The following is a 69,946-nucleotide window of genomic DNA, read 5'->3' as shown; positions in this document are numbered from 1 at the left end:
GGTGAAACCTGCCAGCCCCGAATGCTCTGTCTTTCCTGAAACCTCTACCATGGCCCCATTCACAGCCCTACTAACCCTGGAGCTGCACGCTCCTTTAGGCATCCAAAAACTCCGACATGCGTCTTAGCAGCTCTCTAGCCATTTTCCAGATTCAAGCCTCAAAACTGCAAACGTCCGGGCCCTGCTCCCAGGCAAAACCTGCCAGCCCCGAATGCTGTGTTTCCTGAAACCTCTACCATGGCCCCATTCACAGCCCTACTAACCCTGCAGCTGCAGCCTCCTTTAGGCATCCAAAAATTCCAACACGCATCTTAGCAGCTCTCTAGCCATTTTCGAGAATCAAGCCTCAAAACTGCAAACGTCCGGGCCCTGCTCCCAGGCGAAACCTGCCAGCCCCGAATGCTGTGTCTTTCCTGAAACCTCTACCATGGCCCCATTCACAGCCCTACTAACCCTGGAGCTGCAGCCTCCTTTAGGCATCCAAAAATTCCAACACGCATCTTAGCAGCTCTCTAGCCATTTTCGAGAATCAAGCCTCAAAACTGCAAACGTCCGGGCCCTGCTCCCAGGCGAAACCTGCCAGCCCCGAATGCTGTGTCTTTCCTGAAACCTCTACCATGGGCCCATTCACAGCCCTGCTAACCCTGGAGCTGCAGGCTCCTTTAGGCATCCAAAAACTCCGACATGCGACCGAGCGTCTCGGCAGACATTGCCCAGCTTTGGCCGTGAAAATTGAAAACTTCCAGGCCCTGCTCCCAGGCGAAACTTCTCAGCCCTGAGCGGCATTTCTTTCTTGAGACCTCAAGTACGGCCCCATTCAGGGCCCTACTAAGCCTGGCGCTGCAGGCTCCTTTAGGCAGCCAAAAACTCCGAAATGCAACTTAGCCTCCCCGTGGCCATCGCCCGGCTTTGGCCGTTAAAACTGCAAATATCCGGGCCCTGCTCCCAGGCGAAAGGTCCCAGCCCCAAAAGTTGTTTCTTTCCTGAAACCTCTACCATGGCCAGTTTCACAGCCCTACTAACCCTGGGGCTGCAGCCTCCTTTAGGCATCCAAAAATTCTTACATGCAACTCAGCATGTCTCGATACTTTTTCGAGCTTCAAGCTTCAAAATTGAAAACCTCCGCCCCCTGCTCCTAGGCAAAACCTCCCAGCCCCGAATGGTGTTGCTTTCTTGAAACCTCAAGCACAGCCCTATTCACGGACCTAGGAACTCTGGGGCTGCTGGCTCTTTTAGGCATCCAAAAACTCCGAATTACAACCTAGCGTCGCGCTGGCCGTGGCCCGCCTTCGGCCGTCAAAAGTGTAAACGTCCGGTCCCTGCTCCCAGGCGAAAGCTCCCAGACCCGAATGGCGTTTCTTTCCTGAAACCTCTACAATGGCCCCATTCACAGCCCTACTAACCCTGGGGCTGCAGCCTCGTTTAGGTTTCCAAAACCTCCAACATGTGACTTAGCATCTCGCAGGCCGTCGCCTGCCTTCGGCCATCAAAATTGAAATCGCCCTGCTCCCCACTCCCAGGCGAAAGGTCCCAGCCCCGAATGGCATTGCTTTCCTGAAACCTCTACCATGGCCCCATTAACAGCCCTACTAACCCTGGGGCTGCTGGCTCCTTTAGGCATCCAAAAACTCCAACATGCGACAGAGCGTCTTGCGGGCTATCGCCTGCCTTTGGCCATCAAAATTGAAACCTCCTAGCCCTGCTCCCAGGGTTGTTGTTCTTCATAGCATGTAGCATGAGGCTATGTTTTCGATTTGTGCTGGAAGCAGTGTTGATCATTCTGGGATGTTTTAGTTGTTGCTGAGCAGTGCTTACAGAGTGTCAAAGCCTTTTCTGCTTCTTAGACTGCACCACCAGCAAGTAGCCTGAGTGTGCGCAAGAAGTTGGGCGGGGACACAGCTGACCCTTACTGACTGAAGGGGTATTCCATACCATATGATGTAATGCTCATCATATAAAGCTGGGGAAGGAAAAAGGAAGGAGTGGATCTTTGGCGTGATCGTGTTTGTCTTCCCTACTAACCATTGCATGTGATAGATCCCTGCTTTCCTGGTGATAGCTGAACACTTACTTGCCTGTGGGAAGTGGGTAATGAATTCCTTGTTTTGCTTTGCTTGTGTGCACAGCTTTCGCTTTAACTATTAAACCATCTTCATCTCAATTCATGAGTTTTCTCATTTTTACTCTTCCAATTCTCTCCTACATCCCACCAGGGATGCAGTGAGCAAGCAGCTGTGTGGTGCTCAGTTGCTGGCTGGGCTTAAACCATGACATAGATTAACCTCTATAACTATTAAAATATATATATTGTTTCATCAAATGTGGTTAGACAGTATTATATATAATCCTTGTAATAGTATAACTTGTTTAGGCATTTTTCCAAACTTTGATACATAGAATAATGTTCAACCACAAACATAGTATAGCAAGAGCAAATACAACCACAGTGGGATGTAGCATCAGGTTCAGTGTTCCAATTGCTGTTGGAGACCATCCAAACAGAGTTTCCCACCAGTGATGTTCCTCATCTATCTTCACTCTTTCTAGGATATGGTGTATCCCCTTTGTATCATGATGGATAGTAATCAGGGTTCTTTGTCCATTTTTTTGAAGTTGTTTTAGCAATTGATTCAGCTCATTATGTTGCAACAGTTTTCTCACCAATGTGAGATTCATTCCAATAGGGGTAGGCAATCAATCTTGATACAAAGTAAATTTAGATTGTAGCATTTGGTGGGTTGTGACAGGAGCTGAATGGTTAAAGTAGCATTCCATAATTTTGTTAAAATTACAGATGCAGATATTTGAGTATAAATATAAAATCACAAAGGGTTCTCACACAAAACCATCCATTTCCAATGTATATTAGTACAATTTCAGGGGGTTTGTTGGGATGTATTTCAAAATGACAAACATTTTGTTCAGTATCAAGACAAAAGTCTTGGGCCTTAATAGTATTACTCTCACAAATAAATCCCTGTTGTTCACATACAACACAGGCAGCAACATCAACAGTTTGCCATTTGTTTCCATTTTGTTGTGCCCATACTCTGTTCTAACAGTTAGAGTATAGTTCCATGGTAATTTAATCCCAGTACTATGATTGGTTATATGCTGTATACTGAAGCATTGCGTGTTGTTGAAATAAAAGCTGTGGCTTTACTGTCGGGGTGGCCATAAGTGAAATTAACTAGGCACCTCCAGAACTGGAATTTTCTTTCAAATTTAGTTGCATTATCCCAGATTGCCTTTCAGATTTCGGTGGGTAAGGTGCTCCCTTCACCTTCTCTTACAATTGCTGCCACAGTAGATTGTACACACAGTTGAGCCTGAATACAGCTAAGAGTAAGAGAAACATTAATTTGTGTTGCATCTAGTGCATTTACAACTAGTTGGTGGTCTTTTTCAATAATTCTTTCCCATTGGGGTAATATATCAGATAAGAGCCATTGGGTAGTTCCCAATGATGATAGAGAAGATTGTAATGATTGTTCTAATTTGTCTAAATTACTTGTTGCTGAGCTTCCTTTGTTTGCTACAACTTCAGTGTCTATGCTGTTTAATACTCCTAATCTTGTTCCCAGGATGCCAGTCACATTTCTTCTTGATAGTTTTGGGGCGGTGAGCGTTCTCCTGTGCAACCATACTAATCATCCTGTAAAAGATGTACTCAGGAATGGTGAGCAGGTGCATTTAATTGTAGAGATATTAACCTGCATTGATAGTTCCACTCATTTGAGGGACCATGATGGATTAAATAGTGCTATTGCTGGCCTGTTTATCTGATGGCATAGGGTCCAGTTTTAAATATTAGTGGGGATAGAGTTTCATTCTTTACAGTTGGGGCAGATGTTAAGTGAGGAGTGGTGGATGTTGTTGTGATAGGCTCAGTAACGTCTATTTTAAATTTAAATGATAGCCCTATGCTACTGCAAGCCCAGAGACAAACTACAGAAACAGGTCGTACTAAGGTAAAATTGTACCAACAGTCCATATTTTTTTTCAGAGGCACAAAGTTTTGTATCCCATTCTGTTGTTGGATTTGATATAATGTTATGTTGTACACAGAAATCTCATATGCCTTCTCATGGGTAGACCCATCTTCCCTTGCTGTTCCCCAAAGTAGGGAAACTTTTCCATAAGCTTCATCTTTGTACCAGCTCCACTCGTTCGCTAAGAATATTTTAGTTCCATGCATGACCATAGTGGAAAGATTTAGATTTCCCTTACCAGAGAGTGTTTCCACGGTCCTGGGTATATTTAACATGAGCTTGAGACCACAGCCATTCTAGGGTTTCTTCAGTAAGACTCCTTAGTAAAACTAGGGGAGTATTCAAAATAGGCACTGATGTTGTTGTCATAGGCTTAGTAATTCTGAGAGATACTGTTCCATTATTAAGCTGTGTCCTTTTAGGGTATTCCATCTGCCCGATATGTCAACATCATAATGTCCCTTCATTATGTCCTGTACACAGCAATGACTTATAGTATTTTCTATATGCCACATAAGAATTATTGTGCATAATCATAACATATATATCCCTTATTAATAGGTGGTCGGGTTTCACAAGTCACATTTACATTATTGTCTGTTAGTGACAAGACAGGTGGCTTATCTATATTGACACAACTGTGGCTGATTTCTTGATTGACAATTGAGACAGGTGGGCTTTTATGGAGAAGCACGTATTAGCATAATCTTCAACAGCAATAGGATGATATATCTTATTTTCATCTTGGCAGAGGCTGCAAGACAAAAAGGCAAAACTGACAAAAAGACAAAAAAAATGGTCTCAGTTGGATTTTCCAGACAGGTTACCCCACTAGAAAAAAGAAAAAAAATCCACTGTGCATTAATTTTATGTTTTGTACCACTGCTATCAGTAGCTTCCCAGGCAAGTGGGCCACGAGGTTTAGTTAGAGTCATGACAATAGTACCGATGGATGGTAGACTGACTGTGACAAGCTGTCCTGGCTGTAATTTTGTTGCATATTCTCTTTTCCCAGTAGGTGGAGCTCTAAGTTCAGTTTTTTGCAACAAATGCTCGGCTCACAGGGCTCCCACTGGGCCCATGCCGATTATTCAATTGATAAAGTATTTTGGAAAGTCGAATATCCCACTAGGCTTCGTGTGGCTTAAGGCCCTTTTTCAACAAGCCGTTAGATCTTTCCACCATCCCATTAGATTGATGATGCCAGGGGATATGAAATACCCATTGAATTTCTTCCTGTTTGCCCATTCTTGGACTTCCTTACATGAGAAGTATGAGCTATTATCACTTTGGATGACATCAGGAGTAGGTAGACTTGCGAGCCAAGATGATAGCTCTCATACTGTATTTTGTCCATCAGCCTTTTGGCACTTAGTTGCCATAAGCAAGCCAGTACCTACTTCCACGCCTGTGAGGATGTATCAATATCCCACGGAGAGTTTGAATGGCCCAATATAATCAATTGCCATGTAGAGTATAAAGCTTTCCCTTCATTGATATGTAGAGGTGGGGCTTCAGCAGGGTGATCTGCTTGCAATTTCATTTTATGTTAGGGGTGTTTTGTGAGGATGACTTCACATGTTTTTCTGATTAGAGGCTTTGGGCTGCAAAATAAAGTGCTGCTTGGCCTGTGTGGCTTAACTTCTGATGTAACCATTCCTCTGGTCAGTCCCCCAGCTATCACGCTTCCCATTTACATGCTAGCTTTTTCTATTAATAGCTGCCAATCTTCAGTCCTCCAAACTGGAGATCTATTTACACTCCAATTTAGGGCTTCCCATTGACAGAGCCATTGGGTGGCACCTTCCCATATGGCATAGGAGTCGACAATAGATAACTTTTGCTCCATTTTGTGCTGCTAGAACAACTGCTCTTAATTCTCATACTTGTGCACTACCTTCACCTTCTATTACTTGTTTGCTGATGGTAATTTCTAATGCAGTGGCTCTATACTGCCATCTACCACTTATCCTCTTTGCTGAGACGTCAGTAAACCAAATATCCTCAGTTGATATTTTCTCAGTGAGGGGAGGTGCATCTAGAATTGGCGAATATTTAAATGGCTGGTTTACTGCTATTGGGTCAGTGTTTATAAGAATTTGTAATTTGGAAATTTTTGTATGTCCTTCAGTCAATTGCATTTCATCTGCTATTTCCACCAGGTAGGCATATAATTTCCTGGTGGTGGCTTTTTGTGCTTTTCCTTCTAGGGGAGCGGTTCCTTTTAGGACTGTTTCTAGCAAATTATATGGCCCTCTAGTCTGAACAAGTGTATTTTCTCAACTTGTTTAACTGCTTGGACTAAGGATAAAAATTCCTTTTCCCATACAGAATATCTTTGTTCTGTCTCTTTAAATGCAGTTCAGCTGAATAATAAAAGTCTTTTTGGTCCATCAATGCTAGTTTGCAATAGATTACAGTAAGTATCATGTTCAGCAAAACCCCATTCTGCTGTAATAGGGTTGTGGGGGTGAACTGGCCCCAATGACTGATAAGTTTTTAATTCCTGTATTAGGATTTTGATTGCCTCTTCATGCTCTAGGTCCCATTTCCACAGTATTCCCTTTTGTAAAATTGAGTACAGTGGGTAAGCAATGACAGAAAATCCAGGTACATGTTTTCTCCAGTACCCTAAATTACCCATAAGCTGTTGTAATTCTTTCCTAGATTGGGATATATGCAATTGTTCTCTTTTACTTAGGGTGACTGGTGGAATTGTTGCACTACCTGCAATCCAGCAAATACCTAAAAATTTTACTTCTCTAGTTGGTCCCTGACATTTTTCAGGTGGAACTTCAACTTCTGCTTTGTGGAGTGCTTGCCACACTGCTGTTGCCGCTCCCCACTTTTTCAGGAGAGGTCTCTCTGATTAGAATACCATCTATACAGTAGTTTCACATCTTGAGAGAGTGAGAGTGTAAAAGTTCAGCAAGTGCAGCATGAGCAATTGTGGGTGAATGTTTATATCCCTTGGAGAGTCTGTTAAAGGTGTATTTTACACCTTCCCAATTGAAAACAAATTTCTCTTTATCCTTTTCCTGTAAGTGGACCATAAAAACCATATCTTTCCCATGTAATGTCTCCATCCATGGGTGTGCAGCTGTTTGCAAAGTAGCTGTTAAATTTGCAGTGTTTGGTACAGCAGCTGTTAGGGGGGGCTGTATTAGCATTCAGGCACAGGTGATCAGTTGTTAAATGCCATCTCCTGTGTGGTTTCTGAACTGGCCAGACCAGTGAGTTATATGGGGAGTGGATTCTGGAGATAATTTGTCATTTTTCCAAATCTGCCATTACTTCAGAAATTCCAGTTCATGCCACAGCAGAAATTGGATACTGCAGGACATTAGTAATCTTTGAATCAGAGAGTGCAGGGTCTGTGTGGAGTACTCACATTGTAGCCTCCCGTTTACTGTCAGGGTCATGGTTAACATTTGAACCAAAGGACCACACACTGCCGTCTGGCATGTGCCAGGTTTGGCTGTTTAAAACATCAAAATCTAATATATTTTCATTGTGATCTTTAACTGCAAAGCGAGTAGATGACATATGCTTTTTCCCTGGGAGCCATAAATTAACTTTCGTGGTTTGGCAAATAACACTTGCTCCATTTACTCCGGTAACTTTAACTCTTTGCCTTCTGGGTCGTATGCCCAGCTTCTCAGCATCTTGTGTTAATATTGAAATTTGTACTTCTGTACCCATTAGGAATTTAATAGCTTGTTGGTAAGGACCAATGGGAAGCATAAGGGCCATTGTCGCTTATCCATTGATAAACATCAACTTTCCCAACAGGCAGGTCCAACAGCTCTCTGAGGTCTACCCATCTTTTGGTTTCTGTTCCTGCAATTCCTTTAATTCCTTTCACAGAGGAAAATAAGTGTTGGGAGATCCCTCAGGGGCTAACTGAGGGGAAGCATTAGCAGGTGACAGTGCCACATCTCACTTTTGAAAAGCTCCAGTTAGTTGTCTATGACTCGTTGTCAGGGCTTGTCTCCACAATTAATTCCTTTCTTCCTGGGCCCTCAATTGTCAATCAATGGGCCTCAGTTCCTGAGAGTTATTCTGGGGTGTTTGCTTAACCTGTCTAACATTTTGACCTGTATTTCTTGTTCCACTGGACACATTAGTTCATCCTATTTCTCGCCCATGATTTACGATATCATGCATCAGTTCTGCCCAGGCAGGAAGATGCCTTATGGCTCCTCGTTCAGCATTGCTGTCAGGCTCTATGGCTAAGAGGGCATTATATTCTGTGTCCCTTTTAATTTTGTCTCATTTTGCAATGAGGTAAGGTTTAAGTACAGTGATGGCTCCCCTGGTTAATGGTTTCAGTATGCCAAAATGTACAGCTGTTGATAGGAGCGTCATGGGGAACACGTTCATGCATAGCCTGTATACAGGTAGCCTTTGTCACTGCAACTGGAAGTTCCTCTAGAGATTTTATAGGTATAACAGATTGTTCTCCTCCCTCTAGTGCATCTATTCCTCCAGCCCAATATGCCACGCAACTTGTTATTGAATGGGAATCATCCAGGGGGGGTTGAGGCCAGCATTTAAAAAGACACCCAGTCCCCAATACCTGTTTGACTCATCCCCATTTGATAAAATTGTCTCCCTTCTGGATAAGCACACATGCCACAAATACTGTCTTTCAGTTTCTCTGGGTTTAGGGCCATAGCATTCTTGCAAATTGGCCATTTGACTCAGATGGAATGGGATTATTTTTCTAGTGTGGTCTCTTGCTCCACCTCGTGGTCTTGAAGTTTCTTCCATTTTAATAATTGGCCTAGCAGTATATTGGGGAGGCTTAGGTGGGCAGAGGGATGTGGTGGCTTGACCCTGACTGGAGGCCAGGTGTCCACCAAAGCCACTCTATCAATCCCTGTCCTCAGCTGGACAGGGGAGAGAAAAATATAACGAAAGGCTCATGGGTCGAGATAAGGACAGGGAGAGATTGTTCACCAATTACCGTCACAGGCAAGACAGACTCAACTTAGAAAAAAAATTAATCCATTTTATTATCAAGCAAAACAGAATAGGGTAATGATAAATATGCTCTGGCATGGGGTCCCCCAGGGGCTGCAGGTGGAATCTCTGCTTCCCATCATCCCCCATGGGCTGCAGGGGGACAGCCTACTTCACCATGGCCTTCACCACAGGCTGCAGGGGGATCTCTGCTCCGGCACCTAAAGCACCTCCTGCCCCTCCTTCTTCACTAACCTTGGTGTCTGCAAAGCTTCTCACATCTTCTCCCTCCTCTCTCTCGCTGCAAAAGCTGTGACTCTTTTTTTTTTTTTTTTTTCTTCTTAAATAAGTTATCACAGAGGCGCTACCACTGTCACTGATTAGCTTTGCCTTGGCCAGCAGTGGGTCCATCTTAGAGCCAGCTGGCATTGGCTCTGTCAGACCTAGGGGAAGCTTCTAGAAACTTCTCGCAGAAGCCACCCCTCTAGCCCCCCCACTACCGAAACCTTGCCATGTAAACCCAAAACAAGAAGGTCGTCTTTGTCTGAGCTGTTATTATTTGAATCATCTCAAATATTACCATCCCAGTCTTCAGGAGATACTATTAGTTTCCTAATTTCAACTATGTCAAGGGGTTTTGGAGCTTGCATTAACATAATTTCAACATGTTGTCCTAACTTCTGTGTTTTTAACTGAGTTTCCTGAAGTTGTTTTTGAAGTTCTGTTCTCAATGACAGTAACAGGTCAGTAGCTTTATATCCCTCTATTTAATCTTGCATGTCTTTAATCTTACTATTCGTTTCTTTCCTTTCCTTGTATGCCACTTCTAAATATGTTCCTAGCATTTTACAAATTATACCTCTATCTTTTCTATCCTTAGTTGAACCCCTTACAGCATCCAACTGCTTCTCTACTGCTTCCCAATCATACCAATTATCACGGACCCATTCTCCTGAGAAGCCAGGGTTTGGAGTAATACCATGCTTTCGTAAGAAATCAGTGACACTACTTGCCATCCTGCCAACTAAACCAATTTGTCACAAATTGATTTTGCACAATTTTGAGGTAGCAGCAATTTAAGATTTATTAATGCCGCTACCGTAAATCACAAGATTAAATTGTATGATATTTAATAGCACTCAATTATCAGCCAATTAAAAGAGCGATTCAACAAAATTTGTTATAATCAAATTATGCAATCAATTTAGAGATTCAAAAATGGCAAGGTTCACACAATACTTACATCAGAGTTTCCTAAATCAAATCACATATGCACAAACACACACACAGATACAGATACAGAGGTTAACGTATAATCAAGATTTTCTCTCTTCATGAATTGTAGTGAATTATTCACTTTTCTCCTTCATCAGCATTTGTCAGTGGACAATCTTTGAATGCTTTTCCTTCATTGGCATCTATCAGTGGGAGATCTTTGAATCCTCATGAAATTTACTCTGAGACACATCCCAGCTCATGGGGGAGATACTAGGTCACAGCCTGCTGTGATCCCAGAGAGTTCAAAGGGTCTCATGTAAGATCACTATTTATAGGATTGTGAGATGATTTACTTTGGTCAGTGTTTTTTTCCCATTCTGGCCATAATTCTTGTCAGGTAATTCTGGTACCTTCCAGATTGGGCTATGACCCAGGCAGCAGAAGTTCCAGGTACAGTTAGGGAGTGCTTGATCATCCCAACACACTGCACTTATAACCAAGAAGAGGTCACAATGCCGAGAACAGAAACTGGCCCAGGTTGGGGGCTGCGCCACCACACATACAAAGCAAAAGTAAAACAAAATTAGACAGCCACCTGGTCATTATAAAAAAATTCTGTTACAGCTAAGCCATATGAAAACAGAGCTCTAGGCATGTTAGGACAATTTCATGCAAAGCAAGCTTGACAAGTCTGAGCCTGGCATAGTCAGTGCCAGGCCAGTGTCCCCTTACCAGCAACGGCAATATTGTATTCCTGGGCTATGCTGCATGGCTCAGCTCTGTGCTGAGGGCTTTTACCACCTCCCAAGATGCCTGTGGAGAAGACAGGTTGGAGGGCTGGTGATGTGGCAGCACAGGGGTCTGTGAGTAACATGAGGAGCAGAACCACCCTGGCCTTACCAGAGGTGTGGGTTAAGGTATCAAAGGGGTTAAAACATGTGAAGAAATTTCACCACAGGCCAGAAGCTTATTGTCACCAGCCAAGAATTGTGCCACTCAGGTGTGCCCAGCAACCCCTCAGACTAAACTAAACACCCACGTGTTCTCTATGGATAAAAAGAAAAGCATGAGAGAAAAGCGTGACCATGATTATCTCAAGGTGTTGACAGCTTAGGAGCACCAGCAGAAGTTTTAGCTGAAATCCAAATGAAATTAAGCAATGCCATGTTAAAGCAGTCAAAGTCTTTCCTCCTCCAGGGTGAAATGTGGTGGAGAAGAATTCGAAGAGCCAGCCTTTTCTTAAGTGAAGGGCGGGGAGCGAAGAAGTCTCCCAGACAAGCTATCGTCACTCACAGAAAGTGGTGTCCCAGCAGCTTTCCAAGCTTGCTTTCTGTCCTTTCTAGTGTGAAATATTGGAATATGTCCATGGACTGGGGACAGAGAAGGAGCCCTGTGTATAAAATCACAGGGGGAGGGAAGAAGAGGCAAATGGTTATGGAAACAATCATAAAAAAACCTAAGGCCTTTTTAGGCCACAAAGCATTTTTAGGGCTGTGGCCACTGCTTCCTGCACTAAAGTGTTCCCAGGCACAAATCTGAACCTGGCAAGAAAAGCCTGTTCAGTCAGGGTTACGTTCCTGACCTCTCCATTCTCTTCACCCTTACTTGCTTGCTGCAAAATTCAAGCTCCCCCTGTGGCACCTCTTCCTAGGGAGCCATGTCCTTGGCTTTGAGCCTGGAGGTGACTGCAGGACACAGTGCTGGGACCCGCAGGGTGACCAGCCAAGCTGGGGTGCAGCATGCCTGCTGTTCTTCAGCTGGAAAGACCTCTGTTATGCTCTTACCTGTTGAGTAAGAAGAGGAAAAGAGAAAAGGTATGTCTGCCTTCGCCAACAGGATGGTAGATCAGTTCCTGGAAGAGATGGCAGAGGGAGAGGAGAAGAAAGGCTGCACTTGCTTGTGAGCTGCTACACAGCTACAGTCTGTGCAGACCGCTTCTTAGAGCACTCGTCCCATAACCACTCGCAAGAATTCAAGTCCCATTAAAGCCTGCATCCTATTACATCCTATTACACGCTCTAACCAATGATGTTCACCAAGCATCCAGTGCCAAAAGAGTTGTGGGTAAGGAATGAAGTTGAGTACAGTCCTTCTGCTCCTCTCTCCCCCCCGAAAAGTGCAATTCTGGAATCTTGCAAAGAGAGAAAATCCAGGACAGAGACACATTTTCTCACTCCCTTCTCCTTTCCCATTAGATGAGAGCATAACACAACTCTTTCTACCTCAAGGCCGGCAGGCAGGCAGTGCTGTAACCATGCTGACCCAAGCTTAGATTGGCTGTCCAAAGGCAAACTGCCCAAGAAATGCCTCAGAGAAGCTTGGATTTTGCTGAGGCTGAGCAAAACTGAGGGGAAAAGAGAGAGCATGCCTCTCTACCTAACTCAGTATGCTTGGAGTGCCAGATCTGGGCACATGCCTGGAAACCCTTGAGGGTAGGAGGCGGACAAAAAGGGCCTGAATGAGTTCCCAGACACCTTCCCCTTGACATTGAGCCTTGGCAGGAGAAGACTGTGAGAGGAACTGGTATGAAGAACAAAAGTGGACCACAAGTCTATGCATGCTTCTCCTCAGCCACCTCCTTGTTAAATCAATTGGGGCAATTTCATACCTTTAAAACAAGAACAAAAAAGCCCAAATCAGGAAGACTGAACTCCCCAACACTTTGGATTTATTGTCTGTTTTTCTACTTCAGTTGCTTTAGGGAACTTGGTATAATCAGCCATGCAGAGCACTGGCAGATGTTTTCCTGGCTTCTTCACAAGTGTTGTCAACCTGATAACTTCTATTCAGTCCACTTTTGACAGGAAAAAAAGTTCTTTTGTCATGCAGACTTGCTCTCATCGCATGCAGAAATTGCCCAGCTTCAAGAGAGTGTGTGTGTATGTATGTGTATGTGTTGAATATCTCCCCTTCCTTGCATGCACTAGTATTCCAGGAGGGAATCACAGAATCTTAGAATCGTAGAATGTCCTGAGTTGGAAGGGACCCATGAGCATCATCGTGTCCAACTCCTGGCTCCACACAGGACCAGCCGAATCACAGCATATGACTGAGAGCGTTATCCAGATGCTTCTTGAACTCAGTCAAGCTCGGTGGTGTGACCACTTCCCTGGGGAGCCTGTTCCAGTGCCCGACCACCCTCTCAGTGAAGAACCTTTTCCTAATCTCCAACCTAAACCTCCCCCGTCACAGCTTCATTCTATCACTGGTCACCAGAGGGAGGAGATCAGTGCCTGCCCCGTCGATCCCCCTCGTGAGGAAGTTGTAGGCCGTGATGAGGTCTCCCTTCAGTCTCCTCTTCTCTAGGCTGAACAAACCAAGGGACTTCAGCCTCTCTTCATATGCCTTCCCCTCTAGACCCTTCACCATCTTTGTTGCCCTCCTTTGGACACTCTCCAATAGTTTTATGTCCTTTTTGTACTGTGGCACCCAAAACTGCACGCAGTACTCGAGGTGAGGCCGCACCAGTGCAGTGTAGAGTGGGACAATCCCTTCCCCAGACCGGCTAGCAACGCCGTGCTTGATGCACCCCAGGGTACGGTTGGCCTTCCTGGCAGCCTGGGCACACTGTTGACTCATAGTCAACTTGCTGTTGACCAAGACCCCCAAGTCCCTTTCAGCATGGCTGGTCTCCAGCGTCTCATTGCCCAGTCTGTATATATAGCCAGGGTTGCCCCTTGTCCAGCATACAGCTTGACAAAAACATAGTGTGATGGGTGAGCAACTGGCTGATGGGTCAGGCCCAAAGAGTTATGGCAAATGGGGTTACATCAGGCTGCCAGCCAGTCACTAGTGGGGTTCCCCATGGCTCCATTTTAGGGCCAGTTCTTTTTATTTTTTTCATAAATGACTTGGATGTAGGACCAGAAGGTGTCGTGAGCAAGTTTGCAGATGACACCAAACTGGGAGGAGCGGTCGATTCCACTGAGGGTGGAGAGGCCTTGCACATAGATCTGGACAGATTGGAGAACTGGGCAATCACCAACTGCATGAGGTTTAACAAGGGCAAGTGCCAGATTCTGCACCTGGGAAGGGGCAACCCTGGCTATATATACAGACTGGGCAATGAGGCACTGGAGACCAGCCATGCTGAAAGGGACTTGGGGGGTCTTGGTCAACAGCAAGTTGACTATGAGTCAACAGTGTGCCCAGGCTGCCAGGAAGGCCAACCATACCCTGGGGTGCATCAAGCACGGCGTTGCTAGCCGGTCTGGGGAAGGGATTGTCCCACTCTACACTGCACTGGTGCGGCCTCACCTCGAGTACTGCGTGCAGTTTTGGGTGCCACAGTACAAAAAGGACATAAAACTATTGGAGAGTGTCCAAAGGAGGGCAACAAAGATGGTGAAGGGTCTAGAGGGGAAGGCATATGAAGAGAGGCTGAAGTCCCTTGGTTTGTTCAGCCTAGAGAAGAGGAGACTGAAGGGAGACCTCATCACGGCCTACAACTTCCTCACGAGGGGGATCGACGGGGCAGGCACTGATCTCCTCCCTCTGGTGACCAGTGATAGAATGAAGCTGTGACGGGGGAGGTTTAGGTTGGAGATTAGGAAAAGGTTCTTCACTGAGAGGGTGGTCGGGCACTGGAACAGGCTCCCCAGGGAAGTGGTCACACCACCGAGCTTGACTGAGTTCAAGAAGCATCTGGATAACGCTCTCAGTCATATGCTGTGATTCGGCTGGTCCTGTGTGGAGCCAGGAGTTGGACACGATGATGCTCATGGGTCCCTTCCAACTCAGGATATCCTATGATCCTAGTGTTAACTAACCAGGTGGCCTTTGCTAAATGTGTATCCCAATGTTTGAGGGTCCCACCACCCATTGCTCTCAGTGTAGTCTTTAGCAGTCCATTGCATCGTTCAATTTTCCGGGATGCTGGTGCATCATGGGGGATGTGACACACCCACTCAGTGCCGTGCTCTTTGGCCCAGGTATCTGTGATGTTATTTTGGAAATGAGTCCCATTGTCTGACTCAATTCTTTCTGAGGTGCCATGTCACCACAGGACTTGCTTTTGAAGTCCCAGGATAGTGTTCTGGGTGGTGGCATGGGGCACGGGATATGTTTCCAGCCATCCGGTGATTGCTTCCACCATTGTATGTACCTAGTGCTTGCCTTGGTGGGTTTGTGGGAGTGTGATATACTCAATCTGCCAGGCTTCCCCATATCATTGTTAAGCCATCGCCCTCCATACTAGAGAGGCTTTACCCGCTTGGCTTACTTGATTGCAGCACATGTTTCACATTCATGGATAATATGTGAGATAGCGTCCATCGCCAAGTCCACCTCTCGATCACGAGCCCATCTATACATTGCATCTCTTCCTTGATGGCCTGAGGTGACATGAGCCCAATGAGCTATAAATAATTCACCCTTATGTTGTCAGTCTAGATCTACCCAAGCCACTTCAATTGTAGCAGCCTGATCCACCTGATTGTTGTTTTGATGTTCCTCAGTGGCCCAGCTCTTGGGTACGTGAGCATCTATCTGATGCACTTTTACAACCAGCTTCTCTAGCTGGGCAGCAATATCTTGCCATAATTCAGCAGCCCAGATGGGTTTGCCTCTGTACTGCCAGTTGCTCTGCTTCTATTGCTGTAGCCACTCCCACAGGGCATTTGTCGCCATCCATGAGTCAGTATAGAGGTAAAGCATCAGCCACTTCTCTCTTTCAGCAATGTCTAGAGCCAGCTGGATGGCTTTCACCTCTGCAAACTGGCTCAATTCACCTTCTCTTTCAGCAGCTTCCGTGACTCGTCGTGCAGGACTCCATACAGCAGCCTTCCACCTCTGATGTTTTCCCACAACCTATCAGTGAACATGGCATATTGCTTCTCATTTTCTGGTAGTTTATTATAAGGTGTGTCTTCTTCAGCGCATGTCACCTCCTCCTCTGGTGACATTCCGAAATCTTTGCCTTCTGGGACCCTCCCTTTGAACATCCAGCCCTGCATTGGCAGTCAAGGTGCCAAGAGGAGCTGTGCTTCAGTACCAATCACTTCTGAAGTGGCTTGAACCCCTTCATATGCTGTCAATATCTCTTTTTCAGATGGAGTGTAGCGGACCTCAGATCCTCTGTATCCCTGACTCCAAAACCCCAGGAGTCGACCTCTGATGCTTTCTGCCAGAGACTCCAGGTAGGACCATTTTCTCTGGCAGCGGTGTAGAGCACATTTTTTACATGTGGTCCTCCCTGAACTGGCCCAAGGGCCACCACATTAACTATTTCCTGTATAATTTTTTCAAAGTCTTGTCGTTGCTCAGGGCCCACTATGAAATAATTCTTCTTCCAGGTCACTTGATAGAGGGTGTTTACAATGAGACTGTAATTTGCAATATGCAGCCTCTAAACACAACACCTAAGAAAGCTTGTGTTTCCTTTTTGCTAGTTGGTGGAGACATGGCTGCTATTTTGTTGATCATATCCATTGGGATCTGATGACGCTCATCTTGCCATTTCATTCCTAAAAACTGGATCTCCTGTGCAGATCCCCTGACCTCACTTCATTTTATGGTGAAACCAGCTTTAAGAAGTATATGGACTATTCTCTTCCCTTTCTCAGAAATTTCTTCTGCTGTGTTACCCCATACAATGATGTCGTCAATGTATTGCAGGTGCCCTGGAGCTTCTCCCTGTTCCAGTGCAGTCTGGATAAGTCCATGGCAAATGGTGGGGTTGTGTTTCCACCCTTGGGGCAGTCGATTCCAGGTGTACTGGACACCCTTTCAAGTGAAAGCAAACTATGACCTGCACTCTGCCACCAAAGGGATTCAGAAAAATGCATTAGATATATCAGTTGTGGCATATCGCTTGGCTGCCTTTGACTCCAGTTCATATTGAAGTTCTAGCATGTCTGGCACGGCAGCACTCATGGGCAACGTGACTTCGTTCAGGCCATGATAGTCGACTGTCAGCCTCCGCTCTCCATTGGACTTCCGCACTGGCCATATGGAACTGTTAAAGGGTGAGTGAGTTCTGCTGATCACTCCTTGACCCTCCAGTTGACAAATCAGCTTATGGATGGGAATTAGGGAGTCTTGGTTGGTGTGGTATTGCCGCTGGTGCACGGTTGTGGTAGCGATTGGCACCTGTTGTTCTTCAACCCTGAGAAACCCCACAACAGAAGGGTCCTCCGAGAGACCAGGCAAAGTAGACAACTGTTCAATTTCTTCCATCTCCAAGGCAGCTATACCAAAAGCCCATCGGTACCCTTTTGGGTCTTTGAAATACCCTCTCTGGAGGTAGTCTATGCCCAGGATGCACGGAGCCTCTGGGTCAGTCACAATGGGGTGCTTTTGCCACTCATTCCCAGTTGGACTCACTTCAGCCTCCATCAGAGTCAACTGTTGGGAACCCTCTGTCACTCCAGAAATACAAATGGGTTCTGCCTCTTTGTGGCTTGATGGCATTAGAGTCCACTGTGCACGGGTGTCCACTAGGGCCTTATACTCTTGTGGGTCTGGCGTGCCAGGCCATCGGATCCACACAGTCCAATAAGCCCAGTTGTCGCTCTCTTCCACCTTGCTAGAGGTAGGACCCCTCTAATTCTGCTCATCGTATTTGCTACCCACTTCTTGCAAAAATGACTTGGAAATCCCTTCAAGAGTACCATACATATGAGTAGGTCTTTCACTGGGTCTGGGAGACTACCTGCTGGAAACTGGAGCGGCATTTTTCCTGGAAGAATTCCCTTTTGTGATTGTTTTGCCTTGCAACTCATGTAGTCGTGCATCTACAGTCGAGGTAGGTTTTCCATCCCACTTCCTCATGTCCTCTCCATGGTCATGCAGGTAAAACCACAGGGTGCCTTGTGGTGTGTACCCTCTATATCCTCACTCTTGAGCAGAGGAACACTTACTCCTAATAGCTGAAATACTGGTCTGTACAGGTGGGAAGTAAGACATATCTTCTTTGAGTTGCAGGACTTTCTGGGACAGTTTCTCCACAGCTGCGACGAGGGGGGGAAGAGAGAGTTTCCTCGTATTGCTCGTGTTGGCCAGCCACTTCATCCACTGTTGGTGCCTTTTCACTTTTCCAGTCCATTACTGCCAGTGAGTTGGCATATGATGAAGGCACGCTCCGCACAAACTTCTGCCACACGGGTCGGGTACATTGGACTTCATCAGGATCTGTGGGTAACTGCGTGTTATAATAAGCCATCTCCCGCGTGGCTAATTCTCTGAGGTACTGGATATCTCTCTCCCCGGTGGTCCACTTACTTACCTGGATAACATACAACATCTTCACCAAAGGGATACTTTCCTTCGTGCTTGAAAGAAGTCACCTCCAGAGACTGGCCCCATTATCCTAGCATCAGAGCAGCCAGGTAATGAAGTGCTCACCTGGAAGGTGGTTGAAATCTTTTCACATATCTCGCAGCTCACTCAGGGACAGGGATCGGGTGATCATCTTTGGTTCTGCTTCTTCCTCCTGTTCTTGTGATGATCGTGGTTCATCTGGGGTTTGAGTAGCCACGGTGCCTGTTGCAGGGTTTGGAGTAGCCGCAGTGCCTGTTGGTCTGTTTTCCCTCTCTTCCTCCTGATGGTGCTGCCTGATATAGAGCAGTCTTTGGAAGATACTGGCCAGGGCCCAGCACAGTGTGGTAAGTTGTGCCTCCTTGGAATAAGCATTTTCCTTTCAAATATTCTATCACTTTATCAGGGTCCTTTAGTTGTTCGGGAGTGAAGTTCCAGACCATTGGGGGTGAGAAGTTCTCTAGATACCTGCCCATAGTCTCCCACATGCCATGCCACCCCTGACTATTCAGCCTCGGGGAAGATCTCTGGGTGGTATTCCTAAAACATTTTTTTGTAACCCTGAACAGGACTTGAAACACATTCAGGAGACATAGAAATAGGAACATGCTGGCTTGAACATCCTAAGGGTATTCAAAATTCTCAAAAGCTGCTGTAACCAACCTGAAGGGAAAAAGGGAGGTGAAAGAGCGGGAGAAAGTATCCCCCCATGTCTTCCCCATAGACTGAGTGTGATTATTATTAAATTCAAAGAGATGTCATCCGAGGTACAGACATGGCAGCAAGGCCCCATACAAATATCAGCTTAAGCTCATGACCATTGATCTTATCATATCATAAGTTGATATCACACAGTACAGCAAAATGAGACTCTGGACCCCTCTCCCAGAGGTGATAAACAGTGCTACATGGAATACGTACAGCAGGTAAGGGGTTTACATACCACAGCCACGTGACCAAGGAAAACACCATTGTGACCTGCAGCTCACTCACTCATTCCTTCCCGCCACCCACTCCCCTCCCCCCCCCGCAGGATGGGGAGGAGAATGGGAAGACAAAGGTGAAAGTCGTGGGTTGGGAGAAGGACAGTTTACTGGGAGAGCAAAGGGAGAAGGAAATAACAGTACTTAGAATATACAAAGTGGGTGATACACAATGCAGTTTCTCACCCAATGACTGCAGAACTCAGATTGCATGCTCAGACCCATCCCAAAGCCGGATCATCCCCAAGGCATGTATCCTGGAGCCACACTGCCCCTCCCCAACTAGCCCCCTTTTATGCCGAGTATGATGTCATATGGTATGGAATACCCCCTTGGGCTAGTTTGGGTCATCTGTCCTGGCTGTGTCCTATACCAGTTTTTGGTAAAAATTAACTCTATCCTAGCTGAACCCAGGACAGTGACCTTCGTTGCTGCGAGGCTCGCACTGCTGTCTCCAGTTCATCTCCGTGTTCACCAGGATGACTCAGATCCTTTCCTGTGGGGCTGCAGTCTGGCCAGCCTGGCTTTGTCCTGCACCATTCCATAAGGTTGCTCTAAGTAGACTGCAAGATATCACATCTGCGTTGTTGAACTTTGCAGGTGCCCTGTCAGCCCTCTCTTTTGGATTCTTAAAGCCTCCCTGAAGGGCATCCCTCTTTGGCATCTTCTGCCCCTTTGGATCTGCTGCAGCTGAGAGTGAAGAAACGGGTCAGTACTATTTCCTACGAAATGTTTCCCACCTCCTTTCCCCTCAAGCATACTCTACTCCTTCTCCAGCCCCCCGTCCTTCCTTCATGTGCTCCGGTAAAGGAGTGCAGAAAGGCACTGAATTTTGTCCTGCACTCTAACGTCCCATGTGTTTTCCCCTGCATCCCCAGGGATCAGAAATGCCTTGTGAGAAGAAAAGTTCACAGCAAAAATGAAGGCCTCAAGGATCATCTATGTTCAAGTCTTTGTAAGGGGTGGGATACAAAGCAACCTCCCTGAGAAACTCAGACCTTGGCAGAACTGTGCAAGTCAGTGTGTGAGTACTCTCGAGTATAAGCCAGATGATGCAGTAGGTGGGAAAAGAGGCTTGGGAGTGACATACGGGTATGTGCCTCAAAGGATGAGGTCACAGAAGGAGTTGGATACAGGGAGGCACCAGAGGGCGCTGGAAAACTGCCAGAGATACCATAGGGGCTGTGTGTGTCTGAGTGCAAGTCTACAGGGACAAGACAAAAGATCCTGGCTACCAGGAACTATAATCAGCGAAATTTCTCTTTCAGTTTGAAATTCAAAGCTTTGAAGCTCTCATGAGCTCCAAGGGCCATCATTCTGCTGCTTAGACTCCTATGATCACGTCCTCCTCTTAACTGGTGTTGATAGAGCCTTCACTTTTGCCCCTGACAAGCTGTCCTGAGGAAGCTCCTCGTCGTGCCAATAATGCAAAAGGAGCATTGCTGAACTGCGGATGGTGGAGGAAGTGCCCGTTGGTTGGTTAGTTAGAGAGCGCTGGCCGTACGTCCCGAGCCTTGGAAAGAACCACGGCTGGCAAAGAAACCCACCAACGCCCTGTCTCACATCCTAGACCATACACCGAGGACAAGGGAAGCAAAATGCATGCAGCCCTCTCCACGACAGCTGTCCTGCCAACCGGGGAGACAAGAGGCAAAATGAACTGAGACTTACCAACTTCACAGAGCAGAGGAAGGCACGAGGGGAGGACAGAGGAGCTGGGAGCTGGGCACACTTTTATACTGCGGCCCAGAGACTTGAAACCACTGCACTGGATCCCTGAGCCCAGACCTCTCTGTGCCTTGAAGGTCAGACCCTGAGCTGGGGGAAATGGTGCAGAGGCCAGGCTTGCTGTCCCTGGTGGCTAAGAGAAAGGTGAGTACGGGATTGTGCCGCGTGGGATGGACACCGATGGCAGGGCCCGGGGAGCCTCTCTGGGCTCTTCCGCCTGCTTAATTCCTGTCCTGGACAAAAGGGGAGCAGCACACAGCCTTGGGGGCTGGGACCAGAACCACCTGCACCCTGGTCACTCCGAGTAGTTTCTCCAGCCCCAGCCCACCCCAGGGGCCTGTAAAGACATTTTTCGCAATGGGAACAATCATTCGCTGCGAGAACCTCCCCAGGGACGCGGTAGAATCCCCATGACCGGAGGTTTTCGAGATGCAATTGCACAGGGTGCTAGATCATCCCCTCTGGGCTCCCTTTCACACAAAAGGTTGGACCAGGTGAACTTTGGAGGGCCCTACCAACTGGGGCGATCCTATCATCCTATGACTGTTTGGCCTTCCTTCCTGCTTTGTTTTGTGGCTTTCGAGGTGTGCCGATGCGTAACGGGGCTCCCTCCCCAGTAGCTCTCGCTCCAAACTGGCCTTGTCTCCATTGCTATGGGACGTCATCAGGGGCGAAAGAGGAGGCTCTCTCAAACCCGGGAACTATGGAGAAAGCCGTGCTTTTACCAAGGGAGGAACTCTTGTGGGTACTCAGCTGGTTGGGATTGGAGAAGAGGGGAGAACGAAACATGACTCTCGTGCAAAGCTGATGCCCAATGTCTTTAATGAGAAAATCAGAGGAAAATGGGAAAGGCGAGCGCTTGAGCAATGCACTTTGGAGGCTGCGTAAAGCTCAGGGAGGTGCTGCCATCTGAAGGAAAACGTCCACGCCGGGGGTGCTTCTTTCCCAATTCCCCTTCAAGGCCCTGCAATCGTGTCTCACCTGGACGCATTGCTACGGAAGGAAGGAGGAGGTATTTCCTGGGGAGCACAAGGCAGAGCAGAGCAAGAGGGGGAAAGAGAGAGGCTTCCCTGGGAAGAGACGGAAGGCCAGCGCCTATGCCTGCGCTGGCCCTTCCTCCAGGCGGAGCGGTGGGAGCTCGGCTCCTCTGCAGCCCGTGGCCGTGCTCTCAGGGCTGGCTCCAGGGCTTTCCTCGAGGCTCCTGGCGCTCGACCACGGGCTGGCAGTCCACGGGCTTCAGCATAAAAGATTGCCCCGTCCCAGAGGCCCGCAGAGCCCACGGCCCAGACCGGACCACCCAAAGCCCCCCAGCCCCAGGAAGCCCCCAGAACCGATGGGCACACTGCCAGCGCTGAGAGAGCTCCCCACGGCAGCCGACGCGCTGGATCCCACGGCTGTGCTCTGAGGGAAGGAGCTGAGGATTGGGCCCGGCAGCGTCACCGTCACTGGCGAGGGCTGGATCGCAACGCTGGAGTCGGCGCACCGGATGACGCACGGCTCGTTGCAGCTGTTGGCAAGCGGGGTCGGGCCGCAGGCGGCTGGCAGGCACGGGCTGTAGCACGACATGTCTTGCGGAGGGAGGCGACCCTGCAAGACCGGGAGGGAGCACAGGGCGCTAGCTGTCGGGCCCTTTCGGACCCCCAGCTTGGCTCCTCTGAGAACAAACAGTGCCCGGGTAGGGCCAGGTCTCCCTCTGGAAGGTTCCTTTGCGAGCCAAGAGTGACCAAGGCAGGCCGCTGCACTATGGATGGGGCTGGGGAAGCACCTGGTAACTGGTTAGGTGGTACTGGTCGTCCAGCCTCAGACTTCAGCAGGGTCACTGCTACAAAAGAGCCCAGCTGACTCCCTCGCGGAAGGGAACAAAGCCTTCCCTCTTCCCTCAGCGACTCACCCACCAGCAGAGGGAAGCACAGTGTATTTTCAAGCCTGGACCACGTACCAGAAGGACCACGCACAGAAGGGAAGCAGTCCCCCTGACAGCAATCCTACCAGCGGGAAGAGAAGGAGTGAGTTCAGACTTACCAAGTTCACCGTGGAGAGCAAGGGAAGAGCTGTGGATGGAAGGGCCCGGAGTGGCCCAGGCTTTTTATATGGTGATCCAGCGCCTCAGGAGACCGGGAACACACCTTCTTTGTGACGCACGTTAACAAACAGCCATCTGAGGCTTGCAAAGCACAGCCAAGAGGTGAAGAACTTGTCTCTTTCATCTGAAAGGTCTGGCTTGTATTTTCCTATTGGGTGAGAGCACAGGGATGCATCAGATGCTGGCTCCTCAAAAGCAACGGTCATTTGAGGTCCCATGCCAGTTCCCAGGTAAGGGTTTCTGTAGCTCCAGGCCCTGCGTGTGGGTTGTGCACATCCCTGCTGGGGAACGTGACTACCACTCTCAGTCAGGCCTTCAGCTGTGGAGCACTCCTGGTGAAGGCCACCCACGTGGGTCTCCTGTTGAAGGGCTGAGGCTGACCCTGAGAAACGCAAGGCCCCGCTGGGCCACGGAAAGGCTCAGCAATCAGCCGAGCCCCGACTGGGTGCCTGTCCAGCCGAGGGACACGGAAAGGAGGGGACTCAGATGCCCAGAGGTGGTTGGAAGGTGAAGGCCAAAGACGGACCCTCTGTGAGATGGAGAGAAGCGCCACTGTGTGAAGGGATGAGGGCACTGGGACCATTCCTAGAGTTGGCCAGGTAGCTCTGTGGGGGCCTCAAAACAAAGAAAGAAAGGGGAAGGGGGGGAAAAAGAAAGGCTCTAGTTCTATGGACATCTGTCAATTCTCATTCTCAAAGTGGGTAGTCAGCCCCAAGGCTGCAAGGTCAAAGTGGCTGAGGAGTGAACTCATGGGCATTTGGCTGAGGGTGCTTTTCCCTTTTCGTTGCCTTGCCAGCCCCGGGAAGGACCTGTCCTCTTGTGGCTGCAGTTCAAAGCAGAAGGCTTCTTGCGGAACAAGGATGGGCCTGTGCTGTCCGCTTCCTACCCTCAGGTGTTACCACATGCCTGCTGAGGGGGGGTGGATGCGTGTGCCCTCTCCTGCTGCCTCAGCTCTGCTCAGGCGCAGCAAATGCCAGGCTCCTGACGCAGTGGAGGAATGCCTCCCCACCTTTCCCACACCCAGCAGCGGGGCAGGGTGGCAGGCCAAGGAGAAGAGCAGCCCAGCGACGGTACTCGCTGCCTGCTGTAGCGCAGCTGTGACGGGCTGTGTCGTGCTCCCGTCTGGTGGCAAAGGAGGCTACGTGAGGAGCGGAGCGTCTGTCCTGGCGTCTGCTCCTCTTTGCACGGCCTCTCAGTTGCCAGAAGGGAGAGCAGAGAGGGAGGAGCAGCAAGGCTGTACTCAACTGCTCTCCTTACTCATCGCGGCCTTTGGCATTTGCTGGTGCACATCAGTAGGTTGAGCGCTCATCCACTAGTGCACCGGCCGGGAACAGAGCAGCCATAGGGCAGGTCCCCCCATCTGGGGAGTTTCCCTCGGGGCTGGTTCCTGCCGGCAGCTTCCCCCGTGCAGATTGCCGTGGGCCACCCGTGCCTCTTCTGCAGGGCTGGGCCGCGTCTCAAAGGGCCACCTCTCGGGGGTTTGGGGGCTGGAAGAGATAGGCAGCCACTTCCCTGCCCTTCAGATGAGGACACGCTGTGGGGTCGAGTGCCTCGCAAGTTCCTCACAGAGCCTTTCAGCAGGGAGCACCACTGGCTGCTTTGTCAGTGCACTTCCAGGTCCGCCTGGAAAAGAGGCACGGCTGGCTGCCTCCCACCCTGGCGCCATACTGACTCCTGGGACCCGTTTCTGCCTGTGCGGAGTGAGCACGTTGCTGCCGTCAGCTGTGGCACTGGGTCGACCGTCCCAGCAGGAAGGCGCAACGGCCCCAAGAGCATGGCTCTGCTGGAAACGACGGCAGAAGCGAGACAGAGCCATCCGTCCTTTGCAGGAGAAGACAACATCCCCCTTCCAAGACCCTTCCCCCAAATGGCACGGCCGCCCTTCTTCCCAAGCAGCACGGGCTGTCCGTGGCTTTTTCCAGGCAGCTCTCAGGGCTGGTGACATGTGCCTGGCCTCCAGAGCTTTCCAGACCGCCACAGTCTCCTCTATGTCTCGTAGGGTTGCAGGGAGCACCATGCGGTGCCGCTCAGTGGCTGCAGCCTCCGTCCGGTGGTCTGTCACACCGGTCTGTCAAAAAAGCAGGCTCCCCAGGCCCTGGACACGTAGGGGCGGCAACTTTCCTCAATTTGCTCTGTGCTCCAGAAACGTCCGGGAGCGGGAACGTCAGGACACGTCCGTGCTGTCCTCCTCAGGCTGCTGTTTCACCAAGGAGCGTGACAGGATTTCAAAGAGTCACCAAGTGGTTGGGCAAGACACGAACAGCCGTGACAACACCGTACAAAAAGCTGCCTTTCTGCAGGAATGCGGACATGAGGTTGTGCTTAGGGTCCTCTGCACGTCTTGAATCCATTTCCCCCAGAGCCCCTGATGCCAGTGCATGGATGATTTGCACCGAGGTGGAGCTGAGGTCTCTCGTAGTGCCTCAGCCCTTTTTGGTGACTCACAGATGACTCCGAGGTGGTCTGCTGGTGCCACCTTGCAATTAAAGGGCCCTGAATGTGCCAATCGGTCCCCGAGCCAGGGAAAACAAGCCAGAGCCTCTGGGTCAGTGACCTGAACAAGCCACCCAGCAATGATGCAAAGATGAGTGTTGTCTGGGAAGACTGCGCCAAAGCAAACAGGTCCACTTGGCGATGGCTCGCTTTCAGGCACGAGTCAGCAGGCTCCTTCCTCGCTCTCGAGGGCCACGTTGAGCCGTCGCTTCTCCTCAGGAGAGCAGTAGTAAAGTCCTGGCAGGCAAGGCAAGGGCTGCGCAGTTCCCAAAGAAAACACTCTGGCCGCTGCTGACCGAAGACAACAGCTGAACTGCTGGGCTCCCTTTGCATGACTGGAAGTGTGTGCATCTCAGAGGCCCGAGGGGAGCAGAGATCTGCCACCGAGTAGCCTGATCCACCCCAGCAATGGCCTCCGTGTCGCCATCCCTGCGCACAACGGGTTTTCTCTCCAGACCGCGGGAGGGCCTTGTTTGACCGTCACCTTCCAGTCACCCCGGGGATCTGAGTCTCCTCCCTTCTCTGTCCCTCAGCGGAACAGCCATCCTGCAGAGGCTTGGCTGGGCTCTGAGCAACCCCAGAGCCTGCAGGCACTGGTGTTGCTCAGGGTCGGCCTCAGCCTGTCAAAGAGAGGCCCTTCTGAGTGGCCTTCAGGCGTGCTCCACAGGCAAAGTCCTAAGCAAGTGGTGGCCACGCTCCCCAGGAAGGGCAGGACGCACACAACACCTGCTCGTGGCCTGAATCTGCTGCAAGGCTTCACCAGCAACTGGAAGGAGACCTCAAACGAGCCTTGGTCTGCAGAAGAAACATAATTGCTCTCAGCAAAATCACTTCAGTGCTTCAGTGCAAAATCACTTCATGCTCAGGATGAAAAGGGAGTCAAGCATTTCAGGCAAAGGAGGCTTGTCTTTCATCTACCAGCAGAGCTTTGAGAAGCCAAAATTGCTGTTTCTCAACATGCTTCATGTTGGTGTCATTCTTCAGCTCCCCTGGGGCTCTGGGCCGCAGTATAAAAGTGTGCCCAGCTCCCAGCTCCTCTGTCCTCCCCTCGTGCCTTCCTCTGCTCTGTGAAGTTGGTAAGTCTCAGTTCATTTTGCCTCTTGTCTCCCCGGTTGGCAGGACAGCTGTCGTGGAGAGGGCTGCATGCATTTTGCCTCCCTTGTCCTCGGTGAATGGTCTAGGATGTGAGACAGGGCGTTGGTGGGTTTCTTTGCCAGCCGTGCTTCTTTCCAAGGCTCGGGACGTACGGCCAGCGCTCTCTAACTAACCAACCAACGGGCACTTCCTCCACCATCCACAGTTCAGCAATGCTCCTTTTGCATTATTGGCACGACGAGGAGCTTCCTCAGGAGAGCTAGTCCCACCGTAGATGTCTTCTTCCATAGCGGCTGCTGTCTGCAGGAGCCCTGTTGCATTTTACTCAGACATGTCCCCTCCTGAGAGAAGTGGGTGAGAGGAGCCTGACCCGACAAGACCAGGGGTCTTGAGGGAGGCGGGGGAGAAGGAGACCCGTTTGGCCGAGTGAACAAACTGATGCTGGTACAAGGGCTGACGATCAGGAAGCACACAGCCCGATGCCAAAAAGAGGGTGCCTCTTGGGCCGCAGCAGAGAATCTTTCCCTGACTAAGGCCACAGCATCAAGGCTATGCTCAACCCATCTGAAAAACCTGGCATCCATTTCCTCATACCGGGAGGGGGCTTCCTGAGGACTCTCCCTGGGGCGCCTTCCCTACCAAGCCTTCAAGGCTGAGCAGAAGGACTGTTGTGAAATATCCTCGCAGCCTGCAGAGGTACCCGTGGCAGTGGAGCGACTGGAGGTAGCAGAGTGCCTCCATGGGGCACGCATGCCTGGGAGTGGCAAGGCCAGCTGGGGTACAGGCTGTGAAGGAGATTGACTTGGAGGCGGGGGAGCTCCCTTGCGTTTGGACGGACCCTCTTGGATCACCCTTCAATTACAAACAAATACCCACCGCAGGCCCACCAAAATGCCGAGAAACCCCCTCTCTGCAGACACTGGAGGTCCATCAACTGTTGGGCCACGCCACCGCTTCCGCCTTTGAGAACGTTAACCAAGTGGGACCCTGGATTTCATGGGGGGCGTTGCAAGTAACTCTGGCCAGGTCAGCCCAGGTCCCTGTGGGTGGCTGTGACATGCCAGGCGGGTGAGAGAAGAGGTCTTCTGCTATGGCAGGCTGTGACCAGGCAGGAGGGAGTTTAAGGCGGCGGAGAGCAGGGTGCATCGTAGTGTTCTGCCAAAAGCACAGCAGGGCACCACTGCGGGCACACAGCTTTTTTGACTCATGCCCCGTCCCAAATCTCTCTCCACTGAGTTCCCAGGCACTGTTTGTTCTCAGAGGAGCCAAGCTGGGGGTCCGAAAGGGCCCGACAGCTAGCGCCCTGTGCTCCCTCCCGGTCTTGCAGGGTCGCCTCCCTCCGCAAGACATGTCGTGCTACAGCCCGTGCCTGCCAGCCGCCTGCGGCCCGACCCCGCTTGCCAACAGCTGCAACGAGCCGTGCGTCATCCGGTGCGCCGACTCCAGCGTTGCGATCCAGCCCTCGCCAGTGACGGTGACGCTGCCGGGCCCAATCCTCAGCTCCTTCCCTCAGAGCACAGCCGTGGGATCCAGCGCGTCGGCTGCCGTGGGGAGCTCTCTCAGCGCTGGCAGTGTGCCCATCGGTTCTGGGGGCTTCCTGGGGCTGGGGGGCTTTGGGTGGTCCGGTCTGGGCCGTGGGCTCTGCGGGCCTCTGGGACGGGGCAATCTTTTATGCTGAAGCCCGTGGACTGCCAGCCCGTGGTCGAGCGCCAGGAGCCTCGAGGAAAGCCCTGGAGCCAGCCCTGAGAGCACGGCCACGGGCTGCAGAGGAGCCGAGCTCCCACCGCTCCGCCTGGAGGAAGGGCCAGCGCAGGCATAGGCGCTGGCCTTCCGTCTCTTCCCAGGGAAGCCTCTCTCTTTCCCCCTCTTGCTCTGCTCTGCCTTGTGCTCCCCAGGAAATACCTCCTCCTTCCTTCCGTAGCAATGCGTCCAGGTGAGACACGATTGCAGGGCCTTGAAGGGGAATTGGGAAAGAAGCACCCCCGGCGTGGACGTTTTCCTTCAGATGGCAGCACCTCCCTGAGCTTTACGCAGCCTCCAAAGTGCATTGCTCAAGCGCTCGCCTTTCCCATTTTCCTCTGATTTTCTCATTAAAGACATTGGGCATCAGCTTTGCACGAGAGTCATGTTTCGTTCTCCCCTCTTCTCCAATCCCAACCAGCTGAGTACCCACAAGAGTTCCTCCCTTGGTAAAAGCACGGCTTTCTCCATAGTTCCCGGGTTTGAGAGAGCCTCCTCTTTCGCCCCTGATGACGTCCCATAGCAATGGAGACAAGGCCAGTTTGGAGCGAGAGCTACTGGGGAGGGAGCCCCGTTACGCATCGGCACACCTCGAAAGCCACAAAACAAAGCAGGAAGGAAGGCCAAACAGTCATAGGATGATAGGATCGCCCCAGTTGGTAGGGCCCTCCAAAGTTCACCTGGTCCAACCTTTTGTGTGAAAGGGAGCCCAGAGGGGATGATCTAGCACCCTGTGCAATTGCATCTCGAAAACCTCCGGTCATGGGGATTCTACCGCGTCCCTGGGGAGGTTCTCGCAGCGAATGATTGTTCCCATTGCGAAAAATGTCTTGCTTCTATCAAGGTGAAACCTCTCCCGGTTGCTCCCCGTCGTCTCCATGTGACTCTTTGGGAAGAACTTCTGTCCTCTTTGTAGTGGCCTTTAAGTACTGGGAGTCTGTGATGAGTGCAGAGGAAGAGCATCACAGGACAGCACGAGAACTGTATGACGTTTAACAAAGACATAACGAAAGAGCCCAGGACAGGCTAGGATGTGTGTGGCTGGGGAACAGAAAGGGACCCCGAGGGTCCTGGTGGACCACAAGCTGAACGTAAGTCAGCAGCGCACCGCTGCAGGAGCAAAGGGAAATCGGATCCTGGGCTGCATCTGAAGGGGCATTACTAGCAGAGATAGAGAAGCGATCATCCCACGCTACTCGGTGCTTGTCAGGCTGCATGTGGAGTACTGTGTCCAGTTGTGGTCCTTACAAGCAGAGCACGAGACTCGGTATGGGATGTTTTGGGGGAGGAAGCAGAGGGGGGGGAAGGGAGGGTTCAGGGTGGTACTGGCGGGAAGAAACTTGAGAAAACTAGTGGGAAGATGGGATAACATGGCTGTCACTCAAGAACTGGCGCTTGCCTGACCATGCCCTGCTTCTGATCAGTGCAGCCTGGACTAAAGGATCTCAGGCGGTCCCTTCCAACCCCAACGATTCTGAGATTCTGTGAACAGATAAGAGCAATGTCTCCCGTAAAAAAATACCCTACTTGAAATGTTCTGTGACAGGAAGTGGTTTACGCGTATTTTCTTTTTTGTTCCCGTGGCTGGCTGAGCCTTACTGAAGGCAAGGTAAGCAACATCCACTGCTCTTCCCTTCTCCACCAAGCTAGTTGCCTCACTGTAGAAGGCTACCAGCTTGGTTAAGCGTGCCTTCTCCTTCGAAAAATCCGTGCTTGCTACTCCCAACCACCTTCCTGTGCTACCTATGTTTGGAAACTGCTTCCGGGATGTTTTGCTCTATCATCTTCCCAGGGACTGAGGAGAGGCTGACCGTCCTGGGAGTCCCCTGGATCTTCCTTCTTTCCCTTTTTGTTCCTCTTGCCTGGGAGGAGACAGAAGAGGTTGGGGTGTGTCCTGAGCCACTTCAAAACCTTGCAAGTTCTTGTCAGGCAACTCTCATCTCAAAACAAAGAGCTTACTCGGGGGCACACATTGAGCGGCTCGCACTCAGAAACTTGGACCATTGGTTGGGCTGAGCGACGAGGATGGGATTCGAACCCATGCGTGCAGAGCACAATGGATTAGCAGTCCATCGCCTTCACCACTCGGCCACCTCGTCAGCATGCTCATGCTGCTCATGCTGCTGCTGCTGCTGCTGCTGCTGCTGCTGCTGCTGCTGCTGCTGCTGCTGCTGCTGCTGCTGCTGCTGCTGCTGCTGCTGCTGCTGCTGCTGCTGCTGCTGCTGCTGCTGCTGCTGCTGCTGCTGCTGCTGCTCCTGCTCCTGCTGCTCCTGCTGCTCCTGCTGCTGCTGCTGCTCCTGCTGCTCCTGCTCCTGCTGCTTCTACTGCTCCTGCTGCTCCTGCTGCTCCTGCTGCTCCTGCTCCTGCTCCTGCTCCTGCTCCTGCTCCTGCTGCTCCTACTGCTGCTCCTGCTGCTCCTGCTGCTGCTGCTGCTGCTGCTCCTGCTCCTGCTCCTGATGCTCCTGCTCCTGATCCTGCTCCTGATCCTGCTCCTGCTCCTGCTCTTGCTACTCCTGCTGCTCCTGTTGCTCCTGTTGCTCCTGCTGCTCCTGCTGCTCCTGCCGCGGCTACCACTGCCGCTGCTCCTGATCTGGCTGCTCCAGCTCCTGCTGCTGCTCCTGCTCCTGCTGCCTACACTTTTTGATACTGTTTGACATGGGAGAGAAGGAGCCAGGCTCCAGTTTTTGCCTTTTGGGACTGGTCCGCTCTTGCGACAGCTGGGCTGAGCTCCAGGGACCTTTGGGAAATAGGTCTCAGGATTCACGTCAGAAAATGACTGAAGAGCAGAGCCCCACGCTCCTTCCCAGGAAGGAACATGGGAGAGTGATCCCGGAGTGGCTCAGCACCTCCAGAGGACGTGGGCCTGACTTTGAGATGAAGTTGTCACCAGCCACGTCCTCCTGACATTCTGGAAGAATACCACCAGCTCATATGGACAGGACTCACTCACACTTGACTGGAGGTGCAGGCTTGGCCAGGCTTGGTCATGGTGTCTCTGTGCTGTTCCCCCTGGCGCTCACCTAGGATCTCATCACAGGCTGCTTCACTCCCAGCACAGCTAAAGGTCAGGAATGAAGAGGGAGCTGAGGGGCACCAGCCCCACTGCACGCAACTCCTCTTTTTACCTGCCAGAGCTCCAGTGCTGCAGAGAGTTGAAACCATTGCACTGGTCCCCTGAGCCCAGACCTCTCTGTGCCTCGAAGGTCAGACCCTGAGCTGGGGGAAATGGTGCAGAGGCCAGGCTTGCTGTCCCTGGTGGCTAAGAGAAAGGTGAGTACGGGATTGTGCCGCGTGGGATGGACACCGATGGCAGGGCCCGGGGAGCCTCTCTGGGCTCTTCCGCCTGCTTAATTCCTGTCCTGGACAAAAGGGGAGCAGCACACAGCCTTGGGGGCTGGGACCAGAACCACCTGCACCCTGGTCACTCCGAGTAGTTTCTCCAGCCCCAGCCCACCCCAGGGGCCTGTAAAGACATTTTTCGCAATGGGAACAATCATTCGCTGCGAGAACCTCCCCAGGGACGCGGTAGAATCCCCATGACCGGAGGTTTTCGAGATGCAATTGCACAGGGTGCTAGATCATCCCCTCTGGGCTCCCTTTCACACAAAAGGTTGGACCAGGTGAACTTTGGAGGGCCCTACCAACTGGGGCGATCCTATCATCCTATGACTGTTTGGCCTTCCTTCCTGCTTTGTTTTGTGGCTTTCGAGGTGTGCCGATGCGTAACGGGGCTCCCTCCCCAGTAGCTCTCGCTCCAAACTGGCCTTGTCTCCATTGCTATGGGACGTCATCAGGGGCGAAAGAGGAGGCTCTCTCAAACCCGGGAACTATGGAGAAAGCCGTGCTTTTACCAAGGGAGGAACTCTTGTGGGTACTCAGCTGGTTGGGATTGGAGAAGAGGGGAGAACGAAACATGACTCTCGTGCAAAGCTGATGCCCAATGTCTTTAATGAGAAAATCAGAGGAAAATGGGAAAGGCGAGCGCTTGAGCAATGCACTTTGGAGGCTGCGTAAAGCTCAGGGAGGTGCTGCCATCTGAAGGAAAACGTCCACGCCGGGGGTGCTTCTTTCCCAATTCCCCTTCAAGGCCCTGCAATCGTGTCTCACCTGGACGCATTGCTACGGAAGGAAGGAGGAGGTATTTCCTGGGGAGCACAAGGCAGAGCAGAGCAAGAGGGGGAAAGAGAGAGGCTTCCCTGGGAAGAGACGGAAGGCCAGCGCCTATGCCTGCGCTGGCCCTTCCTCCAGGCGGAGCGGTGGGAGCTCGGCTCCTCTGCAGCCCGTGGCCGTGCTCTCAGGGCTGGCTCCAGGGCTTTCCTCGAGGCTCCTGGCGCTCGACCACGGGCTGGCAGTCCACGGGCTTCAGCATAAAAGATTGCCCCGTCCCAGAGGCCCGCAGAGCCCACGGCCCAGACCGGACCACCCAAAGCCCCCCAGCCCCAGGAAGCCCCCAGAACCGATGGGCACACTGCCAGCGCTGAGAGAGCTCCCCACGGCAGCCGACGCGCTGGATCCCACAGCTGTGCTCTGAGGGAAGGAGCTGAGGATTGGGCCCGGCAGCGTCACCGTCACTGGCGAGGGCTGGATCGCAACGCTGGAGTCGGCGCACCGGATGACGCACGGCTCGTTGCAGCTGTTGGCAAGCGGGGTCGGGCCGCAGGCGGCTGGCAGGCACGGGCTGTAGCACGACATGTCTTGCGGAGGGAGGCGACCCTGCAAGACCGGGAGGGAGCACAGGGCGCTAGCTGTCGGGCCCTTTCGGACCCCCAGCTTGGCTCCTCTGAGAACAAACAGTGCCCGGGTAGGGCCAGGTCTCCCTCTGGAAGGTTCCTTTGCGAGCCAAGAGTGACCAAGGCAGGCCGCTGCACTATGGATGGGGCTGGGGAAGCACCTGGTAACTGGTTAGGTGGTACTGGTCGTCCAGCCTCAGACTTCAGCAGGGTCACTGCTACAAAAGAGCCCAGCTGACTCCCTCGCGGAAGGGAACAAAGCCTTCCCTCTTCCCTCAGCGACTCACCCACCAGCAGAGGGAAGCACAGTGTATTTTCAAGCCTGGACCACGTACCAGAAGGACCACGCACAGAAGGGAAGCAGTCCCCCTGACAGCAATCCTACCAGCGGGAAGAGAAGGAGTGAGTTCAGACTTACCAAGTTCACTGTGGAGAGCAAGGGAAGAGCTGTGGATGGAAGGGCCCGGAGTGGCCCAGGCTTTTTATATGGTGATCCAGCGCCTCAGGAGACCGGGAACACACCTTCTTTGTGACGCACGTTAACAAACAGCCATCTGAGGCTTGCAAAGCACAGCCAAGAGGTGAAGAACTTGTCTCTTTCATCTGAAAGGTCTGGCTTGTATTTTCCTATTGGGTGAGAGCACAGGGATGCATCAGATGCTGGCTCCTCAAAAGCAACGGTCATTTGAGGTCCCATGCCAGTTCCCAGGTAAGGGTTTCTGTAGCTGTACCCCTGCTGGCCTTGCCACTCCTGCAGGGAACGTGCTACCCTCTGGAGGCACTCTGCTAGCCTCCAGTGAAGGCCACTGCCACGTGGGTCTCCTCTGAAGGGCTGCGAGGATACCCTCAGAAACAGGCCCTGCTGGGCCACGGAAGGCTTGGCAGGGAAGGCGCCCCGACTGGGTGCCTGGAAGCCGAGGGACACGGTATGAGGGACTGGATGCCAGGTGGTTGGAAGGTGAGCCATAGACGGACCCTGTGGCCTGAGTCAGAGAAAGCGCCTCTGTGTGAAGGGAAGAGGCACCCTCTTCCTGGATCGGCCAGGTGCTTCCTGTGTCAGCCCTCAAAACAAAGAAAGAAAGTGAACTCGGGAAAAAGGGTCTAGTTCTATGGCATCTGTCAATTCTCATTCTCAAAGTCGGGTCAGGCTCCTCTCACCCACTTCTCTCAGGAGGGGACATGTCTGAGTAAAATGCAACAGGGCTCCTGCAGACAGCAGCCGCTATGGAAGAAGACATCTACGGTGGGACTAGCTCTCCTGAGGAAGCTCCTCGTCGTGCCAATAATGCAAAAGGAGCATTGCTGAACTGTGGATGGTGGAGGAAGTGCCCGTTGGTTGGTTAGTTAGAGAGCGCTGGCCGTACGTCCCGAGCCTTGGAAAGAAGCACGGCTGGCAAAGAAACCCACCAACGCCCTGTCTCACATCCTAGACCATTCACCGAGGACAAGGGAGGCAAAATGCATGCAGCCCTCTCCACGACAGCTGTCCTGCCAACCGGGGAGACAAGAGGCAAAATGAACTGAGACTTACCAACTTCACAGAGCAGAGGAAGGCACGAGGGGAGGACAGAGGAGCTGGGAGCTGGGCACACTTTTATACTGCGGCCCAGAGCCCCAGGGGAGCTGAAGAATGACACCAACATGAAGCATGTTGAGAAACAGCAATTTTGGCTTCTCAAAGCTCTGCTGGTAGATGAAAGACAAGCCTCCTTTGCCTGAAATGCTTGACTCCCTTTTCATCCTGAGCATGAAGTGATTTTGCACTGAAGCACTGAAGTGATTTTGCTGAGAGCAATTATGTTTCTTCCGCAGACCAAGGCTCGTTTGAGGTCTCCTTCCAGTTGCTGGTGAAGCCTTGCAGCAGATTCAGGCCATGAGCAGGTGTTGTGTGCGTCCTGCCCTTCCTGGGGAGCGTGGCCACCACTTGCTTAGGACTTTGCCTGTGGAGCACGCCTGAAGGCCACTCAGAAGGGCCTCTCTTTGACAGGCTGAGGCCAACCCTGAGCAACACCAGTGCCTGCAGGCTCTGGGGTTGCTCAGAGCCCAGCCAAGCCTCTGCAGGATGGCTGTTCCGCTGAGGGACAGAGAAGGGAGGAGACTCAGATCCCCGGGGTGACTGGAAGGTGACGGTCAAACAAGGCCCTCCCGCGGTCTGGAGAGAAAACCCGTTGTGCGCAGGGATGGCGACACGGAGGCCATTGCTGGGGTGGATCAGGCTACTCGGTGGCAGATCTCTGCTCCCCTCGGGCCTCTGAGATGCACACACTTCCAGTCATGCAAAGGGAGCCCAGCAGTTCAGCTGTTGTCTTCGGTCAGCAGCGGCCAGAGTGTTTTCTTTGGGAACTGCGCAGCCCTTGCCTTGCCTGCCAGGACTTTACTACTGCTCTCCTGAGGAGAAGCGACGGCTCAACGTGGCCCTCGAGAGCGAGGAAGGAGCCTGCTGACTCGTGCCTGAAAGCGAGCCATCGCCAAGTGGACCTGTTTGCTTTGGCGCAGTCTTCCCAGACAACACTCATCTTTGCATCATTGCCGGGTGGCTTGTTCAGGTCACTGACCCAGAGGCTCTGGCTTGTTTTCCCTGGCTCGGGGACCGATTGGCACATTCAGGGCCCTTTAATTGCAAGGTGGCACCAGCAGACCACCTCGGAGTCATCTGTGAGTCACCAAAAAGGGCTGAGGCACTACGAGAGACCTCAGCTCCACCTCGGTGCAAATCATCCATGCACTGGCATCAGGGGCTCTGGGGGAAATGGATTCAAGACGTGCAGAGGACCCTAAGCACAACCTCATGTCCGCATTCCTGCAGAAAGGCAGCTTTTTGTACGGTGTTGTCACGGCTGTTCGTGTCTTGCCCAACCACTTGGTGACTCTTTGAAATCCTGTCACGCTCCTTGGTGAAACAGCAGCCTGAGGAGGACAGCACGGACGTGTCCTGACGTTCCCGCTCCCGGACGTTTCTGGAGCACAGAGCAAATTGAGGAAAGTTGCCGCCCCTACGTGTCCAGGGCCTGGGGAGCCTGCTTTTTTGACAGACCGGTGTGACAGACCACCGGACGGAGGCTGCAGCCACTGAGCGGCACCGCATGGTGCTCCCTGCAACCCTACGAGACATAGAGGAGACTGTGGCGGTCTGGAAAGCTCTGGAGGCCAGGCACATGTCACCAGCCCTGAGAGCTGCCTGGAAAAAGCCACGGACAGCCCGTGCTGCTTGGGAAGAAGGGCGGCCGTGCCATTTGGGGGAAGGGTCTTGGAAGGGGGATGTTGTCTTCTCCTGCAAAGGACGGATGGCTCTGTCTCGCTTCTGCCGTCGTTTCCAGCAGAGCCATGCTCTTGGGGCCGTTGCGCCTTCCTGCTGGGACGGTCGACCCAGTGCCACAGCTGACGGCAGCAACGTGCTCACTCCGCACAGGCAGAAACGGGTCCCAGGAGTCAGTATGGCGCCAGGGTGGGAGGCAGCCAGCCGTGCCTCTTTTCCAGGCGGACCTGGAAGTGCACTGACAAAGCAGCCAGTGGTGCTCCCTGCTGAAAGGCTCTGTGAGGAACTTGCGAGGCACTCGACCCCACAGCGTGTCCTCATCTGAAGGGCAGGGAAGTGGCTGCCTATCTCTTCCAGCCCCCAAACCCCCGAGAGGTGGCCCTTTGAGACGCGGCCCAGCCCTGCAGAAGAGGCACGGGTGGCCCACGGCAATCTGCACGGGGGAAGCTGCCGGCAGGAACCAGCCCCGAGGGAAACTCCCCAGATGGGGGGACCTGCCCTATGGCTGCTCTGTTCCCGGCCGGTGCACTAGTGGATGAGCGCTCAACCTACTGATGTGCACCAGCAAATGCCAAAGGCCGCGATGAGTAAGGAGAGCAGTTGAGTACAGCCTTGCTGCTCCTCCCTCTCTGCTCTCCCTTCTGGCAACTGAGAGGCCGTGCAAAGAGGAGCAGACGCCAGGACAGACGCTCCGCTCCTCACGTAGCCTCCTTTGCCACCAGACGGGAGCACGACACAGCCCGTCACAGCTGCGCTACAGCAGGCAGCGAGTACCGTCGCTGGGCTGCTCTTCTCCTTGGCCTGCCACCCTGCCCCGCTGCTGGGTGTGGGAAAGGTGGGGAGGCATTCCTCCACTGCGTCAGGAGCCTGGCATTTGCTGCGCCTGAGCAGAGCTGAGGCAGCAGGAGAGGGCACACGCATCCACCCCCCCTCAGCAGGCATGTGGTAACACCTGAGGGTAGGAAGCGGACAGCACAGGCCCATCCTTGTTCCGCAAGAAGCCTTCTGCTTTGAACTGCAGCCACAAGAGGACAGGTCCTTCCCGGGGCTGGCAAGGCAACGAAAAGGGAAAAGCACCCTCAGCCAAATGCCCATGAGTTCACTCCTCAGCCACTTTGACCTTGCAGCCTTGGGGCTGACTACCCACTTTGAGAATGAGAATTGACAGATGTCCATAGAACTAGAGCCTTTCTTTTTCCCCCCCTTCCCCTTTCTTTCTTTGTTTTGAGGCCCCCACAGAGCTACCTGGCCAACTCTAGGAATGGTCCCAGTGCCCTCATCCCTTCACACAGTGGCGCTTCTCTCCATCTCACAGAGGGTCCGTCTTTGGCCTTCACCTTCCAACCACCTCTGGGCATCTGAGTCCCCTCCTTTCCGTGTCCCTCGGCTGGACAGGCACCCAGTCGGGGCTCGGCTGATTGCTGAGCCTTTCCGTGGCCCAGCGGGGCCTTGCGTTTCTCAGGGTCAGCCTCAGCCCTTCAACAGGAGACCCACGTGGGTGGCCTTCACCAGGAGTGCTCCACAGCTGAAGGCCTGACTGAGAGTGGTAGTCACGTTCCCCAGCAGGGATGTGCACAACCCACACGCAGGGCCTGGAGCTACAGAAACCCTTACCTGGGAACTGGCATGGGACCTCAAATGACCGTTGCTTTTGAGGAGCCAGCATCTGATGCATCCCTGTGCTCTCACCCAATAGGAAAATACAAGCCAGACCTTTCAGATGAAAGAGACAAGTTCTTCACCTCTTGGCTGTGCTTTGCAAGCCTCAGATGGCTGTTTGTTAACGTGCGTCACAAAGAAGGTGTGTTCCCGGTCTCCTGAGGCGCTGGATCACCATATAAAAAGCCTGGGCCACTCCGGGCCCTTCCATCCACAGCTCTTCCCTTGCTCTCCACGGTGAACTTGGTAAGTCTGAACTCACTCCTTCTCTTCCCGCTGGTAGGATTGCTGTCAGGGGGACTGCTTCCCTTCTGTGCGTGGTCCTTCTGGTACGTGGTCCAGGCTTGAAAATACACTGTGCTTCCCTCTGCTGGTGGGTGAGTCGCTGAGGGAAGAGGGAAGGCTTTGTTCCCTTCCGCGAGGGAGTCAGCTGGGCTCTTTTGTAGCAGTGACCCTGCTGAAGTCTGAGGCTGGACGACCAGTACCGCCTAACCAGTTACCAGGTGCTTCCCCAGCCCCATCCATAGTGCAGCGGCCTGCCTTGGTCACTCTTGGCTCGCAAAGGAACCTTCCAGAGGGAGACCTGGCCCTACCCGGGCACTGTTTGTTCTCAGAGGAGCCAAGCTGGGGGTCCGAAAGGGCCCGACAGCTAGCGCCCTGTGCTCCCTCCCGGTCTTGCAGGGTCGCCTCCCTCCGCAAGACATGTCGTGCTACAGCCCGTGCCTGCCAGCCGCCTGCGGCCCGACCCCGCTTGCCAACAGCTGCAATGAGCCGTGCGTCATCCGGTGCGCCGACTCCAGCGTTGCGATCCAGCCCTCGCCAGTGACGGTGACGCTGCCGGGCCCAATCCTCAGCTCCTTCCCTCAGAGCACAGCCGTGGGATCCAGCGCGTCGGCTGCCGTGGGGAGCTCTCTCAGCGCTGGCAGTGTGCCCATCGGTTCTGGGGGCTTCCTGGGGCTGGGGGGCTTTGGGTGGTCCGGTCTGGGCCGTGGGCTCTGCGGGCCTCTGGGACGGGGCAATCTTTTATGCTGAAGCCCGTGGACTGCCAGCCCGTGGTCGAGCGCCAGGAGCCTCGAGGAAAGCCCTGGAGCCAGCCCTGAGAGCACGGCCACGGGCTGCAGAGGAGCCGAGCTCCCACCGCTCCGCCTGGAGGAAGGGCCAGCGCAGGCATAGGCGCTGGCCTTCCGTCTCTTCCCAGGGAAGCCTCTCTCTTTCCCCCTCTTGCTCTGCTCTGCCTTGTGCTCCCCAGGAAATACCTCCTCCTTCCTTCCGTAGCAATGCGTCCAGGTGAGACACGATTGCAGGGCCTTGAAGGGGAATTGGGAAAGAAGCACCCCCGGCGTGGACGTTTTCCTTCAGATGGCAGCACCTCCCTGAGCTTTACGCAGCCTCCAAAGTGCATTGCTCAAGCGCTCGCCTTTCCCATTTTCCTCTGATTTTCTCATTAAAGACATTGGGCATCAGCTTTGCACGAGAGTCATGTTTCGTTCTCCCCTCTTCTCCAATCCCAACCAGCTGAGTACCCACAAGAGTTCCTCCCTTGGTAAAAGCACGGCTTTCTCCATAGTTCCCGGGTTTGAGAGAGCCTCCTCTTTCGCCCCTGATGACGTCCCATAGCAATGGAGACAAGGCCAGTTTGGAGCGAGAGCTACTGGGGAGGGAGCCCCGTTACGCATCGGCACACCTCGAAAGCCACAAAACAAAGCAGGAAGGAAGGCCAAACAGTCATAGGATGATAGGATCGCCCCAGTTGGTAGGGCCCTCCAAAGTTCACCTGGTCCAACCTTTTGTGTGAAAGGGAGCCCAGAGGGGATGATCTAGCACCCTGTGCAATTGCATCTCGAAAACCTCCGGTCATGGGGATTCTACCGCGTCCCTGGGGAGGTTCTCGCAGCGAATGATTGTTCCCATTGCGAAAAATGTCTTTACAGGCCCCTGGGGTGGGCTGGGGCTGGAGAAACTACTCGGAGTGACCAGGGTGCAGGTGGTTCTGGTCCCAGCCCCCAAGGCTGTGTGCTGCTCCCCTTTTGTCCAGGACAGGAATTAAGCAGGCGGAAGAGCCCAGAGAGGCTCCCCGGGCCCTGCCATCGGTGTCCATCCCACGCGGCACAATCCCGTACTCACCTTTCTCTTAGCCACCAGGGACAGCAAGCCTGGCCTCTGCACCATTTCCCCCAGCTCAGGGTCTGACCTTCGAGGCACAGAGAGGTCTGGGCTCAGGGGACCAGTGCAATGGTTTCAACTCTCTGCAGCACTGGAGCTCTGGCAGATAAAAAGAGGAGTTGCGTGCAGTAGGGCTGGTGCCCCTCAGCTCCCTCTTCATTCCTGACCTTTAGCTGTGCTGGGAGTGAAGTAGCCTGTGATGGGATCCTAGGTGAGCGCCAGGGGGAACAGCACAGAGACACCATGACCAAGCCTGGCCAAGCCTGCACCTCCAGTCAAGTGTGAGTGAGTCCTGTCCATATGAGCTGGTGGTATTCTTCCAGAATGTCAGGAGGACGTGGCTGGTGACAACTTCATCTCAAAGTCAGGCCCACGTCCTCTGGAGGTGCTGAGCCACTCCGGGATCACTCTCCCATGTTCCTTCCTGGGAAGGAGCGTGGGGCTCTGCTCTTCAGTCATTTTCTGACGTGAATCCTGAGACCTATTTCCCAAAGGTCCCTGGAGCTCAGCCCAGCTGTCGCAAGAGCGGACCAGTCCCAAAAGGCAAAAACTGGAGCCTGGCTCCTTCTCTCCCATGTCAAACAGTATCAAAAAGTGTAGGCAGCAGGAGCAGGAGCAGCAGCAGGAGCTGGAGCAGCCAGATCAGGAGCAGCGGCAGTGGTAGCCGCAGCAGGAGCAGCAGGAGCAGCAGGAGCAACAGGAGCAACAGGAGCAGCAGGAGCAGCAAGAGCAGGATCAGGATCAGGAGCAGGATCAGGATCAGGAGCAGGATCAGGATCAGGAGCAGCAGGAGCAGGAGCAGCAGGAGCAGCAGGAGCAGCAGCAGCAGCAGGAGCAGCAGCAGCAGCAGGAGCAGCAGGAGCAGGAGCAGGAGCAGGAGCAGCAGCAGCAGCAGCAGCAGCAGCAGCAGCAGCAGCAGCAGCAGCAGCAGCAGCAGCAGCAGCAGCAGCAGCAGCAGCAGCAGCAGCAGCAGCAGCAGCAGCAGCAGCAGCAGCAGCAGCAGCAGCAGCAGCAGCAGCAGCAGCATGAGCAGCATGAGCATGCTGACGAGGTGGCCGAGTGGTGAAGGCGATGGACTGCTAATCCATTGTGCTCTGCACGCATGGGTTCGAATCCCATCCTCGTCGCTCAGCCCAACCAATGGTCCAAGTTTCTGAGTGCGAGCCGCTCAATGTGTGCCCCCGAGTAAGCTCTTTGTTTTGAGATGAGAGTTGCCTGACAAGAACTTGCAAGGTTTTGAAGTGGCTCAGGACACACCCCAACCTCTTCTGTCTCCTCCCAGGCAAGAGGAACAAAAAGGGAAAGAAGGAAGATCCAGGGGACTCCCAGGACGGTCAGCCTCTCCTCAGTCCCTGGGAAGATGATAGAGCAAAACATCCCGGAAGCAGTTTCCAAACATAGGTAGCACAGGAAGGTGGTTGGGAGTAGCAAGCACGGATTTTTCGAAGGAGAAGGCACGCTTAACCAAGCTGGTAGCCTTCTACAGTGAGGCAACTAGCTTGGTGGAGAAGGGAAGAGCAGTGGATGTTGCTTACCTTGCCTTCAGTAAGGCTCAGCCAGCCACGGGAACAAAAAAGAAAATACGCGTAAACCACTTCCTGTCACAGAACATTTCAAGTAGGGTATTTTTTTACGGGAGACATTGCTCTTATCTGTTCACAGAATCTCAGAATCGTTGGGGTTGGAAGGGACCGCCTGAGATCCTTTAGTCCAGGCTGCACTGATCAGAAGCAGGGCATGGTCAGGCAAGCGCCAGTTCTTGAGTGACAGCCATGTTATCCCATCTTCCCACTAGTTTTCTCAAGTTTCTTCCCGCCAGTACCACCCTGAACCCTCCCTTCCCCCACCTCTGCTTCCTCCCCCAAAACATCCCATACCGAGTCTCGTGCTCTGCTTGTAAGGACCACAACTGGACACAGTACTCCACATGCAGCCTGACAAGCACTGAGTAGCGTGGGATGATCACTTCTCTATCTCTGCTAGTAATGCCCCTTCAGATGCAGCCCAGGATCCGATTTCCCTTTGCTCCTGCAGCGGTGCGCTGCTGACTTACGTTCAGCTTGTGGTCCACCAGGACCCTCGGGGTCCCTTTCTGTTCCCCAGCCACACACATCCTAGCCTGTCCTGGGCTCTTTCGTTATGTCTTTGTTAAACGTCATACAATTCTCGTGCTGTCCTGTGATGCTCGTCCTCTGCACTCATCACAGATTCCCAGTACTTAAAGGCCACTACAAAGAGGACAGAAGTTCTTCCCAAAGAGTCACATGGAGACGACGGGGAGCAACCGGGAGAGGTTTCACCTTGATAGAAGCAAGACATTTTTCACAGTGGGAGCAATCATTCGCTGCGAGAACCTCCCCAGGGACGCGGTAGAATCCCCATGACTGGAGGTTTTCGAGATGCAATTGCACAGGGTGCTAGATCATCCCCTCTGGGCTCCCTTTCACACAAAAGGTTGGACCAGGTGAACTTTGGAGGGCCCTACCAACTGGGGCGATCCTATCATCCTATGACTGTTTGGCCTTCCTTCCTGCTTTGTTTTGTGGCTTTCGAGGTGTGCCGATGCGTAACGGGGCTCCCTCCCCAGTAGCTCTCGCTCCAAACTGGCCTTGTCTCCATTGCTATGGGACGTCATCAGGGGCGAAAGAGGAGGCTCTCTCAAACCCGGGAACTATGGAGAAAGCCGTGCTTTTACCAAGGGAGGAACTCTTGTGGGTACTCAGCTGGTTGGGATTGGAGAAGAGGGGAGAACGAAACATGACTCTCGTGCAAAGCTGATGCCCAATGTCTTTAATGAGAAAATCAGAGGAAAATGGGAAAGGCGAGCGCTTGAGCAATGCACTTTGGAGGCTGCGTAAAGCTCAGGGAGGTGCTGCCATCTGAAGGAAAACGTCCACGCCGGGGGTGCTTCTTTCCCAATTCCCCTTCAAGGCCCTGCAATCGTGTCTCACCTGGACGCATTGCTACGGAAGGAAGGAGGAGGTATTTCCTGGGGAGCACAAGGCAGAGCAGAGCAAGAGGGGGAAAGAGAGAGGCTTCCCTGGGAAGAGACGGAAGGCCAGCGCCTATGCCTGCGCTGGCCCTTCCTCCAGGCGGAGCGGTGGGAGCTCGGCTCCTCTGCAGCCCGTGGCCGTGCTCTCAGGGCTGGCTCCAGGGCTTTCCTCGAGGCTCCTGGCGCTCGACCACGGGCTGGCAGTCCACGGGCTTCAGCATAAAAGATTGCCCCGTCCCAGAGGCCCGCAGAGCCCACGGCCCAGACCGGACCACCCAAAGCCCCCCAGCCCCAGGAAGCCCCCAGAACCGATGGGCACACTGCCAGCGCTGAGAGAGCTCCCCACGGCAGCCGACGCGCTGGATCCCACGGCTGTGCTCTGAGGGAAGGAGCTGAGGATTGGGCCCGGCAGCGTCACCGTCACTGGCGAGGGCTGGATCGCAACGCTGGAGTCGGCGCACCGGATGACGCACGGCTCGTTGCAGCTGTTGGCAAGCGGGGTCGGGCCGCAGGCGGCTGGCAGGCACGGGCTGTAGCACGACATGTCTTGCGGAGGGAGGCGACCCTGCAAGACCGGGAGGGAGCACAGGGCGCTAGCTGTCGGGCCCTTTCGGACCCCCAGCTTGGCTCCTCTGAGAACAAACAGTGCCTGGGAACTCAGTGGAGAGAGATTTGGGACGGGGCATGAGTCAAAAAAGCTGTGTGCCCGCAGTGGTGCCCTGCTGTGCTTTTGGCAGAACACTACGATGCACCCTGCTCTCCGCCGCCTTAAACTCCCTCCTGCCTGGTCACAGCCTGCCATAGCAGAAGACCTCTTCTCTCACCCGCCTGGCATGTCACAGCCACCCACAGGGACCTGGGCTGACCTGGCCAGAGTTACTTGCAACGCCCCCCATGAAATCCAGGGTCCCACTTGGTTAACGTTCTCAAAGGCGGAAGCGGTGGCGTGGCCCAACAGTTGATGGACCTCCAGTGTCTGCAGAGAGGGGGTTTCTCGGCATTTTGGTGGGCCTGCGGTGGGTATTTGTTTGTAATTGAAGGGTGATCCAAGAGGGTCCGTCCAAACGCAAGGGAGCTCCCCCGCCTCCAAGTCAATCTCCTTCACAGCCTGTACCCCAGCTGGCCTTGCCACTCCCAGGCATGCGTGCCCCATGGAGGCACTCTGCTACCTCCAGTCGCTCCACTGCCACGGGTACCTCTGCAGGCTGCGAGGATATTTCACAACAGTCCTTCTGCTCAGCCTTGAAGGCTTGGTAGGGAAGGCGCCCCAGGGAGAGTCCTCAGGAAGCCCCCTCCCGGTATGAGGAAATGGATGCCAGGTTTTTCAGATGGGTTGAGCATAGCCTTGATGCTGTGGCCTTAGTCAGGGAAAGATTCTCTGCTGCGGCCCAAGAGGCACCCTCTTTTTGGCATCGGGCTGTGTGCTTCCTGATCGTCAGCCCTTGTACCAGCATCAGTTTGTGCACTCGGCCAAACGGGTCTCCTTCTCCCCCGCCTCCCTCAAGACCCCTGGTCTTGTCGGGTCAGGCTCCTCTCACCCACTTCTCTCAGGAGGGGACATGTCTGAGTAAAATGCAACAGGGCTCCTGCAGACAGCAGCCGCTATGGAAGAAGACATCTACGGTGGGACTAGCTCTCCTGAGGAAGCTCCTCGTCGTGCCAATAATGCAAAAGGAGCATTGCTGAACTGCGGATGGTGGAGGAAGTGCCCGTTGGTTGGTTAGTTAGAGAGCGCTGGCCGTACGTCCCGAGCCTTGGAAAGAAGCACGGCTGGCAAAGAAACCCACCAACGCCCTGTCTCACATCCTAGACCATTCACCGAGGACAAGGGAGGCAAAATGCATGCAGCCCTCTCCACGACAGCTGTCCTGCCAACCGGGGAGACAAGAGGCAAAATGAACTGAGACTTACCAACTTCACAGAGCAGAGGAAGGCACGAGGGGAGGACAGAGGAGCTGGGAGCTGGGCACACTTTTATACTGCGGCCCAGAGCCCCAGGGGAGCTGAAGAATGACACCAACATGAAGCATGTTGAGAAACAGCAATTTTGGCTTCTCAAAGCTCTGCTGGTAGATGAAAGACAAGCCTCCTTTGCCTGAAATGCTTGACTCCCTTTTCATCCTGAGCATGAAGTGATTTTGCACTGAAGCACTGAAGTGATTTTGCTGAGAGCAATTATGTTTCTTCCGCAGACCAAGGCTCGTTTGAGGTCTCCTTCCAGTTGCTGGTGAAGCCTTGCAGCAGATTCAGGCCACGAGCAGGTGTTGTGTGCGTCCTGCCCTTCCTGGGGAGCGTGGCCACCACTTGCTTAGGACTTTGCCTGTGGAGCACGCCTGAAGGCCACTCAGAAGGGCCTCTCTTTGACAGGCTGAGGCCAACCCTGAGCAACACCAGTGCCTGCAGGCTCTGGGGTTGCTCAGAGCCCAGCCAAGCCTCTGCAGGATGGCTGTTCCGCTGAGGGACAGAGAAGGGAGGAGACTCAGATCCCCGGGGTGACTGGAAGGTGACGGTCAAACAAGGCCCTCCCGCGGTCTGGAGAGAAAACCCGTTGTGCGCAGGGATGGCGACACGGAGGCCATTGCTGGGGTGGATCAGGCTACTCGGTGGCAGATCTCTGCTCCCCTCGGGCCTCTGAGATGCACACACTTCCAGTCATGCAAAGGGAGCCCAGCAGTTCAGCTGTTGTCTTCGGTCAGCAGCGGCCAGAGTGTTTTCTTTGGGAACTGCGCAGCCCTTGCCTTGCCTGCCAGGACTTTACTACTGCTCTCCTGAGGAGAAGCGACGGCTCAACGTGGCCCTCGAGAGCGAGGAAGGAGCCTGCTGACTCGTGCCTGAAAGCGAGCCATCGCCAAGTGGACCTGTTTGCTTTGGCGCAGTCTTCCCAGACAACACTCATCTTTGCATCATTGCCGGGTGGCTTGTTCAGGTCACTGACCCAGAGGCTCTGGCTTGTTTTCCCTGGCTCGGGGACCGATTGGCACATTCAGGGCCCTTTAATTGCAAGGTGGCACCAGCAGACCACCTCGGAGTCATCTGTGAGTCACCAAAAAGGGCTGAGGCACTACGAGAGACCTCAGCTCCACCTCGGTGCAAATCATCCATGCACTGGCATCAGGGGCTCTGGGGGAAATGGATTCAAGACGTGCAGAGGACCCTAAGCACAACCTCATGTCCGCATTCCTGCAGAAAGGCAGCTTTTTGTACGGTGTTGTCACGGCTGTTCGTGTCTTGCCCAACCACTTGGTGACTCTTTGAAATCCTGTCACGCTCCTTGGTGAAACAGCAGCCTGAGGAGGACAGCACGGACGTGTCCTGACGTTCCCGCTCCCGGACGTTTCTGGAGCACAGAGCAAATTGAGGAAAGTTGCCGCCCCTACGTGTCCAGGGCCTGGGGAGCCTGCTTTTTTGACAGACCGGTGTGACAGACCACCGGACGGAGGCTGCAGCCACTGAGCGGCACCGCATGGTGCTCCCTGCAACCCTACGAGACATAGAGGAGACTGTGGCGGTCTGGAAAGCTCTGGAGGCCAGGCACATGTCACCAGCCCTGAGAGCTGCCTGGAAAAAGCCACGGACAGCCCGTGCTGCTTGGGAAGAAGGGCGGCCGTGCCATTTGGGGGAAGGGTCTTGGAAGGGGGATGTTGTCTTCTCCTGCAAAGGACGGATGGCTCTGTCTCGCTTCTGCCGTCGTTTCCAGCAGAGCCATGCTCTTGGGGCCGTTGCGCCTTCCTGCTGGGACGGTCGACCCAGTGCCACAGCTGACGGCAGCAACGTGCTCACTCCGCACAGGCAGAAACGGGTCCCAGGAGTCAGTATGGCGCCAGGGTGGGAGGCAGCCAGCCGTGCCTCTTTTCCAGGCGGACCTGGAAGTGCACTGACAAAGCAGCCAGTGGTGCTCCCTGCTGAAAGGCTCTGTGAGGAACTTGCGAGGCACTCGACCCCACAGCGTGTCCTCATCTGAAGGGCAGGGAAGTGGCTGCCTATCTCTTCCAGCCCCCAAACCCCCGAGAGGTGGCCCTTTGAGACGCGGCCCAGCCCTGCAGAAGAGGCACGGGTGGCCCACGGCAATCTCCACGGGGGAAGCTGCCGGCAGGAACCAGCCCCGAGGGAAACTCCCCAGATGGGGGGACCTGCCCTATGGCTGCTCTGTTCCCGGCCGGTGCACTAGTGGATGAGCGCTCAACCTACTGATGTGCACCAGCAAATGCCAAAGGCCGCGATGAGTAAGGAGAGCAGTTGAGTACAGCCTTGCTGCTCCTCCCTCTCTGCTCTCCCTTCTGGCAACTGAGAGGCCGTGCAAAGAGGAGCAGACGCCAGGACAGACGCTCCGCTCCTCACGTAGCCTCCTTTGCCACCAGACGGGAGCACGACACAGCCCGTCACAGCTGCGCTACAGCAGGCAGCGAGTACCGTCGCTGGGCTGCTCTTCTCCTTGGCCTGCCACCCTGCCCCGCTGCTGGGTGTGGGAAAGGTGGGGAGGCATTCCTCCACTGCGTCAGGAGCCTGGCATTTGCTGCGCCTGAGCAGAGCTGAGGCAGCAGGAGAGGGCACACGCATCCACCCCCCCTCAGCAGGCATGTGGTAACACCTGAGGGTAGGAAGCGGACAGCACAGGCCCATCCTTGTTCCGCAAGAAGCCTTCTGCTTTGAACTGCAGCCACAAGAGGACAGGTCCTTCCCGGGGCTGGCAAGGCAACGAAAAGGGAAAAGCACCCTCAGCCAAATGCCCATGAGTTCACTCCTCAGCCACTTTGACCTTGCAGCCTTGGGGCTGACTACCCACTTTGAGAATGAGAATTGACAGATGTCCATAGAACTAGAGCCTTTCTTTTTCCCCCCCTTCCCCTTTCTTTCTTTGTTTTGAGGCCCCCACAGAGCTACCTGGCCAACTCTAGGAATGGTCCCAGTGCCCTCATCCCTTCACACAGTGGCGCTTCTCTCCATCTCACAGAGGGTCCGTCTTTGGCCTTCACCTTCCAACCACCTCTGGGCATCTGAGTCCCCTCCTTTCCGTGTCCCTCGGCTGGACAGGCACCCAGTCGGGGCTCGGCTGATTGCTGAGCCTTTCCGTGGCCCAGCGGGGCCTTGCGTTTCTCAGGGTCAGCCTCAGCCCTTCAACAGGAGACCCACGTGGGTGGCCTTCACCAGGAGTGCTCCACAGCTGAAGGCCTGACTGAGAGTGGTAGTCACGTTCCCCAGCAGGGATGTGCACAACCCACACGCAGGGCCTGGAGCTACAGAAACCCTTACCTGGGAACTGGCATGGGACCTCAAATGACCGTTGCTTTTGAGGAGCCAGCATCTGATGCATCCCTGTGCTCTCACCCAATAGGAAAATACAAGCCAGACCTTTCAGATGAAAGAGACAAGTTCTTCACCTCTTGGCTGTGCTTTGCAAGCCTCAGATGGCTGTTTGTTAACGTGCGTCACAAAGAAGGTGTGTTCCCGGTCTCCTGAGGCGCTGGATCACCATATAAAAAGCCTGGGCCACTCCGGGCCCTTCCATCCACAGCTCTTCCCTTGCTCTCCACGGTGAACTTGGTAAGTCTGAACTCACTCCTTCTCTTCCCGCTGGTAGGATTGCTGTCAGGGGGACTGCTTCCCTTCTGTGCGTGGTCCTTCTGGTACGTGGTCCAGGCTTGAAAATACACTGTGCTTCCCTCTGCTGGTGGGTGAGTCGCTGAGGGAAGAGGGAAGGCTTTGTTCCCTTCCGCGAGGGAGTCAGCTGGGCTCTTTTGTAGCAGTGACCCTGCTGAAGTCTGAGGCTGGACGACCAGTACCGCCTAACCAGTTACCAGGTGCTTCCCCAGCCCCATCCATAGTGCAGCGGCCTGCCTTGGTCACTCTTGGCTCGCAAAGGAACCTTCCAGAGGGAGACCTGGCCCTACCCGGGCACTGTTTGTTCTCAGAGGAGCCAAGCTGGGGGTCCGAAAGGGCCCGACAGCTAGCACCCTGTGCTCCCTCCCGGTCTTGCAGGGTCGCCTCCCTCCGCAAGACATGTCGTGCTACAGCCCGTGCCTGCCAGCCGCCTGCGGCCCGACCCCGCTTGCCAACAGCTGCAACGAGCCGTGCGTCATCCGGTGCGCCGACTCCAGCGTTGCGATCCAGCCCTCGCCAGTGACGGTGACGCTGCCGGGCCCAATCCTCAGCTCCTTCCCTCAGAGCACAGCCGTGGGATCCAGCGCGTCGGCTGCCGTGGGGAGCTCTCTCAGCGCTGGCAGTGTGCCCATCGGTTCTGGGGGCTTCCTGGGGCTGGGGGGCTTTGGGTGGTCCGGTCTGGGCCGTGGGCTCTGCGGGCCTCTGGGACGGGGCAATCTTTTATGCTGAAGCCCGTGGACTGCCAGCCCGTGGTCGAGCGCCAGGAGCCTCGAGGAAAGCCCTGGAGCCAGCCCTGAGAGCACGGCCACGGGCTGCAGAGGAGCCGAGCTCCCACCGCTCCGCCTGGAGGAAGGGCCAGCGCAGGCATAGGCGCTGGCCTTCCGTCTCTTCCCAGGGAAGCCTCTCTCTTTCCCCCTCTTGCTCTGCTCTGCCTTGTGCTCCCCAGGAAATACCTCCTCCTTCCTTCCGTAGCAATGCGTCCAGGTGAGACACGATTGCAGGGCCTTGAAGGGGAATTGGGAAAGAAGCACCCCCGGCGTGGACGTTTTCCTTCAGATGGCAGCACCTCCCTGAGCTTTACGCAGCCTCCAAAGTGCATTGCTCAAGCGCTCGCCTTTCCCATTTTCCTCTGATTTTCTCATTAAAGACATTGGGCATCAGCTTTGCACGAGAGTCATGTTTCGTTCTCCCCTCTTCTCCAATCCCAACCAGCTGAGTACCCACAAGAGTTCCTCCCTTGGTAAAAGCACGGCTTTCTCCATAGTTCCCGGGTTTGAGAGAGCCTCCTCTTTCGCCCCTGATGACGTCCCATAGCAATGGAGACAAGGCCAGTTTGGAGCGAGAGCTACTGGGGAGGGAGCCCCGTTACGCATCGGCACACCTCGAAAGCCACAAAACAAAGCAGGAAGGAAGGCCAAACAGTCATAGGATGATAGGATCGCCCCAGTTGGTAGGGCCCTCCAAAGTTCACCTGGTCCAACCTTTTGTGTGAAAGGGAGCCCAGAGGGGATGATCTAGCACCCTGTGCAATTGCATCTCGAAAACCTCCGGTCATGGGGATTCTACCGCGTCCCTGGGGAGGTTCTCGCAGCGAATGATCGTTCCCATTGCGAAAAATGTCTTTACAGGCCCCTGGGGTGGGCTGGGGCTGGAGAAACTACTCGGAGTGACCAGGGTGCAGGTGGTTCTGGTCCCAGCCCCCAAGGCTGTGTGCTGCTCCCCTTTTGTCCAGGACAGGAATTAAGCAGGCGGAAGAGCCCAGAGAGGCTCCCCGGGCCCTGCCATCGGTGTCCATCCCACGCGGCACAATCCCGTACTCACCTTTCTCTTAGCCACCAGGGACAGCAAGCCTGGCCTCTGCACCATTTCCCCCAGCTCAGGGTCTGACCTTCGAGGCACAGAGAGGTCTGGGCTCAGGGGACCAGTGCAATGGTTTCAACTCTCTGCAGCACTGGAGCTCTGGCAGATAAAAAGAGGAGTTGCGTGCAGTAGGGCTGGTGCCCCTCAGCTCCCTCTTCATTCCTGACCTTTAGCTGTGCTGGGAGAGAAGTAGCCTGTGATGGGATCCTAGGTGAGCGCCAGGGGGAACAGCACAGAGACACCATGACCAAGCCTGGCCAAGCCTGCACCTCCAGTCAAGTGTGAGTGAGTCCTGTCCATATGAGCTGGTGGTATTCTTCCAGAATGTCAGGAGGACGTGGCTGGTGACAACTTCATCTCAAAGTCAGGCCCACGTCCTCTGGAGGTGCTGAGCCACTCCGGGATCACTCTCCCATGTTCCTTCCTGGGAAGGAGCGTGGGGCTCTGCTCTTCAGTCATTTTCTGACGTGAATCCTGAGACCTATTTCCCAAAGGTCCCTGGAGCTCAGCCCAGCTGTCGCAAGAGCGGACCAGTCCCAAAAGGCAAAAACTGGAGCCTGGCTCCTTCTCTCCCATGTCAAACAGTATCAAAAAGTGTAGGCAGCAGGAGCAGGAGCAGCAGCAGGAGCTGGAGCAGCCAGATCAGGAGCAGCGGCAGTGGTAGCCGCGGCAGGAGCAGCAGGAGCAGCAGGAGCAACAGGAGCAACAGGAGCAGCAGGAGCAGCAGGATCAGGAGCAGGATCAGGAGCAGGATCAGGAGCAGGAGCAGCAGGAGCAGGAGCAGCAGGAGCAACAGGAGCAGCAGGAGTAGCAGGAGGAGCAGTAGGAGCAGCAGGAGCAGCAGGAGCAGGAGCAGCAGGAGCAGCAGGAGCAGGAGCAGCAGGAGCAGCAGGAGCAGGAGCAGGAGCAGGAGCAGGAGCAGGAGCAGGAGCAGCAGCAGCAGCAGCAGCAGCAGCAGCAGCAGCAGCAGCAGCAGCAGCAGCAGCAGCAGCAGCAGCAGCAGCAGCAGCAGCAGCAGCAGCAGCAGCAGCAGCAGCAGCAGCAGCAGCAGCAGCAGCAGCAGCAGCAGCAGCAGCAGCAGCAGCAGCAGCAGCAGCAGCAGGCTGACGAGGTGGCCGAGTGGTGAAGGCGATGGACTGCTAATCCATTGTGCTCTGCACGCATGGGTTCGAATCCCATCCTCGTCGCTCAGCCCAACCAATGGTCCAAGTTTCTGAGTGCGAGCCGCTCAATGTGTGCCCCCGAGTAAGCTCTTTGTTTTGAGATGAGAGTTGCCTGACAAGAACTTGCAAGGTTTTGAAGTGGCTCAGGACACACCCCAACCTCTTCTGTCTCCTCCCAGGCAAGAGGAACAAAAAGGGAAAGAAGGAAGATCCAGGGGACTCCCAGGACGGTCAGCCTCTCCTCAGTCCCTGGGAAGATGATAGAGCAAAACATCCCGGAAGCAGTTTCCAAACATAGGTAGCACAGGAAGGTGGTTGGGAGTAGCAAGCACGGATTTTTCGAAGGAGAAGGCACGCTTAACCAAGCTGGTAGCCTTCTACAGTGAGGCAACTAGCTTGGTGGAGAAGGGAAGAGCAGTGGATGTTGCTTACCTTGCCTTCAGTAAGGCTCAGCCAGCCACGGGAACAAAAAAGAAAATACGCGTAAACCACTTCCTGTCACAGAACATTTCAAGTAGGGTATTTTTTTACGGGAGACATTGCTCTTATCTGTTCACAGAATCTCAGAATCGTTGGGGTTGGAAGGGACCGCCTGAGATCCTTTAGTCCAGGCTGCACTGATCAGAAGCAGGGCATGGTCAGGCAAGCGCCAGTTCTTGAGTGACAGCCATGTTATCCCATCTTCCCACTAGTTTTCTCAAGTTTCTTCCCGCCAGTACCACCCTGAACCCTCCCTTCCCCCACCTCTGCTTCCTCCCCCAAAACATCCCATACCGAGTCTCGTGCTCTGCTTGTAAGGACCACAACTGGACACAGTACTCCACATGCAGCCTGACAAGCACTGAGTAGCGTGGGATGATCACTTCTCTATCTCTGCTAGTAATGCCCCTTCAGATGCAGCCCAGGATCCGATTTCCCTTTGCTCCTGCAGCGGTGCGCTGCTGACTTACGTTCAGCTTGTGGTCCACCAGGACCCTCGGGGTCCCTTTCTGTTCCCCAGCCACACACATCCTAGCCTGTCCTGGGCTCTTTCGTTATGTCTTTGTTAAACGTCATACAGTTCTCGTGCTGTCCTGTGATGCTCTTCCTCTGCACTCATCACAGACTCCCAGTACTTAAAGGCCACTACAAAGAGGACAGAAGTTCTTCCCAAAGAGTCACATGGAGACGACGGGGAGCAACCGGGAGAGGTTTCACCTTGATAGAAGCAAGACATTTTTCACAGTGGGAGCAATCATTCGCTGCGAGAACCTCCCCAGGGACGCGGTAGAATCCCCATGACCGGAGGTTTTCGAGATGCAATTGCACAGGGTGCTAGATCATCCCCTCTGGGCTCCCTTTCACACAAAAGGTTGGACCAGGTGAACTTTGGAGGGCCCTACCAACTGGGGCGATCCTATCATCCTATGACTGTTTGGCCTTCCTTCCTGCTTTGTTTTGTGGCTTTCGAGGTGTGCCGATGCGTAACGGGGCTCCCTCCCCAGTAGCTCTCGCTCCAAACTGGCCTTGTCTCCATTGCTATGGGACGTCATCAGGGGCGAAAGAGGAGGCTCTCTCAAACCCGGGAACTATGGAGAAAGCCGTGCTTTTACCAAGGGAGGAACTCTTGTGGGTACTCAGCTGGTTGGGATTGGAGAAGAGGGGAGAACGAAACATGACTCTCGTGCAAAGCTGATGCCCAATGTCTTTAATGAGAAAATCAGAGGAAAATGGGAAAGGCGAGCGCTTGAGCAATGCACTTTGGAGGCTGCGTAAAGCTCAGGGAGGTGCTGCCATCTGAAGGAAAACGTCCACGCCGGGGGTGCTTCTTTCCCAATTCCCCTTCAAGGCCCTGCAATCGTGTCTCACCTGGACGCATTGCTACGGAAGGAAGGAGGAGGTATTTCCTGGGGAGCACAAGGCAGAGCAGAGCAAGAGGGGGAAAGAGAGAGGCTTCCCTGGGAAGAGACGGAAGGCCAGCGCCTATGCCTGCGCTGGCCCTTCCTCCAGGCGGAGCGGTGGGAGCTCGGCTCCTCTGCAGCCCGTGGCCGTGCTCTCAGGGCTGGCTCCAGGGCTTTCCTCGAGGCTCCTGGCGCTCGACCACGGGCTGGCAGTCCACGGGCTTCAGCATAAAAGATTGCCCCGTCCCAGAGGCCCGCAGAGCCCACGGCCCAGACCGGACCACCCAAAGCCCCCCAGCCCCAGGAAGCCCCCAGAACCGATGGGCACACTGCCAGCGCTGAGAGAGCTCCCCACGGCAGCCGACGCGCTGGATCCCACGGCTGTGCTCTGAGGGAAGGAGCTGAGGATTGGGCCCGGCAGCGTCACCGTCACTGGCGAGGGCTGGATCGCAACGCTGGAGTCGGCGCACCGGATGACGCACGGCTCGTTGCAGCTGTTGGCAAGCGGGGTCGGGCCGCAGGCGGCTGGCAGGCACGGGCTGTAGCACGACATGTCTTGCGGAGGGAGGCGACCCTGCAAGACCGGGAGGGAGCACAGGGCGCTAGCTGTCGGGCCCTTTCGGACCCCCAGCTTGGCTCCTCTGAGAACAAACAGTGCCTGGGAACTCAGTGGAGAGAGATTTGGGACGGGGCATGAGTCAAAAAAGCTGTGTGCCCGCAGTGGTGCCCTGCTGTGCTTTTGGCAGAACACTACGATGCACCCTGCTCTCCGCCGCCTTAAACTCCCTCCTGCCTGGTCACAGCCTGCCATAGCAGAAGACCTCTTCTCTCACCCGCCTGGCATGTCACAGCCACCCACAGGGACCTGGGCTGACCTGGCCAGAGTTACTTGCAACGCCCCCCATGAAATCCAGGGTCCCACTTGGTTAACGTTCTCAAAGGCGGAAGCGGTGGCGTGGCCCAACAGTTGATGGACCTCCAGTGTCTGCAGAGAGGGGGTTTCTCGGCATTTTGGTGGGCCTGCGGTGGGTATTTGTTTGTAATTGAAGGGTGATCCAAGAGGGTCCGTCCAAACGCAAGGGAGCTCCCCCGCCTCCAAGTCAATCTCCTTCACAGCCTGTACCCCAGCTGGCCTTGCCACTCCCAGGCATGCGTGCCCCATGGAGGCACTCTGCTACCTCCAGTCGCTCCACTGCCACGGGTACCTCTGCAGGCTGCGAGGATATTTCACAACAGTCCTTCTGCTCAGCCTTGAAGGCTTGGTAGGGAAGGCGCCCCAGGGAGAGTCCTCAGGAAGCCCCCTCCCGGTATGAGGAAATGGATGCCAGGTTTTTCAGATGGGTTGAGCATAGCCTTGATGCTGTGGCCTTAGTCAGGGAAAGATTCTCTGCTGCGGCCCAAGAGGCACCCTCTTTTTGGCATCGGGCTGTGTGCTTCCTGATCGTCAGCCCTTGTACCAGCATCAGTTTGTGCACTCGGCCAAACGGGTCTCCTTCTCCCCCGCCTCCCTCAAGACCCCTGGTCTTGTCGGGTCAGGCTCCTCTCACCCACTTCTCTCAGGAGGGGACATGTCTGAGTAAAATGCAACAGGGCTCCTGCAGACAGCAGCCGCTATGGAAGAAGACATCTACGGTGGGACTAGCTCTCCTGAGGAAGCTCCTCGTCGTGCCAATAATGCAAAAGGAGCATTGCTGAACTGCGGATGGTGGAGGAAGTGCCCGTTGGTTGGTTAGTTAGAGAGCGCTGGCCGTACGTCCCGAGCCTTGGAAAGAACCACGGCTGGCAAAGAAACCCACCAACGCCCTGTCTCACATCCTAGACCATTCACCGAGGACAAGGGAGGCAAAATGCATGCAGCCCTCTCCACGACAGCTGTCCTGCCAACCGGGGAGACAAGAGGCAAAATGAACTGAGACTTACCAACTTCACAGAGCAGAGGAAGGCACGAGGGGAGGACAGAGGAGCTGGGAGCTGGGCACACTTTTATACTGCGGCCCAGAGCCCCAGGGGAGCTGAAGAATGACACCAACATGAAGCATGTTGAGAAACAGCAATTTTGGCTTCTCAAAGCTCTGCTGGTAGATGAAAGACAAGCCTCCTTTGCCTGAAATGCTTGACTCCCTTTTCATCCTGAGCATGAAGTGATTTTGCACTGAAGCACTGAAGTGATTTTGCTGAGAGCAATTATGTTTCTTCTGCAGACCAAGGCTCGTTTGAGGTCTCCTTCCAGTTGCTGGTGAAGCCTTGCAGCAGATTCAGGCCACGAGCAGGTGTTGTGTGCGTCCTGCCCTTCCTGGGGAGCGTGGCCACCACTTGCTTAGGACTTTGCCTGTGGAGCACGCCTGAAGGCCACTCAGAAGGGCCTCTCTTTGACGGGCTGAGGCCGACCCTGAGCAACACCAGTGCCTGCAGGCTCTGGGGTTGCTCAGAGCCCAGCCAAGCCTCTGCAGGATGGCTGTTCCGCTGAGGGACAGAGAAGGGAGGAGACTCAGATCCCCGGGGTGACTGGAAGGTGACGGTCAAACAAGGCCCTCCCGCGGTCTGGAGAGAAAACCCGTTGTGCGCAGGGATGGCGACACGGAGGCCATTGCTGGGGTGGATCAGGCTACTCGGTGGCAGATCTCTGCTCCCCTCGGGCCTCTGAGATGCACACACTTCCAGTCATGCAAAGGGAGCCCAGCAGTTCAGCTGTTGTCTTCGGTCAGCAGCGGCCAGAGTGTTTTCTTTGGGAACTGCGCAGCCCTTGCCTTGCCTGCCAGGACTTTACTACTGCTCTCCTGAGGAGAAGCGACGGCTCAACGTGGCCCTCGAGAGCGAGGAAGGAGCCTGCTGACTCGTGCCTGAAAGCGAGCCATCGCCAAGTGGACCTGTTTGCTTTGGCGCAGTCTTCCCAGACAACACTCATCTTTGCATCATTGCCGGGTGGCTTGTTCAGGTCACTGACCCAGAGGCTCTGGCTTGTTTTCCCTGGCTCGGGGACCGATTGGCACATTCAGGGCCCTTTAATTGCAAGGTGGCACCAGCAGACCACCTCGGAGTCATCTGTGAGTCACCAAAAAGGGCTGAGGCACTACGAGAGACCTCAGCTCCACCTCGGTGCAAATCATCCATGCACTGGCATCAGGGGCTCTGGGGGAAATGGATTCAAGACGTGCAGAGGACCCTAAGCACAACCTCATGTCCGCATTCCTGCAGAAAGGCAGCTTTTTGTACGGTGTTGTCACGGCTGTTCGTGTCTTGCCCAACCACTTGGTGACTCTTTGAAATCCTGTCACGCTCCTTGGTGAAACAGCAGCCTGAGGAGGACAGCACGGACGTGTCCTGACGTTCCCGCTCCCGGACGTTTCTGGAGCACAGAGCAAATTGAGGAAAGTTGCCGCCCCTACGTGTCCAGGGCCTGGGGAGCCTGCTTTTTTGACAGACCGGTGTGACAGACCACCGGACGGAGGCTGCAGCCACTGAGCGGCACCGCATGGTGCTCCCTGCAACCCTACGAGACATAGAGGAGACTGTGGCGGTCTGGAAAGCTCTGGAGGCCAGGCACATGTCACCAGCCCTGAGAGCTGCCTGGAAAAAGCCACGGACAGCCCGTGCTGCTTGGGAAGAAGGGCGGCCGTGCCATTTGGGGGAAGGGTCTTGGAAGGGGGATGTTGTCTTCTCCTGCAAAGGACGGATGGCTCTGTCTCGCTTCTGCCGTCGTTTCCAGCAGAGCCATGCTCTTGGGGCCGTTGCGCCTTCCTGCTGGGACGGTCGACCCAGTGCCACAGCTGACGGCAGCAACGTGCTCACTCCGCACAGGCAGAAACGGGTCCCAGGAGTCAGTATGGCGCCAGGGTGGGAGGCAGCCAGCCGTGCCTCTTTTCCAGGCGGACCTGGAAGTGCACTGACAAAGCAGCCAGTGGTGCTCCCTGCTGAAAGGCTCTGTGAGGAACTTGCGAGGCACTCGACCCCACAGCGTGTCCTCATCTGAAGGGCAGGGAAGTGGCTGCCTATCTCTTCCAGCCCCCAAACCCCCGAGAGGTGGCCCTTTGAGACGCGGCCCAGCCCTGCAGAAGAGGCACGGGTGGCCCACGGCAATCTGCACGGGGGAAGCTGCCGGCAGGAACCAGCCCCGAGGGAAACTCCCCAGATGGGGGGACCTGCCCTATGGCTGCTCTGTTCCCGGCCGGTGCACTAGTGGATGAGCGCTCAACCTACTGATGTGCACCAGCAAATGCCAAAGGCCGCGATGAGTAAGGAGAGCAGTTGAGTACAGCCTTGCTGCTCCTCCCTCTCTGCTCTCCCTTCTGGCAACTGAGAGGCCGTGCAAAGAGGAGCAGACGCCAGGACAGACGCTCCGCTCCTCACGTAGCCTCCTTTGCCACCAGACGGGAGCACGACACAGCCCGTCACAGCTGCGCTACAGCAGGCAGCGAGTACCGTCGCTGGGCTGCTCTTCTCCTTGGCCTGCCACCCTGCCCCGCTGCTGGGTGTGGGAAAGGTGGGGAGGCATTCCTCCACTGCGTCAGGAGCCTGGCATTTGCTGCGCCTGAGCAGAGCTGAGGCAGCAGGAGAGGGCACACGCATCCACCCCCCCTCAGCAGGCATGTGGTAACACCTGAGGGTAGGAAGCGGACAGCACAGGCCCATCCTTGTTCCGCAAGAAGCCTTCTGCTTTGAACTGCAGCCACAAGAGGACAGGTCCTTCCCGGGGCTGGCAAGGCAACGAAAAGGGAAAAGCACCCTCAGCCAAATGCCCATGAGTTCACTCCTCAGCCACTTTGACCTTGCAGCCTTGGGGCTGACTACCCACTTTGAGAATGAGAATTGACAGATGTCCATAGAACTAGAGCCTTTCTTTTTCCCCCCCTTCCCCTTTCTTTCTTTGTTTTGAGGCCCCCACAGAGCTACCTGGCCAACTCTAGGAATGGTCCCAGTGCCCTCATCCCTTCACACAGTGGCGCTTCTCTCCATCTCACAGAGGGTCCGTCTTTGGCCTTCACCTTCCAACCACCTCTGGGCATCTGAGTCCCCTCCTTTCCGTGTCCCTCGGCTGGACAGGCACCCAGTCGGGGCTCGGCTGATTGCTGAGCCTTTCCGTGGCCCAGCGGGGCCTTGCGTTTCTCAGGGTCAGCCTCAGCCCTTCAACAGGAGACCCACGTGGGTGGCCTTCACCAGGAGTGCTCCACAGCTGAAGGCCTGACTGAGAGTGGTAGTCACGTTCCCCAGCAGGGATGTGCACAACCCACACGCAGGGCCTGGAGCTACAGAAACCCTTACCTGGGAACTGGCATGGGACCTCAAATGACCGTTGCTTTTGAGGAGCCAGCATCTGATGCATCCCTGTGCTCTCACCCAATAGGAAAATACAAGCCAGACCTTTCAGATGAAAGAGACAAGTTCTTCACCTCTTGGCTGTGCTTTGCAAGCCTCAGATGGCTGTTTGTTAACGTGCGTCACAAAGAAGGTGTGTTCCCGGTCTCCTGAGGCGCTGGATCACCATATAAAAAGCCTGGGCCACTCCGGGCCCTTCCATCCACAGCTCTTCCCTTGCTCTCCACGGTGAACTTGGTAAGTCTGAACTCACTCCTTCTCTTCCCGCTGGTAGGATTGCTGTCAGGGGGACTGCTTCCCTTCTGTGCGTGGTCCTTCTGGTACGTGGTCCAGGCTTGAAAATACACTGTGCTTCCCTCTGCTGGTGGGTGAGTCGCTGAGGGAAGAGGGAAGGCTTTGTTCCCTTCCGCGAGGGAGTCAGCTGGGCTCTTTTGTAGCAGTGACCCTGCTGAAGTCTGAGGCTGGACGACCAGTACCGCCTAACCAGTTACCAGGTGCTTCCCCAGCCCCATCCATAGTGCAGCGGCCTGCCTTGGTCACTCTTGGCTCGCAAAGGAACCTTCCAGAGGGAGACCTGGCCCTACCCGGGCACTGTTTGTTCTCAGAGGAGCCAAGCTGGGGGTCCGAAAGGGCCCGACAGCTAGCACCCTGTGCTCCCTCCCGGTCTTGCAGGGTCGCCTCCCTCCGCAAGACATGTCGTGCTACAGCCCGTGCCTGCCAGCCGCCTGCGGCCCGACCCCGCTTGCCAACAGCTGCAACGAGCCGTGCGTCATCCGGTGCGCCGACTCCAGCGTTGCGATCCAGCCCTCGCCAGTGACGGTGACGCTGCCGGGCCCAATCCTCAGCTCCTTCCCTCAGAGCACAGCCGTGGGATCCAGCGCGTCGGCTGCCGTGGGGAGCTCTCTCAGCGCTGGCAGTGTGCCCATCGGTTCTGGGGGCTTCCTGGGGCTGGGGGGCTTTGGGTGGTCCGGTCTGGGCCGTGGGCTCTGCGGGCCTCTGGGACGGGGCAATCTTTTATGCTGAAGCCCGTGGACTGCCAGCCCGTGGTCGAGCGCCAGGAGCCTCGAGGAAAGCCCTGGAGCCAGCCCTGAGAGCACGGCCACGGGCTGCAGAGGAGCCGAGCTCCCACCGCTCCGCCTGGAGGAAGGGCCAGCGCAGGCATAGGCGCTGGCCTTCCGTCTCTTCCCAGGGAAGCCTCTCTCTTTCCCCCTCTTGCTCTGCTCTGCCTTGTGCTCCCCAGGAAATACCTCCTCCTTCCTTCCGTAGCAATGCGTCCAGGTGAGACACGATTGCAGGGCCTTGAAGGGGAATTGGGAAAGAAGCACCCCCGGCGTGGACGTTTTCCTTCAGATGGCAGCACCTCCCTGAGCTTTACGCAGCCTCCAAAGTGCATTGCTCAAGCGCTCGCCTTTCCCATTTTCCTCTGATTTTCTCATTAAAGACATTGGGCATCAGCTTTGCACGAGAGTCATGTTTCGTTCTCCCCTCTTCTCCAATCCCAACCAGCTGAGTACCCACAAGAGTTCCTCCCTTGGTAAAAGCACGGCTTTCTCCATAGTTCCCGGGTTTGAGAGAGCCTCCTCTTTCGCCCCTGATGACGTCCCATAGCAATGGAGACAAGGCCAGTTTGGAGCGAGAGCTACTGGGGAGGGAGCCCCGTTACGCATCGGCACACCTCGAAAGCCACAAAACAAAGCAGGAAGGAAGGCCAAACAGTCATAGGATGATAGGATCGCCCCAGTTGGTAGGGCCCTCCAAAGTTCACCTGGTCCAACCTTTTGTGTGAAAGGGAGCCCAGAGGGGATGATCTAGCACCCTGTGCAATTGCATCTCGAAAACCTCCGGTCATGGGGATTCTACCGCGTCCCTGGGGAGGTTCTCGCAGCGAATGATCGTTCCCATTGCGAAAAATGTCTTTACAGGCCCCTGGGGTGGGCTGGGGCTGGAGAAACTACTCGGAGTGACCAGGGTGCAGGTGGTTCTGGTCCCAGCCCCCAAGGCTGTGTGCTGCTCCCCTTTTGTCCAGGACAGGAATTAAGCAGGCGGAAGAGCCCAGAGAGGCTCCCCGGGCCCTGCCATCGGTGTCCATCCCACGCGGCACAATCCCGTACTCACCTTTCTCTTAGCCACCAGGGACAGCAAGCCTGGCCTCTGCACCATTTCCCCCAGCTCAGGGTCTGACCTTCGAGGCACAGAGAGGTCTGGGCTCAGGGGACCAGTGCAATGGTTTCAACTCTCTGCAGCACTGGAGCTCTGGCAGGTAAAAAGAGGAGTTGCGTGCAGTGGGGTTGGTGCCCCTCAGCTCCCTCTTCATTCCTGACCTTTAGCTGTGCTGGGAGAGAAGTAGCCTGTGATGGGATCCTAGGTGAGCGCCAGGGGGAACAGCACAGAGACACCATGACCAAGCCTGGCCAAGCCTGCACCTCCAGTCAAGTGTGAGTGAGTCCTGTCCATATGAGCTGGTGGTATTCTTCCAGAATGTCAGGAGGACGTGGCTGGTGACAACTTCATCTCAAAGTCAGGCCCACGTCCTCTGGAGGTGCTGAGCCACTCCGGGATCACTCTCCCGTGTTCCTTCCTGGGAAGGAGCGTGGGGCTCTGCTCTTCAGTCATTTTCTGACGTGAATCCTGAGACCTATTTCCCAAAGGTCCCTGGAGCTCAGCCCAGCTGTCGCAAGAGCGGACCAGTCCCAAAAGGCAAAAACTGGAGCCTGGCTCCTTCTCTCCCATGTCAAACAGTATCAAAAAGTGTAGGCAGCAGGAGCAGGAGCAGCAGCAGGAGCTGGAGCAGCCAGATCAGGAGCAGCGGCAGTGGTAGCCGCGGCAGGAGCAGCAGGAGCAGCAGGAGCAACAGGAGCAACAGGAGCAGCAGGAGCAGCAAGAGCAGGATCAGGATCAGGATCAGGAGCAGCAGGAGCAGGAGCAGGAGCAGCAGGAGCAGGAGCAGGAGCAGTAGGAGCAGCAGTAGGAGCAGGAGCAGGAGCAGCAGCAGGAGCAGGAGCAGGAGCAGGAGCAGCAGGAGCAGGAGGAGCAGGAGCAGGAGCAGGAGCAGGAGCAGGAGCAGCAGGAGCAGCAGCAGCAGCAGCAGCAGGAGCAGCAGCAGCAGCAGCAGCAGCAGCAGCAGCAGCAGCAGCAGCAGCAGCAGCAGCAGCAGCAGCAGCAGCAGCAGCAGCAGCAGCAGCAGCAGCAGCAGCAGCAGCAGCAGCAGCAGCAGCAGCAGCAGCAGCAGCAGCAGCAGCAGCAGCAGCAGCAGCAGCAGCAGCAGCAGCAGCAGCAGCAGCAGCAGGCTGACGAGGTGGCCGAGTGGTGAAGGCGATGGACTGCTAATCCATTGTGCTCTGCACGCATGGGTTCGAATCCCATCCTCGTCGCTCAGCCCAACCAATGGTCCAAGTTTCTGAGTGCGAGCCGCTCAATGTGTGCCCCCGAGTAAGCTCTTTGTTTTGAGATGAGAGTTGCCTGACAAGAACTTGCAAGGTTTTGAAGTGGCTCAGGACACACCCCAACCTCTTCTGTCTCCTCCCAGGCAAGAGGAACAAAAAGGGAAAGAAGGAAGATCCAGGGGACTCCCAGGACGGTCAGCCTCTCCTCAGTCCCTGGGAAGATGATAGAGCAAAACATCCCGGAAGCAGTTTCCAAACATAGGTAGCACAGGAAGGTGGTTGGGAGTAGCAAGCACGGATTTTTCGAAGGAGAAGGCACGCTTAACCAAGCTGGTAGCCTTCTACAGTGAGGCAACTAGCTTGGTGGAGAAGGGAAGAGCAGTGGATGTTGCTTACCTTGCCTTCAGTAAGGCTCAGCCAGCCACGGGAACAAAAAAGAAAATACGCGTAAACCACTTCCTGTCACAGAACATTTCAAGTAGGGTATTTTTTTACGGGAGACATTGCTCTTATCTGTTCACAGAATCTCAGAATCGTTGGGGTTGGAAGGGACCGCCTGAGATCCTTTAGTCCAGGCTGCACTGATCAGAAGCAGGGCATGGTCAGGCAAGCGCCAGTTCTTGAGTGACAGCCATGTTATCCCATCTTCCCACTAGTTTTCTCAAGTTTCTTCCCGCCAGTACCACCCTGAACCCTCCCTTCCCCCACCTCTGCTTCCTCCCCCAAAACATCCCATACCGAGTCTCGTGCTCTGCTTGTAAGGACCACAACTGGACACAGTACTCCACATGCAGCCTGACAAGCACTGAGTAGCGTGGGATGATCACTTCTCTATCTCTGCTAGTAATGCCCCTTCAGATGCAGCCCAGGATCCGATTTCCCTTTGCTCCTGCAGCGGTGCGCTGCTGACTTACGTTCAGCTTGTGGTCCACCAGGACCCTCGGGGTCCCTTTCTGTTCCCCAGCCACACACATCCTAGCCTGTCCTGGGCTCTTTCGTTATGTCTTTGTTAAACGTCATACAGTTCTCGTGCTGTCCTGTGATGCTCTTCCTCTGCACTCATCACAGATTCCCAGTACTTAAAGGCCACTACAAAGAGGACAGAAGTTCTTCCCAAAGAGTCACATGGAGACGACGGGGAGCAACCGGGAGAGGTTTCACCTTGATAGAAGCAAGACATTTTTCACAGTGGGAGCAATCATTCGCTGCGAGAACCTCCCCAGGGACGCGGTAGAATCCCCATGACCGGAGGTTTTCGAGATGCAATTGCACAGGGTGCTAGATCATCCCCTCTGGGCTCCCTTTCACACAAAAGGTTGGACCAGGTGAACTTTGGAGGGCCCTACCAACTGGGGCGATCCTATCATCCTATGACTGTTTGGCCTTCCTTCCTGCTTTGTTTTGTGGCTTTCGAGGTGTGCCGATGCGTAACGGGGCTCCCTCCCCAGTAGCTCTCGCTCCAAACTGGCCTTGTCTCCATTGCTATGGGACGTCATCAGGGGCGAAAGAGGAGGCTCTCTCAAACCCGGGAACTATGGAGAAAGCCGTGCTTTTACCAAGGGAGGAACTCTTGTGGGTACTCAGCTGGTTGGGGTTGGAGAAGAGGGGAGAACGAAACATGACTCTCGTGCAAAGCTGATGCCCAATGTCTTTAATGAGAAAATCAGAGGAAAATGGGAAAGGCGAGCGCTTGAGCAATGCACTTTGGAGGCTGCGTAAAGCTCAGGGAGGTGCTGCCATCTGAAGGAAAACGTCCACGCCGGGGGTGCTTCTTTCCCAATTCCCCTTCAAGGCCCTGCAATCGTGTCTCACCTGGACGCATTGCTACGGAAGGAAGGAGGAGGTATTTCCTGGGGAGCACAAGGCAGAGCAGAGCAAGAGGGGGAAAGAGAGAGGCTTCCCTGGGAAGAGACGGAAGGCCAGCGCCTATGCCTGCGCTGGCCCTTCCTCCAGGCGGAGCGGTGGGAGCTCGGCTCCTCTGCAGCCCGTGGCCGTGCTCTCAGGGCTGGCTCCAGGGCTTTCCTCGAGGCTCCTGGCGCTCGACCACGGGCTGGCAGTCCACGGGCTTCAGCATAAAAGATTGCCCCGTCCCAGAGGCCCGCAGAGCCCACGGCCCAGACCGGACCACCCAAAGCCCCCCAGCCCCAGGAAGCCCCCAGAACCGATGGGCACACTGCCAGCGCTGAGAGAGCTCCCCACGGCAGCCGACGCGCTGGATCCCACGGCTGTGCTCTGAGGGAAGGAGCTGAGGATTGGGCCCGGCAGCGTCACCGTCACTGGCGAGGGCTGGATCGCAACGCTGGAGTCGGCGCACCGGATGACGCACGGCTCGTTGCAGCTGTTGGCAAGCGGGGTCGGGCCGCAGGCGGCTGGCAGGCACGGGCTGTAGCACAACATGTCTTGCGGAGGGAGGCGACCCTGCAAGACCGGGAGGGAGCACAGGGCGCTAGCTGTCGGGCCCTTTCGGACCCCCAGCTTGGCTCCTCTGAGAACAAACAGTGCCTGGGAACTCAGTGGAGAGAGATTTGGGACGGGGCATGAGTCAAAAAAGCTGTGTGCCCGCAGTGGTGCCCTGCTGTGCTTTTGGCAGAACACTACGATGCACCCTGCTCTCCGCCGCCTTAAACTCCCTCCTGCCTGGTCACAGCCTGCCATAGCAGAAGACCTCTTCTCTCACCCGCCTGGCATGTCACAGCCACCCACAGGGACCTGGGCTGACCTGGCCAGAGTTACTTGCAACGCCCCCCATGAAATCCAGGGTCCCACTTGGTTAACGTTCTCAAAGGCGGAAGCGGTGGCGTGGCCCAACAGTTGATGGACCTCCAGTGTCTGCAGAGAGGGGGTTTCTCGGCATTTTGGTGGGCCTGCGGTGGGTATTTGTTTGTAATTGAAGGGTGATCCAAGAGGGTCCGTCCAAACGCAAGGGAGCTCCCCCGCCTCCAAGTCAATCTCCTTCACAGCCTGTACCCCAGCTGGCCTTGCCACTCCCAGGCATGCGTGCCCCATGGAGGCACTCTGCTACCTCCAGTCGCTCCACTGCCACGGGTACCTCTGCAGGCTGCGAGGATATTTCACAACAGTCCTTCTGCTCAGCCTTGAAGGCTTGGTAGGGAAGGCGCCCCAGGGAGAGTCCTCAGGAAGCCCCCTCCCGGTATGAGGAAATGGATGCCAGGTTTTTCAGATGGGTTGAGCATAGCCTTGATGCTGTGGCCTTAGTCAGGGAAAGATTCTCTGCTGCGGCCCAAGAGGCACCCTCTTTTTGGCATTGGGCTGTGTGCTTCCTGATCGTCAGCCCTTGTACCAGCATCAGTTTGTGCACTCGGCCAAACGGGTCTCCTTCTCCCCCGCCTCCCTCAAGACCCCTGGTCTTGTCGGGTCAGGCTCCTCTCACCCACTTCTCTCAGGAGGGGACATGTCTGAGTAAAATGCAACAGGGCTCCTGCAGACAGCAGCCGCTATGGAAGAAGACATCTACGGTGGGACTAGCTCTCCTGAGGAAGCTCCTCGTCGTGCCAATAATGCAAAAGGAGCATTGCTGAACTGCGGATGGTGGAGGAAGTGCCCGTTGGTTGGTTAGTTAGAGAGCGCTGGCCGTACGTCCCGAGCCTTGGAAAGAAGCACGGCTGGCAAAGAAACCCACCAACGCCCTGTCTCACATCCTAGACCATTCACCGAGGACAAGGGAGGCAAAATGCATGCAGCCCTCTCCACGACAGCTGTCCTGCCAACCGGGGAGACAAGAGGCAAAATGAACTGAGACTTACCAACTTCACAGAGCAGAGGAAGGCACGAGGGGAGGACAGAGGAGCTGGGAGCTGGGCACACTTTTATACTGCGGCCCAGAGCCCCAGGGGAGCTGAAGAATGACACCAACATGAAGCATGTTGAGAAACAGCAATTTTGGCTTCTCAAAGCTCTGCTGGTAGATGAAAGACAAGCCTCCTTTGCCTGAAATGCTTGACTCCCTTTTCATCCTGAGCATGAAGTGATTTTGCACTGAAGCACTGAAGTGATTTTGCTGAGAGCAATTATGTTTCTTCCGCAGACCAAGGCTCGTTTGAGGTCTCCTTCCAGTTGCTGGTGAAGCCTTGCAGCAGATTCAGGCCACGAGCAGGTGTTGTGTGCGTCCTGCCCTTCCTGGGGAGCGTGGCCACCACTTGCTTAGGACTTTGCCTGTGGAGCACGCCTGAAGGCCACTCAGAAGGGCCTCTCTTTGACGGGCTGAGGCCGACCCTGAGCAACACCAGTGCCTGCAGGCTCTGGGGTTGCTCAGAGCCCAGCCAAGCCTCTGCAGGATGGCTGTTCCGCTGAGGGACAGAGGAGGGAGGAGACTCAGATCCCCGGGGTGACTGGAAGGTGACGGTCAAACAAGGCCCTCCCGCGGTCTGGAGAGAAAACCCGTTGTGCGCAGGGATGGCGACACGGAGGCCATTGCTGGGGTGGATCAGGCTACTCGGTGGCAGATCTCTGCTCCCCTCGGGCCTCTGAGATGCACACACTTCCAGTCATGCAAAGGGAGCCCAGCAGTTCAGCTGTTGTCTTCGGTCAGCAGCGGCCAGAGTGTTTTCTTTGGGAACTGCGCAGCCCTTGCCTTGCCTGCCAGGACTTTACTACTGCTCTCCTGAGGAGAAGCGACGGCTCAACGTGGCCCTCGAGAGCGAGGAAGGAGCCTGCTGACTCGTGCCTGAAAGCGAGCCATCGCCAAGTGGACCTGTTTGCTTTGGCGCAGTCTTCCCAGACAACACTCATCTTTGCATCATTGCCGGGTGGCTTGTTCAGGTCACTGACCCAGAGGCTCTGGCTTGTTTTCCCTGGCTCGGGGACCGATTGGCACATTCAGGGCCCTTTAATTGCAAGGTGGCACCAGCAGACCACCTCGGAGTCATCTGTGAGTCACCAAAAAGGGCTGAGGCACTACGAGAGACCTCAGCTCCACCTCGGTGCAAATCATCCATGCACTGGCATCAGGGGCTCTGGGGGAAATGGATTCAAGACGTGCAGAGGACCCTAAGCACAACCTCATGTCCGCATTCCTGCAGAAAGGCAGCTTTTTGTACGGTGTTGTCACGGCTGTTCGTGTCTTGCCCAACCACTTGGTGACTCTTTGAAATCCTGTCACGCTCCTTGGTGAAACAGCAGCCTGAGGAGGACAGCACGGACGTGTCCTGACGTTCCCGCTCCCGGACGTTTCTGGAGCACAGAGCAAATTGAGGAAAGTTGCCGCCCCTACGTGTCCAGGGCCTGGGGAGCCTGCTTTTTTGACAGACCGGTGTGACAGACCACCGGACGGAGGCTGCAGCCACTGAGCGGCACCGCATGGTGCTCCCTGCAACCCTACGAGACATAGAGGAGACTGTGGCGGTCTGGAAAGCTCTGGAGGCCAGGCACATGTCACCAGCCCTGAGAGCTGCCTGGAAAAAGCCACGGACAGCCCGTGCTGCTTGGGAAGAAGGGCGGCCGTGCCATTTGGGGGAAGGGTCTTGGAAGGGGGATGTTGTCTTCTCCTGCAAAGGACGGATGGCTCTGTCTCGCTTCTGCCGTCGTTTCCAGCAGAGCCATGCTCTTGGGGCCGTTGCGCCTTCCTGCTGGGACGGTCGACCCAGTGCCACAGCTGACGGCAGCAACGTGCTCACTCCGCACAGGCAGAAACGGGTCCCAGGAGTCAGTATGGCGCCAGGGTGGGAGGCAGCCAGCCGTGCCTCTTTTCCAGGCGGACCTGGAAGTGCACTGACAAAGCAGCCAGTGGTGCTCCCTGCTGAAAGGCTCTGTGAGGAACTTGCGAGGCACTCGACCCCACAGCGTGTCCTCATCTGAAGGGCAGGGAAGTGGCTGCCTATCTCTTCCAGCCCCCAAACCCCCGAGAGGTGGCCCTTTGAGACGCGGCCCAGCCCTGCAGAAGAGGCACGGGTGGCCCACGGCAATCTGCACGGGGGAAGCTGCCGGCAGGAACCAGCCCCGAGGGAAACTCCCCAGATGGGGGGACCTGCCCTATGGCTGCTCTGTTCCCGGCCGGTGCACTAGTGGATGAGCGCTCAACCTACTGATGTGCACCAGCAAATGCCAAAGGCCGCGATGAGTAAGGAGAGCAGTTGAGTACAGCCTTGCTGCTCCTCCCTCTCTGCTCTCCCTTCTGGCAACTGAGAGGCCGTGCAAAGAGGAGCAGACGCCAGGACAGACGCTCCGCTCCTCACGTAGCCTCCTTTGCCACCAGACGGGAGCACGACACAGCCCGTCACAGCTGCGCTACAGCAGGCAGCGAGTACCGTCGCTGGGCTGCTCTTCTCCTTGGCCTGCCACCCTGCCCCGCTGCTGGGTGTGGGAAAGGTGGGGAGGCATTCCTCCACTGCGTCAGGAGCCTGGCATTTGCTGCGCCTGAGCAGAGCTGAGGCAGCAGGAGAGGGCACACGCATCCACCCCCCCTCAGCAGGCATGTGGTAACACCTGAGGGTAGGAAGCGGACAGCACAGGCCCATCCTTGTTCCGCAAGAAGCCTTCTGCTTTGAACTGCAGCCACAAGAGGACAGGTCCTTCCCGGGGCTGGCAAGGCAACGAAAAGGGAAAAGCACCCTCAGCCAAATGCCCATGAGTTCACTCCTCAGCCACTTTGACCTTGCAGCCTTGGGGCTGACTACCCACTTTGAGAATGAGAATTGACAGATGTCCATAGAACTAGAGCCTTTCTTTTTCCCCCCCTTCCCCTTTCTTTCTTTGTTTTGAGGCCCCCACAGAGCTACCTGGCCAACTCTAGGAATGGTCCCAGTGCCCTCATCCCTTCACACAGTGGCGCTTCTCTCCATCTCACAGAGGGTCCGTCTTTGGCCTTCACCTTCCAACCACCTCTGGGCATCTGAGTCCCCTCCTTTCCGTGTCCCTCGGCTGGACAGGCACCCAGTCGGGGCTCGGCTGATTGCTGAGCCTTTCCGTGGCCCAGCGGGGCCTTGCGTTTCTCAGGGTCAGCCTCAGCCCTTCAACAGGAGACCCACGTGGGTGGCCTTCACCAGGAGTGCTCCACAGCTGAAGGCCTGACTGAGAGTGGTAGTCACGTTCCCCAGCAGGGATGTGCACAACCCACACGCAGGGCCTGGAGCTACAGAAACCCTTACCTGGGAACTGGCATGGGACCTCAAATGACCGTTGCTTTTGAGGAGCCAGCATCTGATGCATCCCTGTGCTCTCACCCAATAGGAAAATACAAGCCAGACCTTTCAGATGAAAGAGACAAGTTCTTCACCTCTTGGCTGTGCTTTGCAAGCCTCAGATGGCTGTTTGTTAACGTGCGTCACAAAGAAGGTGTGTTCCCGGTCTCCTGAGGCGCTGGATCACCATATAAAAAGCCTGGGCCACTCCGGGCCCTTCCATCCACAGCTCTTCCCTTGCTCTCCACGGTGAACTTGGT

At 54.7% G+C, this 69,946-nt stretch overlaps 4 non-coding genes across 4 annotated transcripts; 3 read left to right on the top strand and 1 right to left on the bottom strand.

The window, feature by feature from the left end:
* Positions 1-30,570: 30,570 nt before the first annotated feature.
* TRNAS-GCU (transfer RNA serine (anticodon GCU)) lies at positions 30,571-30,652 on the bottom strand. The gene has a single exon. It is a non-coding gene; the product is annotated as a tRNA-Ser (tRNA).
* A 10,754-nt stretch (positions 30,653-41,406) lies between these two features.
* TRNAS-GCU (transfer RNA serine (anticodon GCU)) lies at positions 41,407-41,488 on the top strand. The gene has a single exon. It is a non-coding gene; the product is annotated as a tRNA-Ser (tRNA).
* A 10,428-nt stretch (positions 41,489-51,916) lies between these two features.
* On the top strand, positions 51,917-51,998 carry TRNAS-GCU (transfer RNA serine (anticodon GCU)). Its single transcript has one exon. It is a non-coding gene; the product is annotated as a tRNA-Ser (tRNA).
* Positions 51,999-62,456: 10,458 nt separating this feature from the next.
* TRNAS-GCU (transfer RNA serine (anticodon GCU)) lies at positions 62,457-62,538 on the top strand. Its single transcript has one exon. It is a non-coding gene; the product is annotated as a tRNA-Ser (tRNA).
* The last annotated feature ends 7,408 nt before the right edge of the window (positions 62,539-69,946 follow it).

The sequence above is a fragment of the Grus americana genome, chromosome 18 (assembly GCF_028858705.1).
Source record: "Grus americana isolate bGruAme1 chromosome 18, bGruAme1.mat, whole genome shotgun sequence".
Classification (NCBI taxonomy): domain Eukaryota; kingdom Metazoa; phylum Chordata; class Aves; order Gruiformes; family Gruidae; genus Grus; species Grus americana.
The sequence above is the reverse complement of the archived record's forward strand: the minus strand, read 5'-3'. Positions and strand labels throughout refer to the sequence as shown.